Source organism: Hevea brasiliensis, chromosome 11, assembly GCF_030052815.1.
Source record: "Hevea brasiliensis isolate MT/VB/25A 57/8 chromosome 11, ASM3005281v1, whole genome shotgun sequence".
Classification (NCBI taxonomy): domain Eukaryota; kingdom Viridiplantae; phylum Streptophyta; class Magnoliopsida; order Malpighiales; family Euphorbiaceae; genus Hevea; species Hevea brasiliensis.
Genome location: NC_079503.1, coordinates 98,265,169 through 98,336,560, shown reverse-complemented (window position 1 = coordinate 98,336,560; position 71,392 = coordinate 98,265,169). Strand labels below are relative to the sequence as shown.

Here is a 71,392-nt window from a genome sequence, read left to right as displayed (position 1 = left end):
TACCATTGGATCCATTAGCAACTTAAGTTTTTGGTAGTTACTATTCACTTGACCATTTCCCTTCAAAAGTTGACTTTTTAATTTATAATATATACACAAATGTTTGATACATATTTATACCACATTTTGGATTCTAAGTTTGTTGGCATTGATTGCCAATTGCAAATCAAAGCCTTCTAGAAGTATTTTCAAAAATTCAGTTTTTGTGTCCTATATTTACTATTCCATTGGTCTAAGCTACAGTGAAAATTTGGCAAAATTTTCTTCATCAAAGTTGTTCCTTTATGTGTCTTCTTTAATTTCCTTTTTGAATCACTCCATTTGGAGTTTTGTAGCTCAAGTTATGGTCAATTTACCATAATTGGCCGGATTGGTCCTTACCCAGATTTTCTGGGTAAATTTGGTTTTGCCAGATTTAGTGTCCTAACTTGGACTAGCAATTTGAATTGGTTAGGTTCAGAATTTGAGTTTGTGTTCTTCATAAAAGTTGTTCTAAATTGTCTAATCTTTCCATTGATATAAAATTCAGGTCATTTGGATATTTCTACACTGAGTTATGTCCAAATGAACAAACACTATTTATTTAGTCATTTTCCAGGACCAGAATTGGTTACCCGGATTTGGTCAATTTTTAGGGTATTCTAAGTTTGTTTTCTGGGCAAGGTTTCTCCATCAAAGTTGTGCCATTATGTGTCTAGTTTCATATCCAATTGGCCTTGCACCAATTGAACCTACACCTCTCAAGTTACAACTGTCCAAACTTGCTGGACTCACATCCAACCCTATAGGTCACCTAAGGCAGCATACCTAATCTCAATTCCATTGGCATAAATCACTTCAATTCTTCATCAAACACAGCCAAATGGTCACTAATTGACCATTAGGATTTCCATTCACCAACACATGAGCAAAACCCTAACTTCATGCCTCAAACCCTAATTCTCAAATATTCATTCATGCACATACATCAATTCAACATACTTAATGATGTTTAAGTCTCATAATCATGTTCAAGACCACCCATATACAACTTAAATTCATTCAAAACTCATCAACACTTCCATCACTAAGGCTGCCAAAAATTTTAGTTGGTCCATACTTGGATATGTTCTTTTAATTTCATGAATTTCTAACTAAATCCATACACCTAACTTCAAATTTAAAGAGAAAATTGGAGAAATATAGCACTAACCTTTTGATGAGCTAACTTGAGCTTGTAATTCTTCTCAATTTCTTCTTCAAATTGCTGCCTCAAGCTTGCTCTAGTGGTAAGGATTAATTTTAGTGAAGATAGGAAGGAGTTTTATGGTGGTTTTGGGTGGAAATCAAGCTTGGAAGAATTATTTTAATGGAGAATTTGAAGAGAGGTTCTCGGCTAGCCGAAAATGAGGGAGGAAGACAACAGATTTTTATTCAATTTTATCCTCTTTTAAATGTTTTAATGTGTGCTTGTTGAGTTCTAATTGGCTAACCACTTTTTATTGCATCATCATAATGTAATAATTGAGTTTTTAATTTCATTTTATTTTCTTTCTTTCTTTTCTCTTTTACATATTTTTAATAAATTTTTCTTTAATATTTATTCACATTTTATGTTATATAATGTATTTACTTAGTTGGACAAGTTAGTCAAAATTTGTCTCTGAAGACGAAATGACCAAAATGCCCTTCATTTTGCTTAACAAACTAAAATTATCTGTACTGATTAATAAAATTTTCTAAGTATTTTATTGACATTCTAATGCCATCGAAACCTCAATGACTCTTCTCTGGAGTCTCAAAAATTATTTCACAGGGTTTCCCTACGGGTATAGGGTTGACAACTGTCTTTACAGTCGCTTTCCGTTGGGTCACCCATTACCGGGGCACCGGCTCATTTAACTTCGTTGTATTTCATTTCTAAAATTTTATCTTAATTCTTCTTACACTTATTTGAATTATTTATGACTCCTCACTCTAGTCTAACTATTCCGACTGTCCGAACCGACATTAATCACCGGAACAGTCGAATGCATGGACTAGCTAAAGTGAGGGTGTTACACCCCAAGGTGGCACTGTAACACCCTCACTTTAGCTAGTCCGTGCATTCGACTGTTTCGGTGATTAATGTCGGTTCGGACAGTCGGAATGTCACACCTTACCCCTCTGTAAGGCATAACATGATCCCATAGAATACTTAATGAACTACCGAACTTCACTTATCGATAACTCATTAAGTACCCTACAAGGGATTTTAAAATAATTTTCTTACTTTTATAAGTGGTGAGCATTTTCTAATAGGTATTAAAACATTTATTCGAAGTTTTAAGACTAGAAAATTTTTTTGTCCCATTTTATTTTTCCGTAAATTTTATAGAAATTTCGGTAGAGTGCCGTCTGTATTTTGAGAAAATAATTTTTCAAATACCTGTAAAAAGTACTTCTAAAGATTTATCTCAACAACTTCATCAATTTCACAACTATTCCAATCAATTTCAATATCATTTCTCAATTTTCAAAATTCAGCAATCATCAAAATACCATTAATCAATTTCATTCAATTTAAAATAAAATACTTCCATTCATATTTCATTAAAGATAAAACAATTTATATACATCATTATAAAAATTTACATTAAGAGAAATCCAAACCAAAATTTATTACAAGCTTTATACAACTCTATACAACTTTATACAACTGCTCATAACTAATTTTACATGTCCATACAGTTACATACATTTACATATATCAAAATAGTTTTTACAATCAGGGTATAAAATATACCCAATAGACTTCCAGGCAGGTAGCTCCTCAATCCTCAGCAGCTTACTCTACTGCTCCTCTAGTCTCTATGTAACACCCTAGGCAAATCCCACATCGGTAAAACATGGGAGAGATGCTGGGTTTATAAGTTGACGGTTCTTAACCCCTAATGACGCGTTTTAAAACCGTGAGGGCTTTGGATCAGAGCGGATAATATCACTAGTGGGTCGGGCCATTACATTTATGGTATCAAAGCCGCTCCGCGTGCAACCTTGAACGATGGTGGGGCAAACCTCAGCAAGGACGCTGAGTCCCATAAGGGGGGTGGATTGTAACACCCTAGGCAAATCCCACATCGGCAAAACACGGGAGAGATGCTGGGTTTATAAGTTGGCGGTTCGTAACCCCTAATGACGCGTTTTAAAACCGTGAGGGCTTCGGCTCAGAGCGGACAATATCACTAGTGGGTCAGGCCATTACATTTGAAAATTTGGACCATTTCTCGATTTGTGCGTGTCATCCTTGCGTAAGGGTCATGCTAATCTTCTCTGTATCGTTCCAATTTTATCGGATGTCCCCCGTGTTTTGCTGATGTGGGATTTGCCTAGGGTGTTACACTCTATATCTGCGACAGCAATAACAGCCATCGCTGAGTATTAGGACTCAGTAGTGTACAACATACTAAAATAATTTTTATGCAGAATTAAAACATAATTATTCAAAAATTTAACTGAACATGAGATATAAAATTCAAAACATGATTTTAACCCAAATAATTTCATTTCAAAAGTCTCAAAATAAATTTCATAAAAACACACAGTTATATCATGTCATTCGAAACAAATATCATTTCAATAGCCAGAGGCTAAGGAGAAGTCACATCACAAGGCTAGCTGGCTCAAATATATGGGAACCCATTCTTTTTCTTCTTCTACTGGCACACACCTCAACACTTCAGCCAGAGAAGGAATCAAAATTCGAAACTGATTTCCCCCACTAGTCATGCTAGTGAGGTATTCAAATATATAGTCATGACACTGTGGTTTCAAAACTATCTTAACAATTTACTAAACATTTATTGCCATTTCAAGCACAAACAATTAATCTTTCAAAAATTTAAATCAAAAGCAAAATAAACTTTTCAATTCAATTGTGTCACAATTTCATATCTCAATTCATTTCAAATAATGTGCAGAAGAAAATTTACAAAAATTCTGTGTTGTGCACAAACCTTAAGCGAGTCGCCTCTTGGCCTTGACTCGATGCCTCGGGTTTTTTTTCGGTATTCTTTTCAACTGAAACACATAATTTCACAGTGTTTCAGTATCATAATTTATCATAAATCCAAAAATGAATTTAAATCTACTTATACCTAGCATTAATATGCTAAACTTGACATTCTTTAAAATTTGTATTTGGGTTTACTATTCACGATACTATTCAAGTCAATTTATTGACTTTCTAAGGCTTAATAGGTATGGGAATTCCAACTATACTCACATACTACATTTTGGTCACCAATTTTGCTGGTTTTGGTTGTTTACTCAAATTCTAAGTCTTTTACGCAAATTTGTAAATTTTTAGTTTTAGTGTCTTATATTGCACTATTTCATTGATCATGTTGCTGTTAGAATTTGGCTAAGTTTTCTTCATAGAAATTGTCCCTTATTTTCTTAACTTTATTCTCCTTTTTGAATCACTCCATTTGGAGTTTTGTAGCTCAAGTTATAGCCATTTGAATTATGGCTGCCGGATTGGTCTTATCCAGATTTCTGGGCAAATTTCTGGGTTCTGGCAGTTTTAGGTCACCAATTTTGGGTGGCTAAATGACTTGGTTAAGGGAATAATTTGAGTTTGTGCTCTTCATTAAAGTTTTAGGTCTATATCTCAGCTTTCTACTGGTAAAATTTCAGGTCATTTAGACCTGTCTAGCCCAAGTTATGGCCAAATGAACAAACACTGTTCATTTGGTCATTTTTATACAGGGCAGAACACTCACATCCGGATTTGGCCAATTTGTTCACTATGCTATGGTTACTTTTTGAGCATAATTCCTGAATGAAAAATGTGCTATTTTGTGTCTAGTTTCATTCCCAATTGGCCTCACACCAATTGGGCTTGTAAATTGCTAGTTTTGGTCCCTGAAAGGGACCTTGGTCCTGCTGCCTGCAGCATAACCCTAATCACTCCGAATTTAAACTTAATTCCAACACTTCCACCATACATCAATTGGTCACAAATGACCATTTTTTATCTCAAATAAGGTCAAACACACCATTTGACCACTTCTCCAAATTTTTGTCTTCCAAATCCTAGGTGCCAAAACCCTGACTACGCTAATTGTTACATTTCACTAAATCAAAGTATACCAACATCACTTCCACACTCATACAAGCTTACTTACACTATTAATTCAATCAAATTCATACATTATCATCACAAACCCTAGCTGGCCAAAATTTACTTCTAGTACTCCACACTTGTTTTTATTTCATTTTAATCATATTTCTAAGTTAATTAGACTAAATATAAACACTAGGCTATAAATTCCAAGTTTAAATGACTAACCTCAATCTTTGATGTCCAATTCTTCAATTCTCTTCTTTTTTCTTTTTCTTTGCTTCTTCAATCTTCTTCTCAAAGCCCAAACACAAGGTTTTATGAAGTGGTTATGGGAGAAATTAGGGTTTAGTAGAGGTTTAAAAGCTTGAAGCAAGCTTTAATGGAGTTTTGTGGAGAGGGAGAGTTAAGAGAGGGAGGACGGCAAGTTAGGGAAGATAAAGACTTTTTTGTTTTTTTTTCTTTCTTTTCTTTTATGTTTTTAGTCTTATGGAAGACCATAAAATTAAATTAATTAAATTTATTAATTATATATTTATTCCATCATGCATGATGTCATCACCTTTTACTTTTCCTTTTTCTTTTCTTTTTTTTATTTATTTTTTCATTAGTTTTTTAATTTAATTCCCGATTTCAAAATTTTTTTTTCTCCAATTTTATTTGACAGCTAGGTCATGAGTCAGTTCTAGGGGTCTGTAACACCCTAGGCAAATCCCACATCGGCAAAATATGGGAGAGATGCTGGGTTTATAAGTTGGCGGTTCATAACTCCTAGTGACGCGTTTTAAAACCGTGAGGGCTTCGGTCCAGAGCAGACAATATCACTAGTGGGCCGGGCCGGGCCATTACATTTGTGGTATCAAAGCCGCTCCGCGTGTAACCTTGAGCGATGGTGGGGCAAATCTCAGCGAGGACGCTGAGTCCCATAAGGGGGGTGGATTGTAACACCCTAGGCAAATCCCACATCGACAAAACACGGGAGAGATGCTGGATTTATAAGTTGGTGGTTCGTAACCCCTAGTGACGTGTTTTAAAACTGTGAGGGCTTTGGCTCAGAGCGGACAATATCACTAGTGGGCCAGTTCTCCCCAGTTTGCAAATAATTTAATATTTCTTCCGGATCCCTGACCTAATTATTTGACTAGCTTAACAATTCTTTTTTGTGATTTTCTCTTTTCCACTGTGTTCGCAATAGTCCTAAGGACGGCGGTGTCACATTTTACGGTTCGAAATTTGAGTTTAAATTGACCTCGCAGTCCTTCCTGAGAGGGTCACCCATCGCTGTGACTCTCGGCTCATTTAACCTCTTATGTTCTGTTTTTCTTATTTATACTTAACGAATTGACAATTACTAATTATTTGTGTTTAAGGCTTATCTAGTTGTCTTAGATGTGGTTCTAATTCCCTAAATTATCCGGACCGACACCGGTCATCAGAATAGTGAAATATACCAGGCTATGCAAATAGGGGTGTTACACGAAATGTCTAGAACTATATGTAAACTAGAGCGATGAATCATAACTAACTCAAATAATAATAAAAAAAAATTTAGAAAAAATTTTAGAAATAAAATACAACCAAGTTAAATGAGTTGGTGCCCTAGCGATGGGAAACCCAGTGGAAAGGTGCGGTTCTCACAGCTAGGAGCCCTAAACCCGGGAGAAATTTATGAAATAATTTTTGGGACTCCAAAGAAGAGTCATTGAGGTTTCTATGGCATTATAATGCCAAGAAAAGGCTTAGAAAAATTTTTCAATTGATACAGACGATTTTGGCTCAATAAGCCAAACGGAGGGCATTTTGGTCATTTCGTCCTCAGAAATGATTTTTGGCCAACTTTTCCAGTTAAATAAATAATTTACATGACATAAAATGTGAATAAATATTGCTAAAACTTGAATTGAAAATGGGTAGTAAAGAAAAGAAAAGAAAATGAAAGAAAATTGAAAATATGATATCACATGATGTCATTAGTGAGGTCTCCAGCAATCAAATTTCAACAAGCACACTTAAACCAATTAAAAAGGGAAAAATGAGTAAAAATTCAAAAAGAAATTTCTGGTTTCTTCCTTCTCTCCAGCCGAGACCCATCTCCCTTGCCAACCTCCATTGTTGTTTCATCTTCTCACTAGAAAAACTCTTGAAATTCACCATAAAATCATAAGTTTCCTTCACCAAAACTCCTCCTCACACCTAGAGCAAGACTTAGGCAGCAAAAAGAAAGAGAAAAAGTAGAGTTTTCAAGCCTTGGGAATTAGCTAATTCAAGGCTAGTGCTACCTTCTTCCCTTTCTCTTCTTTAAACTTGAACTTAAATAGGAAAATGGAAAGAAATTCAAGAGAAATGGAGAAATTATTCATGTTTAATTTAAGAGAAATTTCAGCCAGCTTATGAGTTAAGGGAGTTGATGAATTTGAAAGAAATAAATTGTGATTATTGGAGTTGTTTAGTGTGTATATATGATTAGAATGTTAGTTTTGCATGGGTTGTATGAAATGGACATTTGAAAATTAGGGTTTGAGGCATGAAGTTAGGGTTTTGTTCATGTGTTGTGGAATTGGAGTCCTAATGGTCAATTAGTGACCATTTGGCTATATTTGATGAGGAATTGAAGTGATTTATGCCAATGGAATTGAGGTTAGGTATGCTGCCTTAGGTGACCTGCAGGGCTGGATGTGAGTCTAGCAAGTTTGGACAGTTGTAAATTGAGTTGTGTAGGTTCAATTAGTGCAAAGCCAATTGGACATGCAACTAGACACATAATGGCACAACTTTGATGAAGAAACCTTGCCCAGAAAATAAACTTAGGATGACCTAAAAATTGGCCAAATCCAGGCAACCAATTCTGAACCTGGTAAAAGTGACCAAATGAACAGTATTTATTCATTTGGCTATAACTCAGAGTAGAAATATCCAATTGACCTGAATTTTATATCAATAGAAAGCTTAAACAATTTAGAATAATTTTGATGAAGAATACAAACTCAAATTCTGAACCTAACCAATTCAAATTGCTAGTCCAAGTTAGGACACCAAATCTGGCAGAACCAAAATGCTCAGAAATTCTAGGTACATGTCAATCTGGCCAGTTATTGTAAAATGGCCATAACTTGAGCTACAAAACTCCAATTGGAGTGATTCAAAAAGGGAATTAAAGAAGACACATAAAGGAACAACTTTCATGAAGAAAGTTTTATCAAAATTGTAACACCCCAAATTTTAAATATATTATTTTGTGAGTAATATTAATATTTTTATTTTATTTAAATTTTAGGAAATTATTTGAAATTTTTCGGATTTTCGAAATCGGGTTTGATTTCCCGAAAATATAAAACTTTGATGATTTTTAAAAATTAATTTAAAGACCACGTGGCAAAACTAAAAATATATTTAGAGTTTACGAATTTTTTTGAGTTTTCTAGAATTTTTTCGAAATTTTTGGGCCTCATTTTCTGTCCCAAGGCAGAGTAAAAATTCAAAATTTTGTATCTTGAATCAGACTGGTCGGATCAAACTAGACCGGATCGGACCGGTTGAATCAAACCGGCCTTCTTCTTCTTTTCTTCTCTTCCCCCACGTGTCCCAGCTCTCCTCCTCTCTCTCCCGTTTTCCCTCTCCTCCCTCACCCCCAGGCCCCGCCGCGGCCTCCCCAGCCTCCCCACCTCGTCGGTACATTGCCCCGACGCCTCCCCACCGCCGATCGGCCTTCCAAGCGGTCGAAAATGACGCGCGAAGCTCCCTCTGCGCGCGCGCAACGTTTCAGCTTCCCGACCAAAATCCGGCCGATCCGGCCACCAATTGGGCCGGGTCTTGTGTCAAACACCATCTACACCTCGAGAGCTTTCCATAGACACCAAGAACACCAAAATCCATCGAGCAGTTTGTCTAATTTTTATCCGGGAAGTTTTAGCCCATTTTGACTTTTGGGCTAGATTTCTCGCAAACCGTGAACCCCACGAGAAAACCGAGAGTACCAGAGCGCTCCACTCGTCGAGAGCTTCGCGGCAATATAAATTTCAAAATTTTTTGACACCATTTTTCGGTGGATCCCACGGAACTTCGTAGTGTTTTTTCTAAGCATTAAATGAGCTTAGAAAATTTCGTAAAAATTTTATACTAACCCCCGTGTTGTGGGCTTCGTGTAGGTACCATCAATTCGTGGAAACTCGATAGTTGTCAGGGTCTGTGAGTTTTCGGCCAGACAGACCGGCTACTGAAAAAGTCTTGGAATTGGATCAGGATTTTGGCTACCCCACCTTTGTCAGACACCCCGAGCGCGTTCCCGAGATCGGAATCGGCATAGGTAAACCCGAACCTTGCTTTTTCATAATTTTCTAGTGCTTAAATGGGATTAAAAATCCATAAAATATTCGTGGTAGCTCAGAAAATTATGATTCTTTTTGCATTAGCCTAGTAATATTGCTAAGGACTGCGGGGCAAAGTTTTAGAATTTTTTAGAGTTTATTTGGGTAGTTTTTGCAAAAAGGGTCAATTATAAGGACTAAACTGTAATTTTACATATTGTGATTGATAACTATTTGGATGGGCCCAGGAGGGGCTGTGTGATATGATTGAGTTGTGGGTGTATGGTGGGTGGATATAGAAGTGTGTTTTAAACCCATTTGCAGGTTGGGTAGGTCCTAGGTATAGGGGAGACTCTGCCGGATTTCCGGCACGACTTAGGACGTATTTGGTCTTTTTCTTAGTTTGTATTGAGTCAAATTTATTAAATGATTGTAATAAAATTGTCAGGTGAGCCGGGACAGCCTTCTTTCTCCGCCCAGCTGCCACAGTGACTGTTGTCAAGTCTGTGAGTAAAATATTAATTTTAATTGTAATTTCGATATTATTATATGTTCAAGCATGCCCATGCATCTCTTATATGTATATATCTATGTAGTTAAACTCTATGCACGTTTTATGTTGCATTCACAACTGTTAAAGTGCCATGGATGTTGTTGTGGTAATTTGGAGCAGTGTGCATACGTTGGCGTGCGTGTGATGTGGTGTTGGCTATGGATAGGACGGGTAGACACGGCTTGAGATCTTCACTGGGACCCAGTCCTTCGGGGTAGACACGGCTTGAGTTCTTCGCTGGGACCTCGATTTGGTTTATTAAGTGGAAGTCCGAGCTGAGTTCTTCGCTGGCACAGGTTGGAATAAGAGAGCTGTATAGGGGATCAGCTCCCATATATGTAGTGTTTGATATTATCGGGTGTGTGAGTGCTCCAAATTACCTTTTTGCTATTATGATGTGAAAATATTGCTGATGTTGCATTTCACTCTACAGGGTGCATTAGCTTTAGATAGTTATAGAGATTATGGTTAAAATTGATATTTTACTCTCTGAGTCGAATGCTCACTCCTGTTCATTATTTTTCAGGCTACAGGAGGATTTTTATTGTGGTTAACCTGCTTTTCTTCTTTGCAGGTTGTTTATTAATGTTTGTGTAATTTTATTAACTCCTAGAATTTTCGCATGTGTTAGAAGTATTTATTTGATTTGGGTCTGTAATATAATTATCATGTTGGACCTGTAAACGTATTATTATATGCATGTTTGATGGATTGGATGAGGGAGCTGAGCTCCCATTTATTTTATGACATTGAGTATGTGGAGGGTGAGCTGAGCTCCCCAATTGATTATATATTGTGTTTACAGGTCGGGTGAGTTAAAAACTTCCCATTGAAAGGTCCACTTTATGGCCGGACTCTGTCCGGTTGAATTCTTGAAATTGGGCCCAATGGGCCTTAGAGTTGGGTTGAGGAATAGTTAGGCTTACTATGGGCCTCGGGAACTTTAGGCTGGCCCAGGTCCTAGTGCCGGTCCGGCCCATAGGTTGGGTCATGACAAATGTGGTATCAGAGCTTAGGCTCCAAATTCATAGGAAAAAATTGTCTAAAGTGTTGGGAAGAGTCTAATAAGAGTCACAAGCGGAAAATAGGGTCCACATTCGTCTTGCATTGTCATCTTTGCTTATAGTTTCTGCTTCATATATTGTGTGTAAATATGAGTCTATAGAGTTATATAACATGCCGTTTTGAAATTTTGTGGGCTAATGCTACTGAATTTTAGGAAAATGCGTAGAAGCAGGAGAGCTGCCACTGCACTAAAACCAGATGTGCCTGACGAGGTGTCGGCACAGGATGAGGCGCCTACCCCGAGGAGGCAGGGTAAGAGGCCTAGAGCTGCTCAAGTAGAGGAGCAGCCACCACCAGTTCAGGAACAGTCTTTTGTGGCCCCGGGTCCCATGGACCCAATGGCAGCTACTCTAGCTGGTTTGCAGAGAACTATCGATATGATGGCACAGTATATGGTCCACCCTTCCCAACAGCAGCAGTCCACCGCACCAAGAGGGGAACCGTACAAACAAATAATTAATTTTAAGAAATTAGTGCCTAGTACTTATGATGTGTCAGATGATGCCTATCGATTTTTGGATTCCTGCAGATAGGCAAGAACAGAGTTGCAGTTGACTGATAGGAGACTCATAGAGTGTGTGCAGCATTTCATGGGGCCTATGCCTAGACAATGGATGAATGACTGCATATTACCTCGGATGGAAGGTTTGTCGTGGACTCAGTTTGTGGAACTGTTCATCAACCAGTTTATACCAGAATGTTTCAGAGATCAAAAGCAGTGGGCCTTTGAGGCCTTAAGGCAGAATGGCAGGTCTGTAGATGAATATGCTACAGAATTTCTAGAACTGAGCAGGTATGCCCCTACAGCAATAGCTACAGAAACTATGAAGGTGAAGAGGTTCCTAAAGGGGCTTGACAGGAGGTATGCAAACCTGGCTATGATGTCTGATCAGTCTTTTGATGTGGTAGTTGATTGAGCCAGATAGATTGAGATTAGCTACACCAGAGATGACAGTGGAAGAGCAAAGAAAAATAGAGCAGAGGGTTCTTCAGGTGTTCCCCACATGGGTACTACGGATAGTGGTGGCCAAACTAATTACATAGGAAGAAGCAAGAATAAGAGGAGTGGATTTAAACACAAATCTCGAGGATTCAGACCAGGGTACGGATCCAGCAGTGGTCACAGTTCGGGATACAGCAGTTTTGGGTCTGGTTCAGGATCCTCCTTGGCACCTTGCACACAGTGTGGAAGGGGACATTCAGGACCTTGTCTGATGAGTTTAGGAGTATGTTTTAAGTGTGGCCAACCAGGTCACTTTGCTAGGGAATGCCCCTTGTTCAGCGAGCCACAGATGCGATCACAAGGTTCTGTTGTAAATGTTCCTCGTCAGTTGTATCCTAGTGCTTCCAGCATGGCAGGCAGTCAGTTCAGTGGCCAACAGGGCTGAGGACAAGGGGGACATGGATTTGGAGGCAGATCAGGAGGTAGAAGTCAGTATCAGGGTTCTGCCACCCAGGGTAGGGTTCAAGCTCGGGTTTTCACCCTAACCCACCAAGATGCTCAGGCTTGCAATGTAGTTGTGGCTGGTATTCTTCTGGTCTGTTCCTATGAGGCTCGTGTTTTAATAGATCCGAGTGCTACGCACTCATTTGTCTCCCCAGTGTTTGCCATGAGATTGGGTAGGAACCCTATAACTTTAGAATGCCCTTTGTCTGTAACTACCCTACTCAGTGACAACATAGATGTAGACATGGTTTTTCCGGGTATTCCAGTAGTAGTGGATGGAAAGATCCTCCCAGTAGACTTGGTTCCTCTACCAGTAATGGATTTCGATGTAATTCTGGGAATGGATTGATTGGCAACTCATTATGCCACTTTAGACTGCAGGAACAAAAAGGTGTATTTCCACATACCTGGTGTGGAAGAGTTTAGCTTTGATGGTGACAGGAGCATGGCTCCATATAATTTGGTGTCAGTAATTAGTGCTAGAAAAATGTTGAGGCGTGGATGTCAAGGGTATTTGGCATTGGTAAGAGATACATCTATAGAAGGTGTTAACATGGAAAATGTTCCTGTTGTCAGAGAATTCATGGATGTCTTCCCTGAAGAGCTTCGAGGGTTACCTCTAGGAAGGGAAATAGAGTTTTGCATTGATGTTGTGCTGGGTACAAACCCCATATCAATGCCACCTTACAGGATGGCACCAGCAGAATTGAAAGAGTTAAAGGAGCAACTACAGGGGCTTTTGGACAAGGGTTTCATACATCCGAGCACTTCACCCTGGGGTTCTCCTGTTCTATTCGTGAGAAAGAAAGATTGGTCCTTGAGGTTGTGTGTTGATTATAGACAGCTGAATAGGGTGTCAGTGAAGAACAAGTACCCACTTCCTCGGATCGATGATCTGTTTGATCAGCTCCAAGGAGCTAGATTCTTTTCCAAGATAGACCTGCGATCAGGCTACCATCAGTTGAGAATCAGGAATGATGATGTATCCAAAACAGCATTCAAGACAAGATATGGTCATTATGAGTTCTTGGTGATGTCTTTTGGACTCACTAATGCACCAGCAGCCTTCATGAACTTAATGAACAGGGTGTTTAGGCCATTCCTGGACCGTTTTGTCATAGATGACATTTTGGTATACTCTCAGACCGAGGAAGAACACGTGTGGCATTTGAGGATGGTGTTGCAGACTTTGAGGGAGCACCAGCTGTATGCCAAATTTTCAAAATGTGAATTTTGGCTAGAAAGCATCTCATTCTTGGGACACGTGATTTCTAGTGAAGGTATTCAAGTGGATCCCAAGAAAATTGAGGCCGTAACTGATTGGCTTAGGCCTACAACAGTCACTGAGGTGCGAAGTTTTCTGGGTCTAGCTGGCTACTATAGGCGTTTTGTGCAAGATTTTTCCAGGATAGCGACTCCCCTAACTAAGTTAACTGGGAAGAATATTCCATTCATTTGGAAAGATGATTGTGAGAAGAGTTTCCAGATGCTTAAGGAGTGTCTAACCACTGCCCCTGTGTTGACACTACCGATAAGTGGTGAAGGATATACCGTGTACTGTGACGCCTCCAGAGTTGGCTTAGGGTGTGTTTTGATGTAGAATGGAAAAGTGGTGGCTTATGCTTCAAGGCAACTGAAGAGGCATAAGCAGAACTACCCCACCCATGATTTGGAAATGGCGGCTGTAGTTTTTGCACTAAAAATCTGGAGACACTACTTGTATGGTGAAGTTTGCGAGATATACACTGACCACAAGAGTTTGAAGTATATTTTCCAACAGAGGGATTTAAACTTGAGACAGAGAAGATGGATGGAGCTTCTGAAGGACTATGATTGCACCATCCAGTACCACCCTGGGAAGGCCAATGTAGTAGCAGATGCTTTGAGCAGAAAATCTTCTGACAGCTTGGCGCACATATCAGCGGAGAAGAGACTGTTGATTCAGGAAGTACATGAGTTGATGGATCAAGGTCTAATCCTAGATCTTTCAGATGAGGGGGTATTGTTGGCTCATTTTTCAGTGAGACCAGACCTGCGAGATAGGGTTAGAGTTTCCCAGCACAGAGACTAACAATTGATGAAGATCATATGAAGAGTACAGCAGGGTGAAGGTGGTGAGTTTGGATTTGCCAATGATGGCACCCTAGTGCAAGGTTCTAGGATATGTGTGCTCAATGTGGACAATCTCAGAAATGAAATCATGCAAGAGGCACACTATACATTGTACAATGTCCACCCAAGCTCCACCAAGATGTGGATTTTCGAAATCGGGTTTGATTGGATGAGGGAGCTGAGGTCCCATTTATTTTTATGACATTGAGTATGTGGAGGGTGAGCTGAGCTCCCCAATTGATTATATATTGTGTTTACAGGTCGGGTGAGTCAAAAACTCCCCGTTGAAAGGTCCACTTTATGGTCGGACTCTGTCCGGTTGAATTCTTGAAATTAGGCCCAATGGGCCTTAGAGTTGGGTTGAGGAATAGTTAGGCTTACTACGGGTCTCGGGAGCTTTAGGCTGGCCCAGGTCCTAGCGTCGGTCCGGCCCATAGGTTGGGTCGTGACAAAAATTCTACTGTAACAATGACCAATGGAACAGTAAACTTAAAGCATGAAATCTGAAAATTTTGAATAACATAAAATAAATTTTGAAATGGTATTGGCAATCAATACCAACAAATCTAGAATCCAAAATATGGTATAATTATGTATCTATAATTTGTATACATATTATGTATGAAAAAGTTAACAAATTGAGTGAACAGTAATGTGTGAATAGTAACCTCAAAAATGTAAGGAATAATAAAAGAAATTAAAGAAGCCATTATGATTAATAATATATAATATGATTAATGAATTGTGATTTTTGAATTTGAGTGACCCTAAAACATAGAAGAATGTTTTAAGTACATTGGTGCATGAGAACCATTGATGAGAATTGTGATCATATAAATTATCAAATGAATGTATAAATTATGAAATTTGTCATGAAATAATGAAGTCATAAAATACAATATATTAACATTTAATGGTACTATGTGCCCATGCATTGCTTAGACACTTGTGTCAGATTGGATAGATTGACATGCCAATAGGGTATTATTTTAACAGTACTGCGAAAGGCTTTATGCCTGTATTTATGGCTTTATGCCTGCACTCATGGCTTTTATGCCCGATTATATGTTATCATGGCTTTTTAGCCATACTGACTGTATACGTAGTTACTGTTCCGCGTCCCATGGTATGACGGCCTGAGGCACCGCGGTGTCTAGTGCCAACGACCCGTTATCCAGTTTAATCAGCCTGTCATAGGTTACCTGGGCAGTGTAAATTATTGAAATTATTTAAGCATATTAGCAATTAAAAACATTAGAAAGTATTAAATAAAATGTGAAAAAGAGATTAGCAATAGAAACATAACAAAAATATAATTTGCAAAATCGTAGAGAGACCTCAAATACAATACTCCTAGAATAAAATGTATATTGAATATTATTACTGTAAAACTATAAACTCAGTACTTCCAAAGGGGACTGTGTTAGCATATAAGATAGTTAATACTAGAAATTTCATTTTAAATCAAATTGATACTTGAATATTTAGAATGCTTGATTCTTTCTTTATTTGTATACATTATTTCTTGTTATATTATTGCACTACTAAGTAGAAATGCTTAGTGCAATGGATTTGTTTTCTTCGCGCAGGTACTGAAGGCAAAACCCAGTGGATATTAGACTAGGATTTTGAAGTCCATGTAACACTCCTAATTTTTAAATTTATTATTTTGTGAGTAAATATTAATATTTTATTTTATTTAAATTTTAGAAAATTATTTGAAATTTTTCTGATTTTAGAAATCGGGTTCGATTTTCCGAAAATATAAAACTTTGATGATTTTTAAAAATTAATTTAAAGACCATGTAGCAAAACTACAAATATATTTGGACTCTACGAATTTTTTTGAGTTTTTTAGAATTTTTTCGAAATTTTTGGGCCTCATTTTCGGTCCCAAGGCAGAGTAAAAATTCAAAATTTTATATCTTGAATCGGACCGGCCTCTTTCTTCTTTTTCTTTCTTCCCCGCACGCGTCCCATCTCTCTTCCTCTCTCTCCCTTTTTCTCTCTCCTCCCTCCTCCCCACATCTCGCCGCCGCCACCCAACCCTCCCCACCTCGCAGGCGCACCGCCCCAGCCTTCCGCCACCACCGACCGTGTCACATCCTACTTCTCGTAAGATGTAATATGTTCCCGTAGTACACCTAATGAATTACCGTACTTCACCTACTGGTAACCCATTAAATATACTACAAGGGATTTTAAAACAATTTTCGTTCATTTTGGAATTGGTGGGTAAAATTTTTTTTCAGATATTAAAAACCTTTATTTAAAGTCCAAACATAAATCAAATTTTTTTGATATTTAAAATCTCCGCAATTTTTACAAAAATTTCGGTAGAGTGCCATCTGTATTTTGAGAAAACAGTTCTTCACAACCTGTAAATAGAAACACTCCCAATATATTTCTCAATCACAACTCCATTTGCAACCACCAAACTTCAAATCAACAACAATAGCAACACTTCAATTCAAAATTCAAATTTCAAATCAAGAATTAATATCTCAAAATATTTCTTAACTCATGCACATTGCATTTTAAATCATTAATTTACAATCCTAAGTTAATTTACAGATGCAAAATCTCAAAAATAATATTATTACAATTTTATCTGTACAACTGCTCAAATTACAGAGATACATATGCATACTATCATATTTACATCAAACTAAACTACCAGGGTATAGACAAATACCCGTACAAAAATTCTTCAATTGTGCTCCTCTCTAACTGTAGCAGCTTGCTCTGTTGCTATGTCCTTTTCTCTATCTATGACAGCAAGTTAAAGCTATCACTGAGTATATAAATACTTAGTGGTGCACAATAAAGTATAAAATGCATAATATAAAACATTTATGAACAAATCATCATTCAAAAATTTCATAATCGCATTTCACAATTTTTTTCTCAAATCACATTTATAACAAATCATAATTTTCAAAGCTTAATATAGCACAACTTGATCAAACAATTTAATAAACATAGTGTTACCAAACAATAACACAACTTAGGCCATGACACAAAATTTCCGAACATGTCGTGTGTACATCACGACAAGGCAAACTCACCCCACTAATCGAAATCAATGAGGGAGGTGGCTAGCTAGCTAATGAGTACTCATCCAAACTCATCCCTCAGACTAGGAAGCCAGAGAGGGAGGAAAGTGATCAAATATCAAACTCACCTCACAAGTGGAGGAGGAACATATTAATATTGTCATGCCAAGTGTGAATTAAAAACAATTTAAGTCAAGTTATTCAAATATTTTATACAATTCATAAATCATATTTCAAACTAAACTTTTCATTTACAAGTAGGCAACACACAATTTTTCAAATAATATTTTCAAAGCCATAACAATCAAAATTATTCACAACATTTATTTCAAGAATTGTCAAGTAGAAACAATGAATTTTAAGCTTATTGTGCACAAACCTGATGCGAGTCGCCTTTAGGCCTTGACTCAGTCCCTTATACCTTCTAGGTCTTTTTCAGCTGAAACACAAAATTTATAGTATTTCAGTATCTTATTTGACAATAAATCCAATAATTAATTCATAAATACTTAATTCTAGCCCAAATATGCTTAAACTAACATTCTTGGAAATTTTCATTTTAGAGTTACTATTCATGGTACTATTCAAGTCAATTTGTTGACTTTCTAAGGCTTAATAGGTATGGAAATTCCAACTTCACCCACATACCACATTTTGGTCACTAAATTTGTTGGTTTTGGTTGTTTACTCAAATTCTAAGTCTTTTAGGCAAATTTGCAAATTTTCAGTTTTAGTGTCTTAAGTTGCACTGTTCCATTGGTCATTTTACTGTTAGAATTTGGCAAAACTTTCTTCATAGAAAATGTTCCCTATTATCTTAAGTTTATTCTTCTTTTTGAATCACTCTAATTGGAGTTTTGTAGCTCAATTTATAGCCATTTGAACCATGGCTTCCGGATTGGACTCAACCCAGATTTCTGGGCAAATTTTGGTTCTGGCAGTTTTAGGTCACCAATTTTGGGTGGCCAAATGACTTGGTTAATGGCATAATTTGGGTTTGCGTTCTTTAAGAAAGTTTTAGGCCTATATCTCATCTATCTACTGGCAAAATTTCAGGTCATTTAGACCTGCCTAGCTCAAGTTATGGCCAAATGAACAAACACTGTTCATTTGGTCAGTTTGTACAGGGACAGACTGAGATTTTCCAAGTTTGGTCAATTTGTTCACTAGGTTTTAGTCACTTTTTGGGCATACTTCCTAAATGAAAATTGTGTCATTTAGTGTCTATTTTTATTCCCAATTGGTCTCATACCAATTGGACTTGTAAATTTTCAGTTTTGGTCCCTCAAAGGGACCTTGGTCATGCTGCTGGCACTCAATCCGAATTTGGCCTTAACTCCAACCATTCCAACACACTTCATTTGGTCACCATTGACCATTTCTTACTTCAAACTAGGTCAAACACATCATTTGACCAATTCTCAAAGTTTTGTCTTCCAAAACCCTAGGTCCAAAACCCTAACTACACTAGTAATTACATTTAACCATATCCAAGTATCACAATATCACCTCTACATTCATATAAGCTTGCCTACACTTATAATCCAATCAAATTCATGCACTACCATAGCAAACCCTAGCTGATCAAAATCCATGTTTAGTCCTCCAACAATTAATTTCATTTCATTTTAAGTTTATTTCTAAGTTAATTAAGTTATAAACACAACTAATTCAACCAGAAAATCAAATTTAGTTTACTAACCTTAGTGTAGAATTTTCTTTCCCTTCAAACCTCTTCCTTTTTTCTTTCTTTATTCTTCAATCACCTCTTCTAGTTGCCAAAACAAGCTTTAACCATGGTAGAGTAATTTCTATGGTGAGATTTTTTGTTTTTCAAGCTCAAAGATGAGCTTTCATGGAGGTTTTAAGGGTGAGAGAGCTTTGGGAGAAAGAGAGAAAGAAAGCTACGGGAAAGAAGAAGGTGGATCTTTTTTTTTTTCTTTTATTTTCTTTTATGTAATTTTAAATATTTAGTAAGACAAAATTATCCTAAAATTTAAAATTTTAATTATTAAGTTTATTGCATCATGCATGATGTCATGCATGATGTAATAAGCTTTTTCACCTTTTCCAAATTTTTTTTTTCTTTTTCATATATTTTTCTTTAGTTCTTTAATTTAATTCTCGATTCCAAAATTTTCTTTTCTCCGATTTTATTTGACAGTTAGGTCAGGAGTCAGCTCTCGGGGTTAATTGACCAAATTGCCCCTCGCCGGTTCAACCCGGTTTGCAATTAATTCAATATTTCTTCCGGCTCCCTGACCTAATTATTTAACTGGCTTAACAACCTTTTTCCGTGATTTTCTCTTTTCCACTGTGTTCACAATAGTCCTAAGGACCGCGGTGTCATATTTTACGGTTCGAAATTTGAGTTTAAATTGACCTCGCAGTCGTTCCCGATAAGGTCACCCATCGCTGTGACTCTCGGCTCATTTAACTTCTTATGTTCTGTTTTTCTTATTTATACTTAACTAATTGACAATCACTAATTATTTGTGCTTATGACTAATCTAGTTGTCTTAAGTGTGGTTCTAATTCTCTTAATTGTCCGGACCGACACCGGTCACTGGAACAGTATAATTTACCAGACTATGCAAATATGGATGTTACAATTCTCCCCCCCTTAAAATAATTTCGTCCTCGAAATTGTGTCCACTATCTGTCCTCAAATAGTCATTCATGTTGTTTTCTCATGTTTTTCTCACATTTCTACATAGCTTTATAATTGGAATAATGGTCCATAGCACTTTAACCAACGCTATTTACTCATCGATTGCTTACCTCGTGTGTCATGTTCCTTATGAGCTTCTATCATAAGTTAGATTCAAATTCATTTCAATTTTTGAGGTAAGTAAATCTGTGTGCTAGTGGATTCACTTTTCTAGGACCTCGTGTGATCCTATGGGTGAGAACTTAGTTTTACTCTTTTCTTATCAAATCTCTTAATCATTTGATGTAACCTTCAGTTTAGTTTAGAATATTTTAGTCTTTTCTTGTTGTTATTTTAATAATTATTTTCTTTTGTGGTCGTTTCTTTCTTGGCCATAGGTCCATAACCATTATCTTACCATCTCCATTTATGACCAAGGCCTATGTGCCATTTTGCACTATCTTGTTTGCTTTGGTTTAACTTATTTCTTTCTTGATAAAATAGTTCGGAATATCGTTACACATCTTAAGTAAATTGCTTGCCTTGGTGGCAATTCCTCATCTAGTATTTTTCTCATTTCTTACTGTTCTATTTATTTTTATCTATCGATATTCTATAGCTTATTTTGCGCTAATGTGTAGTCATTATTTTCTTTTGTACTGAACTATAACCTTTTAATATTCTAACTTTAGAGTTTTAAACTCAGGTTAGGATTTTCAAACTCCTTTCCAATAAGAAAACTTTATCTTATCATAACTGTACCAAAACAGATGCCGTTTGCAACTATTCTTATTCTTGTGTATTATTGGGTAGTACGTAACTCTACACAATAAATCCCAAGTCGATCAGAATCGCAGCTTTACAAAGACAAACATCAAGAATATTACATAGTTACTACGATACATCCCAATAGAACAAACTTCCCTATATCTTATTTCTTTTAAATTCACTAATATCTTGAACTTATTTTGATTATAGTACCCACTGACATCTATCAGCAGTAATACCCTTACCCGCATCTAAGGTAGCTATATTACTATAACTTACTTTTAGGTTCTCTTTTCTTACATAATTAGGCTTACTAATTAACTTTATAAATTCTTGTGTGCTAGCAAATACTTTTCACTAACAAAGTCTTCCAAAATTAATTTTAAAAAGACTAGTCACTAACATATCTATTTTTTTTATATATATACATATACATATCTCAGTTAAGAATTGAGAAAATACCAGCAACCATACCAGAAGTCTCATCCTCGTCCCTCTATCGCATAGTGTATACTCTCACTGGAGCATCACCTTGTCCTGGTTGATTCACAGTACTCTGACTTCCAGGTGTACTACCCCTACCTCTGCCTCTGCCTCTACCAACTATTGGTAAACTCTTCAGGGCACAAACTTGGGTTGATCCTTCTGCCGTGGTAAATGATCCATAACGGCGTGGACTTATATAATCCTTAGCAAAATGACTAGTCCCTTCACAATTGAAACATGCTCCTATAGCTCTATAACATACTCCACTATGTGGTTTACCACAAGTCTCACAAAGTCGATCCGATAGCGTATTTCTGCATCTCTGTTGAGTTTGCTGATCGGATTGGGATGATTTCTGTCTAGAAGATATACCTCTACCCAATTCGCGCAAGCTAGATCCTCCAAAATGTTTTCTTTTCCCAGAGCCACTCTCAGTAGCTTGACCAGTAACCTTTTCAGTTTTCTCTTTCTCTTGTGTACTCTTTTTCACTGCCCATTCTGATTCTATCCTTTTCAGTTCCAGGGCTTGTGAAATCAATTCAAAAAAATTCTAGTGTCGGAACCCTACCACTTGCATTCTCAAGCTAGGCCTCAACCCAGCCTCAAACCTTTTACATCGGTCTCTGGGGGTGGACATTAAGCTTCCAGCATAATGGCTTAGCTTTGAAAAGTCCCACTCATACTCTGCTATAGTTCTATCCCCTTGCTTCAAACTTAAAAACTCTTGCAGCGTCACAACCCAACCTATGGGCCGGACCGGCACTAGGACCTGGGCCAGCCTAAAGCCCCCGAGGCCCGTAGTAAGCCTAACTATTCATTAACCCAACTCTAAGGCCCATTTGGGCCCAATATCAAGAAATCAACCGGACGGAGTCCGGCCATAAAGTGGACCTTTCAACAGGGAGTTTTTGACTCACCCGACCTGTAAACAAAATATATCATCAATTGGGGAGCTCAGCTCACCCTCCACATACTCATATCAACATAAAGATAAATGGGAGCTCAGCTCCCTCATCCAGTCCATCAAACATGCATATAGTAATCTTACAGGTCCACATAACAATTTATATTACAGACCCGAATCAATTAATATTTCTGGCACATGCGGAAATTCTAGGAGTAAATAAAATTACACAAATATTGATAAACAACCTGCGAAGGAGAAAAGCAGGTTAACCAGAATAAAATCCTCCTGTAGCCTGAAAAAATATTGAACAGGAGTGAGCGTTCGATTCAGAGAGTAAAATATCAATTTTAACCATAATCTCTACAGCTATCTAAAACTAATGCACCCTGTAGAGTGAAATGCAACACCAGCAATAATTTCACATCATAACATCAAAAAGGTAATTTAGAGCACTCACGCACCCGGTAATATCAATCATAATATATATGGGAGCTGATCCCCTATACAGCTCTCTTAATTCCAATCGTGCAAGAACTCACTTTCGGACTTCCACTTAATAATCAAATCGGGGTCCCAGCGAAGAACTCAAGCCGTGTCTACCCCGAAGGATCGGGTCCTAGCGAAGATCTCAAGCCGTGTCTACCCGTCCTATCCATAGTCCACACCACATCACACGCACGCCAACGCACGCACACTGCTCCAAATTACCATAACAATATACATGGCACTTTCACAGTTATGAATGCAACATAAATCGTGCCTAAAGTTTATCTACATAGATATATGCATATAAGTGATGCATGGGCATGCTTGAACATATAATAATAGTGAAATTACAATTAAAATTAATATTTTACTCAGACTTGACAACGGTCACTGTGGCGGCTGGGCGGAGGAAGAAGGCTGTCCCGGCTCACCTGACAATTACATTACAATTATTTAACACAATTGACTCAATACAAATCATGAAAAGACCAAATACGTCCTAAGTCGTGCCGAAAATCCGGCAGAGTCTCCCCTATACCTAGGACCTACCCAACCTGCAAAAGGGCTCAAAACACACTTCTATATTCGCAACTCATATATCCATAATTCAATCACATCACACAGCCCCTCCTGGGCCCATCAAATCAGTCATCCATCACAATATGTAAAATTTCAATTTAGTCCTTATAATTGATCATTTTTGTAAAACTACCCAAACAAGCTCTAAAAATTCTAAAACTTTGCCCCGCGGTCCTTAGCAATATTACTAGGCTATTGCAAAAAGAATCATAATTTTCTGAGCTACCGAGAATATTTTATGGATTTTTAATCCTATTTAAGCACTAGAAAATTACGAAAAAGCAAGGTTCGGGTTTACCTTTGCCGATTCCGACTTTGGAAACGCGCTCGGGATGTCTGACAATGGTGGGGTAGCCAAAACCTCGATCCAGTTCGGAGACTTTTCCGTGAGTCGTGCATGCAAAATTTCACGGACCGGACAAGCGAATTTCCGCGAATTGAGGATACCTACACGAAGCCCACAACACAGGGGTTAGTACATAAATTTTACAGAATTTTCTAAGCTCATTTAATACTCGGAAAAACACTGCGAAGTTCCGTGGAACCCACCGAAAAACGGTGTTGGAAAAATTTGAAATTTATGTCGCCGCGAAGCTCTCGACGAGTGGAGCGCTCTGGTACTCTCGGTTTTCTCTTGGGGTTCACGGTTTGTGAGAAATCTAGTCCAAAAGTCAAAATGGGCTAAAACTTCCCGGGTAAAAATTGGACAAACCGCTCAATGAATTTCGGTGTTCTTGGTGTCTATGGAAAGCTTTAGACGAGTAGATGGATTTAGATACAAGACCCGGTCTGATTGGTGGCCGGATCAGCCGGATTTCGGTCGGGAAGACGAAGCGGCGCGCTTGCGCGTCACGCCGCTTCGGGCGCCGTTTTCTGGCGTTCCAAGCGGCGGCCGGTGGGCTGGGACGGCTGGGGATGGGCGTCGGCGAGCTGGGGTGGCAGGGGAGGCGGCGGCGCGGCAAGGGGAGGAGGGAGGAGAGAGAAAAAGAGAGAGAAAGGGAGAGGGGTCGGGACGCGCGGGGAGGAAGAAGGAAGAAAAAGAAAAGGCCGGTCCGATTCGATCGGTCCGATTCGGCCGGTTCGATTCAGGATATAAAATTTTAAATTTTTACTCTGCCTCGGGACTGAAAACGAGGTCCAAAAATTCTGAAAAAATTCCAGAAAACTCAGAAAAATTCGTAGACTCCAAATATATTTTTAGTTTTGCCACGTGGTCTTTAAATTAATTTTTAAAAATCATCAAAGTTTATATTTTTGAAAAATCGAACCAGATTTTTTTTAAAATCCGAAAAATCTCAAATAATTTCTTAAAATGTAAATAAAATTAAAATATCAATAATACTCATAAAATAATAAAATTTAAAATTTTTGGGTGTTACATGCAGCTTCATGTCTACATAAGTATCAGGGACCCACTTTTGCCGAAATTCCCTTAAAAATTCTACCCATGTGAAGACTGGTGGCTCTACCAGACTGTAGGGGATGGTCTTCCACCACTCATATGCATCCTCTTGCAGAAGTGATACTGAATATTCGAACTTCAACTCTTCAGCACACTGTAGTTTTCTGAAAACTCGTTCTATCCTCTCTAACCACTGTTCTGCTTCCAGTGGATCCACTGTTCTTTTGAATTCTATAGCCCCAAATTTTATTAATTTCTCATATTGCCGAGCTGGAGACTGTAGTTGTGCTACAGGTGCTTGCATCTGAGCTTGAGGTGGCATATCACCAACCATTTGTTAGAAAAACGCAGCCATCTGCTGTGCAAACTGAGCGGAAAATTGCGGTACTGGAGTAGGAGCTGGAGTGGCTGACCCACTCACGTGGGAAACAAGCACTAACCTCACTTTTCCAATTTTCTTGAATTGCAAAACTTGATTTCCCTTCTCTTTCCTTCAATTTTCTTTCTCCCAACTTCTCGTTGAGGTTCAATTTAAAGGTTTCTACAAGTTTTAGAAGTGATTTATAGGGAAATTTAGGGTTACCAAAGCTTGAATCTGAGCTTTAATGGAGGAATTAGAGTGAAGAGAGAGAGAAGAGAGATGGACGGCATATGTTGAAGAAGAAGATGTTTATTGTCTTCTTTTTAATTTGTGTTTATCCCTCTTTAATACTTTAATTAATTAATAATTCTTTTATTGTATCATGCTTACCTCATTTGAGTGATGTCATAAAGCATTTTATATTTGAATTTCTTTTCTTTTTCATTTTCTTTTCTTTTCTTTCCATAACTTCTTCAATTTAAATCTATATTTCAAATTTTTAATTTCTTACATTTTATTGGACAGTTAGGCCATGAGTCACCTCTAAGGGTGAATTGACCAATTTGCCCATTGCCGGTCTGATCCGGTTTACCAATAATTTTATATTTCTTCTTGAACCATGATCTAATTATTTGACATATTTCTCAACTCTTTTCAGTGATTTTTTCATTTTCGTGATTTTTTCATTTCCACTAGCTTCGCAATAATTCCAAGGACTGCGATGTCACAATGTCCTATACGAAATTAAGGTTATAATTGACCTCGCAGTCACTTTCCGGTATGGTCATCCATCGCTGTGACCCCGGCTCATTTAACCTTTTATGTTCTGTTTTTCTTATTTATATTTTACCTTATGATAATCACTATTAGTTTTTGTTCAAGGCTTTTTCAGGTGACTCAAATATGGTTCTAATTCTCTTAATTGTCCGGATCAACATCGGTCATCGGAACAGTGAAATATACATTACTATGCATATAGGAGTGTTACAAAAAAAATAACTCATCAATTAACAAAAATAATTTAAAATTTTTCATTTATTATTAATTTTCAGCTCCACTTTTTTAGTTTTATTAATATATTCAATAATTTTAATATTTTAATTAGTTTTAGCAAAATTAATGTTGATAAAAAAATAATAAATAAATAACATATCTAATATTATTATTTTATTTTTTATTTTTTTCTACTTATACTTTTAAATCATATATTTTCTATCATTTTATTTCAATTTAAAAAAAATAAAAAAAATATTTAAAATAAAAAATAACAAACAATAAAACTAAAATAAATGTAATTATAATTTTTAAAATAATAAATAAATTAATTAAAATAATATTTTTATCAATTTTAGAACAACTGCTAAAATTAATATAAAAAAAATTAACTAATATTAATAATATATGTAAATATTTAAATTATTTTTATCAATTAGGTTAATTAGTAAATAATTAAAGTTGAAGAAATTTATAAAGATTTTGATTTTTTTAGTCATTTAATCATTAAATAATAATAAAAAATTTATACAAATAAATAAAAATTTGAAAAGAATAAATATTTAAATTTGATATTATAATTTTTTTATTATATGTTAATATAAAATTAAAATTTATTTTTATTTTAAACAATTAATTATTGAAATAAAGTCAAAATAACTGTTATGAATAGTATTTTTTTAATTTTTAATATATTTATAAATTACAATATTTTATTGATGTAAGAATAAAAATAATTTCAAAATGAAACTAGTTAATAAAAAAAATTCTCCTTTTTAATTTTATTTACAATTTTAGTTGATTTTATTAAAATTATAAAATTAAGATTAGTTTTATTCTATTTACTGAAATTAGTTAAAAATAAAATACAATTATAATAATTTTATTAAAGTTTTCAATAAAAATATTTTTTAATTTATTATATTAAGTAATAATTTGAGAATATAACATTATTTGTTTTTATTCTCAATAAAAATGAAATAAATAAAAGTTATTTATATATAAAAATAATTTTTAAATTTAGTTAAAACTATATTTTTATCAATAGAAATAATTTAAAAAAGCTATAAATTTATAACTAATAATGTAATTCTTCTACTTGAATTAGATTAAAAATTTAAATTCTTGATTTTAATATGTAATTAATACTAAATTTTTATTTAACTAAATATTTAATTTTTTAATAATATTTTTATAATAATGTGAAGGATATTTTTGTTCTTCTATTTATTCTCCTCCTTTCCAATAATTAATATATATATATATATATATATATATATATATATATATATATATATATATATATAATACTTATTAAATTATAATTATAAAATTACTATATTAAAAATTATAATATATTTTTTTAGTAGAATCATTATTAAAATAATCTAAAATTTCAATTTATATTAATTATTATAATATTAAAAATTAAGATTATTAAATGTTTAATGATAAATAGTTCTTTGCTAAAAGTTATTAATGATAATATAGTATATTATAGAATTGACATTATAAATGATTTAACAATAAATGCTTTGTCGTAAAGAAATTAGTGATGATAATGTTTGGAAAGTACTAATTATTAAAATTATTAATAATATATCTTTTTATCGTTAAATAGTATTAGTGATAAATTTATATAAGTAGCTATATATTTGTAATATACTTTATTGGTGATAAATTATTTAATTATAAATTATTTAATTGTCACTATAAATATATTTTTTAAAATTTTTTTATAAATAATAGATAGATTATAATATTTTTTATTTATTAATTTAATATTTTAATTAATTACTTTTTATAAAAATTTATATTTATTTGAAGTTAAATACAAGTGACATTAAAAATTTTTAATTTATATAAACTCTTAAATTAAGAATTTTAAATTTATATAAATTTTAAAATTAATATAAATTATTATAATTAATTTTAAAAATAAAAAATAATTTGGATAAAACTCGATCTCCTTTTATATATTTATATATAATGCAGAAATTTTTTAACATATTAAAAAAAGTTTATAACTATTTTAATTTCAACTTGTTTTTTATTTCTATTTTATATTTTTTTATCATTATATATTTTAATTTTAAAAAATAACAATATATTAAATAAAAAATATTGATAAAATATTTATTTTATAAAAAATAAAATTATTACAAAATCTCCTTGAAAACATAATATTTATGTCAAGGAAATAGCAAATTAAATACAGCTGGTGTGTATGATAATAAAAATAATGTTTTTTATTTTTTAATATATAAATGACGTGTAAATAATAAAGTAAGGGAAATTAAAAAAAAAAAAAAAAGGAACAGAACAAAGGGCTGTTGTTAGTTTTGTTTCCCATACAATGTGCGCCGTATATTATTGTATGCCGCGATTCCGTTTCGATAATGGCAATTTTAACTCACTCTCCCTTTAAGGAATTAAAAATCATGAAATGGCAAGCATTTGTTTACTTTCCAGTAATCTTAATTTATCATTTTAAATTTATTAATTTAAAAATATTTAAAATTATTTTAAATTATAAAATTTTAAAATAATTTTTTTAAACACTTTCTTCAAAATATGATTAAGTTGATTCATCTGCAATAGGTTTTATGACTCCTTCGTCAGAACCTGTAGAGATTACCATTATATATACTAAAATTTGTTCAGAATTAGAATTTTATTCATCTTCAAATAAAAAGCTATATATATATATATATATATATATTTTAAAATATTTTATGATTTTAATATTTATATAAAAAATAAAAATTTAATTTTTTAAATTAATAAATATATTTTGAAAAATATTTTTCCCAATAATAATGTTAAACATATTTTTAATATATAAAATAAAATAAAATATAATTAAATGGAAAAATTTTTTGATAAATGATTTATCAACATTTTGTGAGAAGTTATTTTCTGAACTATTGATTATATTTAATAAGATGTATTAGACTTTATTATCTTTAATAAGATGGAGTAAAGTCGAAATATAATTATAATTGAACATTATATATTTTATTAGGTTATGCATAAAAATTAATGAAATATACATAATCATATCTAGTATTTAATTACACTATAATAAAATATATTTAATAATAATTATTTTTAATTTATTTTTATTATTTATAATTATAAATCATTATCATTAAATCATTATCATCACCCCAATCACAATTGCTATCACATTTACATTTATTATCACATACCACCATAATCACATACCTAAAAATTATAAAAGAGATTGTTGATAAATGAAAATTGGAATTGGCACAATTCACAAAATTAAAAACTTTTATATAATTTACTTTTAATCTTAATAAAGCTATTCAAAATAAATTAGTAAAAAGTCAATGAGTTGGTCAAACAATCTCAGTCGCTCCTTTTATACTATCAATAATCATAAACAATATTAAATACTACTCACTCAATACTATTATCGTAAAAAAAAATTAAATATTTAAATAAAAATGATCACTATATCATATTTATTTTTATCTTTATAATTAAATATGAAAATAAAATAAAATAATAATTATATTATATCATTTATTAGATTGCATTATATTCAATAAAATGTAGCCGTATGTCCACCATTGACTTGGCTCCTTGGCGGGCACATGAAAGAAACAGAGATAAAAGATTGCACCACGCGCTTTCCAAATGCGCGTGCGATGACATCATTGTTTTCGGGCCTAAAAAAGTTCAAAGCCCGAGAACCGAACGCAGAGGTGGGGTGGGTTGGTGGGTGCGTGCGTGCGCGTTAAATTTGTGCTTCTCTTTTTCCCTTGTAGGAGAACCGAGAATGCTCCCCTCCAATAATAAAAGCCCCGCGGCGAACCAAACTCTGTAACGCTTTTCTCTCTTCTCATTCTCTTTCGGATCAGATTCTCCATGAACAATCATCACAATTCACAAACACTGCTGCAACTTCACTCTTCAATCTCAAATTGGATAGACATTGCCTTCTCTGATCAGATCAGTTCCTCAATCGATCAGGTTCTTTTTTTTTCGTTTCTTTGTTTTACTTTGATCTCTTTTGATTTCTTCAATCTTGATTGATTTGTCGGGTGTTTTAGTTGAGTTCACCCTGAGTTTTTAGTCAACATCAGCTCTTTTGGTCATTCTGCTCCATTATATGGTTATTGTTCCCTGAAGATTTTTTTCTTTTTTATATGGGGTTGGTTAATGTAGAATTGCAGATGCAAAAACCTTATCTCAACTGCAATGCCTAATTCATTAGTGTTTAATCTGTTAATTGCTTATTGAATTTCTGTTTTTCTATAAAGGGTGTTTCATGATGAACGAAGAATGAAGAATCAGAGTGTGAATTTCTTATTCTATTTTATGCTGAACTGAAGGCCGATTTTGATTAAACTCAATTTTGGACTCCATTACTTATCTATGGATCTCTCTTCCCATTGTACCTGCAGTGAGGATGGCTGCAATTATTGCTAAGCAAGACCGGTTCAACCGTGAGGGTGATCAAAATATGCGGAGAATGGGAAGAACCTGTGATGCTTCTTGGCCAGCATCTAAGAGACGAGTTCACAAAATCCTTAATCACAGAAGTATTGAGAAAATAGGGAAACTAGAAGAGGAAGATGATGATGTTGAGTGGTCACCCCCAACAAGAACAAAAAATTCATCTAAGAAAATGAAATTGACTCCTGCTTTTGAATTCTTGGAGGGCAAAGGAATTCCAAAGAAGCAGCGGAGTGCTTTAAATAAGGGAAATAATTCTGTAGTTGTAGATTTAGAGAGTGATTCAGAGGATGAAGTTTCAGAGGAAGTGTGTATTATAAATATGAGAGAGCGCAAAAGAGCTAGGAATTCAAGTAGGGAGATAATCAAAGAAAATCCTAAGGATACAATAGAGGGAAATGTAGGTTTTACAAATGCTTCTTTGCACACTTCATCTTCTTCATCAACATCTTCTTCTACCTCATCAGCTTCAGCTATGAAGAATGATGGCAGTAGCAACAGCACATGTGCACTGAGAAATTTGAAGGTTATTTATCTGTCATTTTTTATCTGCTATGGTTGAATTATACTTTTTGTGCCCTTAGCATTGAAAGGAATTTATTTACTTTGGTAACTGAAGGTTGTCAGTATTTCTTGCTTCAAGCAGGCCAAAATAGAAGCTCGCCCAAAGTGTCATCAATGCATGAAAAGTGAAAGAAGAATTGTTGTCCCTTGCCAGAAGTGTAAAAGCAAAATATATTGTGTCCAATGCATCAAGCAATGGTAAATTTTTTGGCTGCCATATTTGACATTGTTTTATCATTGTTTTAGTATAATAAGCTTAGGAAGTTCTCCTGGCATGTGCATTTCTTTTGTGTTGTATGTAGGTATCCAAAGATGACAGAAGAAGAAATTGCAGAACAATGTCCGTACTGTCGTAGAAATTGCAACTGCAATGTGTGTTTGCACTCCAGTGGTTTGATTAAGGTATGTTTTTATTCTGTCCCTCATCTATCCTGTTGGTTGTGAGATATTAATAAAGATGCAAAAGCTCCATCAGGCTAGTTCTTTGAAATTTAAGATTGCTTTTTGAAAATGTAAGTTGATAATCAGCATCTCTATATTGCATCCTAAGATTGGCAGTTGGAGTTGTTGTATATATATGAGTATTTCACAAAGCTTTTGTCTGAGCCTGGCTCACACACACAATATTGGGCCAAAAATCCAAATCAAGTGTAAATTGGTGGATTCCTCCCTGCACGCAAGATATAGTCCAATACAAAACAAATTTTTATTTTTCATTATAATTAAAATTTTGTGCTTACTGGAAATTGGTTGTATTATTATTATTATTATTATTATTATTATTATTATTATTATTATTATTATTATTATTATTATTATTTTCTAAATTTTATACACAGGGTTCTATTGGTTGTTGCAGATTTTATTAACGTTAAGATGGCTTACCATGATCTAATCCTCATCTTCCTCAAGCCTAATGTTACAATTTTGCGCTATTTATATGTTGTAGTTTTACTTATCCAATATATGCTTTTCTGCTCTTCCATTGCTGGGTTTATTCAAAATTACTTCTAGCTGTTCCGCGCCCTGGGATTCCAATCCAAAAGGGCCTGTTGAAATTCCCAAAGGGACTGTTAAATCCTGGGGGATTTTCACATTGCTGAAGTAACTGTTGTTGTCGAAATCCTTTAAGGATAGTGTTCGTAAACACGACTCAAGCTTTAATTTTCGTTTCCTCCTTCCTTGTATTGTTCAATTTCAATAATAATCTTAAGGATTATTATTGAGCATGCTGCTGCAATCAACAATTCTACTTTAGCTGCTGCCATTCAGAATTCTTCTGCTATAAATTTTTTTGGCCACTCCATTGTTGCTCCCCTTCATGGCATGACGTCGCTTTTGTTCCAATCTATTCACCATTGCATATGCCTAGCCGTTTTCTAATTTCTCTAAAATTGAGGTATTTGCAAGACAAAATTTTAAGAGGTGGCTAGAATGTATCTCTCTCTTTTGTTCTTAACATGCACCTTGTAGTTGCTACCCTTACAAACCCTAAACCAACATTGTCTGCAGATCCAAAACTGCTTAAAATCTGGGCTTATGCTAACAAGGTATGTAGGCATACAATCATTAGCACCTTATCTAATCACTTGTTTGATGTCTACTACTCCTATAAAGCCGCCTAGAAAATATGTGATATAGGGAATCTGAAGTACACTGCTAAGGATGCTGGAAAAAAAAAATTTGTTATTGGCAACTATTACAGGTGGGAGATGACAAATGACAATGATATCATGATGCAAATTAATGGATACTGCAAACTATTGGAAGAGCTTAGGGTTGAAAACATCACTTTGCAAGATGAGTTTATTGCCCATTGTTGATGGAAAAGTTACTAGAATCTTGGAAGGATTACAAGCAATATCTCAGACACAAGCATAAGAAATTATTACTTGCAGATTTGATCATCCACATCATAATTGAGGACACTGAGAAAAAAGAACTTAAAAGCTGCAAAAGCAAATGAGATGGCTTCAAAGGCACACCTAGTGCAAGATAAGTCTCACAAAGGGAGATATGAAAACAAGAAACCTGATCACATTCCTAAAGCTACTTACACCACCTTCAAAAAGAAGGGAAGTTGCTATGTTTATGGAAAGTCAAGACATCATACTCTTCAATGCAAGAAAAGGGCAAGGAATGACAATTCTCCTAAACCAAAAGTAAATTTGGTTGAAGGAGATGATATTATTGTTGTTGTCATTTCTCAAGCTTACCTTGTGGTCAATGTGAAAGAATGGGTGGTAGACTTTGGTGCTAACTAGCATATCTATACAAACAGAAATGCTTTTTCCTTCCACACTCTTTTTGGGGGTAGGAGAAGAACATGTATACCTCATTGATTCTTGAATTGCTATTGTTCTTCTTAAACCATATCTTGCAAGACCTTCGCTCTCAACCAAGTGCTTCATGCATCTAATATGAGAGCAAATTTAGGGCCTATTTGGTTTAGCTATTGGATGCAACTATTGACTGATAGCTGTTGCTGCTAGTTGATAGTTGATAACTGATTGTAGCTGTTTTGTGTTAAATGTTTGGTAAAACTATATCTAATTGTTGCTGTTAATATGTAAAATGATTAATAAAGACATGTCATATAATTTATATTACTATTGAAATAAATATATAATTATTAATTTATTATATTATATAATCTATTTTATTATTAAAATAAATATAATAATTAATTTATTATATTATCTCACAAAATAATAAAAAATGTAATTCAATAACTTAAGAAGAAATAAAAAAATATATAAAAAAGTGAAATTGGAGTTAGAATTGAAAATTAAAAAAAAAAAAATCCATTTCTAAAGAATTTTCGTGGTTGTCAAAACAAAGGCATAAATATGATTCATGAACATTGGCTTTGGTAAAAAAAGAAAAAGCTTAATTTTGAATTCAGATTCGTCAAATCATATTGTTAGATAAGCTGCGTGTCAAAGAGAATTTACCACTTACTATAAATGAGTCCCAAGGTACAATAAATTATAATCACTAAATATGTATGGGCATTTTTATCAAACAATAAAAAGATTCTACTGTAATTCATGAACAACTCTAATTATAGAGCTGATGCAAAAGGCAGCTGATAATTAAAGAGTTCACCAAACGGTGCGATACAACTTTTTGGGTGCTTATCAACAATCAGTTGCATCTTATGACTGAACCAAACACCTCCTTAATTTTTGTGGCTTTATTAGGAAAGGTTAAGGTTAAGTAGTCATTTGACAAAAAATAGTATTTTTATGGGCAAAGGCTAGTGTAACCGTGGACTCTTTGTACTCATTGTTTTTGAAATTATGAATGAAAATGTATCATCTTTTTCTCCCTTGATTGATTCTATTGATATGTGGCATGCTAGATTAGGACATATTAATATTTCTTATGCTAAAAAAAATGCAATATCTTGGTTTAATTTCTAGTATTAGTAATACATACTTTAATAAATGTGAAAAATATGTAGAATCTAAATTAACTAAGAAATCTTGCCCTTTTATACAAAGAAAAATTAATTGCTAAGTTTAATCCACATTGACCTAGGAGATTTGAAATAAACTATGACTAGATTTGGTGAAAAAAAATATTGTGTCTTTTATTGGTGCTTTTTCTAGAGTATACTAAGTTATATTTGCTTATAAATAAAGATGAGGCTTTTGACAAGTTTCTTTTGTATGAAGTTAAAGTAGAAAATCAATTAAATAGGAAGGTTAAGAGGGTTAGTTTAGATAAAGGTGATGAATATGTTTTGTTTAATGATTTTTATGAAAAGGACGGAATCATTTGTGAATCTACTCCTTATTTACTTGAATATAATGTAGTAGCAAAAAGAAAAAATAAGACTTTGAGAGAAATGATGAATGTTTTACTTATTTGTTCTTCTACAACTGATAATATTTGGGGAAAGGCTTTATCATCTGCCTATCATTTACAAAATAAAATTCCTTACAAGAGAACTGGTAAGACTCCATATGATTTATGGAAAGGCTATATATCTAACCTAAAATATTTGAAAATGTTGGGGTGTCTTGCTAAGGTAGTGAGTATTTCCAAAAGCTTTGGTCCCGAATTGCCTAGGAGTAAGGTCTTACAGTAGTATGTAAGTAAACTCGAAAAGAGGAGTTGGGCTCGCATGCACAAGATTGGGCCAAAAGTCCAAATTGAGTGTAAATTGGTGGATTCCCCCCTGAGCACGAGATATAGTCTAATACAAAATAAATTGTTATTTTTCATTATAATTAAAATTTTGCACTTAACCGAAATTGGTCTTATTTGACCTATTATTTTCTCTAGACTTTGGCCACAAGGTTTTATTGATTGTTGCAGATCTTGTTAATGTTAACAACTTGATTTTCTTGATATGCTCCTCTTTTTCCTCTGGCCTAACTTTACAATTTTTGTACAATAAATGTGTTCAAGTTTTACTCATCTAATATGTGCTTTTATGCTCTTCCGTTTCCTTTCTCTACTATTGGCTTTATTCAAAATTACTTCTTGCTGTTGTGTCATGGAATTCCATTCCAGAAGGGCCTGTTAAATTTTGGGGATTTCTGCATTGTTCAATTAACTTTTGTGGTTGAAATAATCCTTAAGGACAGTGTTTGTGAACATGTCTCAAGCTTTCATTTTCATATTGTTCAATTTTGACCACAAAATTACCATTTTACAATTTTGAAGTTGTAATTGTAAGTAGGGTAAAATACTGTTTCATATCTCAAGTATGTCAAAATTAATAACTTGGTCCTCATATTTTCAAAAATACACAATTTAGTCCCTTATATTTAATTCGGTTTTCGTCTATTTTTATCGATTTAACCATTAGTCAAGGGACTAAAAGGTGGTTAATGATGGATAGAAGTGTTAATAATGGTAAAAATTCAAGGATAGAAATGTTTATAATGTTAAAAACTCAGGGATGAAAATGTTTATCATTAATGATAAAAGTTGAGGAAAATAGATGAAGTGATGAAAGTGTATGACAGAATCAAAATTTAGATATTTTTTCTTTTATTTTATAAAATAAAGAATCTAAGTATTAATTATGGCATAACACAATGATGAAAAAGTAATTTTCCCTTGTAAGTATTTCTTCTAACTACATGATTTTTATCGTCACCCCTAGACATCAAAAAGGGACATCACTGACAGTCAAAAGGTTCAGCATCTCCAGTATTTGATAAAGTCACTGCTTCCCTTTCTTGAACAACTTTGTGAAGAACAAAATCAAGAGATACAAATTGAGGCTTGCATTCTAGGTACTTCTCATTTTCTTTTTAGCTTCAGGTATGAGTTTTTTGGTTTGAGTTTCATTTCCTGTGAATAAATTGTAAATTGTTCTTGTAACCAGGTTCCTCCCCCGAGATAGCAGAAAACTTCTGTAATAATGATGAGCGTGTCTATTGGTAAGAATCTCTTGTTGTTGCTGAAAGGTGAAAATTAGGTGATTATTGATTGAAGTTAAAGCTTATTTACTGCAATTTTATGGGTCTTGGAGCAGCAACCATTGTGCAACTTCTATTGTTGACCTGCACCGCAGCTGCCCAAAGTGTGCTTATGAACTATGTCTCAGTTGTTGTCAAGAAATTCGTGAAGGAAGTTTGTCAAGTCGTGCTGAAATAAAGTTTGAATATGTAAACAGAGGCTCTGAATATATGCATGGTGGAGATCCACTGCCTTGTGGTTTTGAAAATCCTGAGGATCAAGGGGAACCTCCATTTGTGCTGTGGAATGCCAATGATGATGGAAGTATTTCTTGTGCCCCAAAAGAAATGGGTGGTTGTGGTGATTGTGTATTGGAGCTAAAGCGTATCCTTCCAATGGGGTGGATTTCAGAGTTGAAAAAGAAGGCAAGAGATTTAGTAGGGTTTGGCATGGAAGGGACAAGTTTAATGTGCAACCATTCTGAAGCAGAAGGGAAAGAGATGTTGCGGAGAGCAGCTTCTAGAGAAGGATCAGAGGACAATTACTTGTATTGTCCTACTGTGATTGACATTCAAGAGGATGAAGAGGTCTTTTGCTTCCAAAAGCACTGGGTTAAAGGCGAACCTGTGATTGTTCGTGGTGCTCTCGAGGTAACAACTCATTTGAGCTGGGAACCAATGGTCATGTGGCGTGCATTATGCGAAAATGTGGACCCAGAGACAAGTGCTAAGATGTCTGAAGTGAAGGCCGTTGATTGCCTGGCTTTTTGTGAGGTTTAGCATCATTATCCTACCTGATATTCTTTTTTCATCCCAAAACATAGTATCGTGTGATGTAAAAGGTCTATTTTCCTTTCATGATTTATGGTAAAAGAGAGAATTTATCCTATGTTGTTGTATCTTCTATTTAGTTTTACTCATGCCTGCTGATTTTTTTCAAAGCATGCAGGTGGAAATTAATACCCGCCAATTTTTCAAGGGTTATACAGAAGGGAGAAGATATGGTAACTTTTGGCCTGAGATGCTGAAGCTGAAGGATTGGCCCCCATATGATAAGTTTGAAGACCTTTTGCCGCGCCACTTTGATGAGTTTATCAGTGCCTTGCCTTTTCAACAATATAGTGATCCCAAGGCTGGTATCCTTAACCTCGCTGTGAAATTTCCACCAGGTCTACTTAAACCAGACATGGGTCCAAAAACCTACATTGCTTATGGCACAACAGAAGAGCTTGGCAGAGGGGACTCGGTAACTAAACTTCATTGTGATATGTCGGATGCGGTATGCCTAAAGTATCTATCAAGATATTTAGTACACTCTTAAGTAAAGAGTCGCCTATTTTTTCATCTAATTTTTCCTTAAATTTTTTATGTCAAGAATGAGTTTCATTCTTTTAACAAATGCTTATACAAGTACTAAGGTTTCAAATGTTCTACAATCTCCCCATTTTTTTTAAGATGAGAAAATCATTTTCTTGCTGTCCTCTTGGCACTCTAGTTTTTCCAAACTGCTGGTTAGGGAGGTGATACTGAACTGCTTCAAGGGTTTTGTATGGGTGCTTTATTGAATTCTTTCTATTAAAATATTTATTTTTCATTTGAAGTTGTCAATAATGTAGGTGAATATTTTAACACATACTGCGGAGGTAGCTTTAAGTGAAGAACAGCGCACTGGCATACAACAGCTCAAAAGGAAACATTTGGAACAGGATGAGAAAGAACGTTTGGAGCATGACAAGGTAAACCATCATCCCATTGGGCAAATTGGTGACTGCAGTGGTAGTCGGAAAGAGATGGATGTATCAAATATTACTGAGCTAGAGATCTACCCCTCTGAAATTAGTGAAAAACGAGAGATTTCCCATGATCAGCTAAGAGGTGCTAGACTCGCTGGTTTGCCCACTGCAGATGAAACAGATGAGATGTGCGGTGCGTTGTGGGACATTTTTAGGAGGGAGGATGTCTCCAAGTTGGAAGAATATCTAAGAAAGCACTCTATGGAATTTAGGCACACTTTTTGCTCCCCAGTAAAACAAGTAATTTATGCTGACTAGTGACTACTCATTCTTCAAACTATTTTATGATTACTGATAACTTACCTTGCTGCATGTAGGTCGTCCATCCAATTCATGACCAGTGTTTTTACTTAACTTCAGAGCATAAAAAGAAGTTGAAGGAGGAATTTGGTAAGTATTCTCTTTGAAAATAGCCTGGAGAAAAATAGCTTGATTATTCCCTCAAACCTGTGGGGAATATATACAGTTTCAATAAATTTGATAAGGAAAAATATACAATTATCCTAATCTAGAAATCCCCTGATTTTAGGGATTTAATCTCAATCACAATATTTACATTCCTATCCTTAACAGCACTAACTTGAATTGTTTCACACTTCCAGGTGTTGAACCTTGGACATTTGAACAAAGAGTCGGGGAGGCCATATTTATTCCTGCTGGTTGCCCACACCAAGTTAGGAATCTCAAGGTAAATCTTGAGACAGTTGTTTTATGAAATAGGGCTTTCATGCGTAGATAGAGAATATGCTTTATGACCAATGTGAAACTTATATTTAACATCCTATTCCCCATAAACAGTCATGTACAAAAGTTGCTGTAGATTTTGTCTCCCCAGAAAATGTACAGGAGTGCCTTCGCTTAACCAAGGAATTCAGACAGCTTCCAAAGAACCACAGGGCTAGAGAAGATAAACTTGAGGTAACTCCTTTCTGCAATGATAAACTTAGTAATGTCATTTCTATGCCTCAGGGTTGTTTTCCTCCTTGTTTGTGGTGCAGATCAAGAAAATGATAATCTATGCAATTGAAGAAGCAATTAAAGATTTAAAAGTGCTAATATAATGACATCTTCAAGCTACTCCAAGTGGCAGCTATAGAACACACAGGCCAAATTGTTTTTCTTTTTTCCATTTTTATAACATACATTTCTTCAGCGAGAATGCTACCTAATTAAAGCATTTTTTTGAGGATGCATATCACCAATTCAAAGTTAAATATAGGAACGATACCTTTGCAAGTATGTGTCAATGCAAGGTGATGGTATGAATGAGCTTCATTTCGTTTTGTTTTAAAGAGAGTTTCAGGCCCACCATGAGGAAATACAAATAGAGATTATAAATTTCTTGCTCATGATTCTGAAGTTTCCACTCTATGAAATTTTAGAACTTGTGATCCTTGAACAGAATTCTCTTGCCAAAAGAGAATATCAAGTTCCTCCTACTCAAAAATCAAAAGGCAAAGCATAGTTTGAAGAATCTCTTTCAAACATTGATAGCGTGCTGATACACTTGTTTTCTAATGAAAGAAAATGTTATCAAATCAACAAAATAATTGTGGAACATCTATAATTAATAATAACATTGATATTAAAAAAATTATAATATAACTTTAGATAATTCTCTTAAAATAATACAAATGACCCATATGCATGGCTCCTACATATTCAAATTGTGTAACTCTTGGGCTCAAAAAATAATGTCCACTTAAACCTATTAACCTTTTACTCTTTCAACTTCTAAACTAATTGAGAAAAATTTATCTTCGGTATTTACACAAACAAGTATACACAATTAGAAACATACTAGAACAAGAATTTCAAAGTAGAATAAAAAATGTTTAAAATATTTCTTTTTTAGTAGGGGATTGGAGAAGTGAGAACTAAAACTTGGCTTTGCTAAGTAATATGTCTTTAACTATTATACTAAGCCAAACTAGGCAAAAATATTTCAAATATTAAGATCAAATAAAAGGAGAGTAGGATAAAGATGAAATAAGTCATTATGATATTTATCACTTTTATTATTTGAGTTGTTAGAAGGACGTTTTGGTGGAATAGTCATGTCATACATAATATCTTGGCTATCAATAGTTACATACAGGTCTATATAACATAGAAAAGTAGGATACCCATGACGTGTACGTGTGGGATGTACCAAATCCTCATTAAATTTGATTTTTCCATTAGAGGGTAATCTTTCAATATGTAGCAGCCATCAAAAATTACTCCTCTATTGGGCATCTTTTGAATAAAAAAAATAAAATGAAATCCAAGAAATTAAATTAGGAATATGTTTTATTTTCCTTATGGAAAAGTAGACTATGAATCGAAGAAGAAATAGAATGAAAGAGAGAGTAAGAAGCATTATCATTTCCCCCCTATTTAGACTATGATTTCTTTTTGAAATAAAAGAATTCAATTCTTTTTAATTTAAAAAATTATTTTAAAATAAATAGAAATCAAGCATTATTATGTAAAAATTCAATTGATTTCTTTTCTTATAAATGGTTTATTCCAAACGAACCCTTTTAGATGCACTAAAATGCAACATTAACATTTTTTTTACCTTATTAGTTGCATCATAGTAAGTACAAAGGTGCCAATTAAGTTAGAAGGGTCTTGTTGAAAATTTTTTGGGGTAAATTACACAAACCATACCTTAACATAGAAGTATATAATAATAAGTTATGTAAACTTTAATTTATAACATAAAACCCCTAATATTTAATTTAAGTAAAATAAAAGCTCTATGTGATCTTTAGTAATTGATTTCTAGGTTATTTATGTTATCGTGACATTTATTAAATTGAAAATTTTATATTTTCATAGGTTAGCCGCTTCAATTAAATAGTTGTGGCTATGGCTGTGTTGAATTGTGTACTTTGGATCATTGCAGCTGAGGCTGTGGATTTAGGGAGAGCAAGGGGAGAGTAACTAGAGAGAAATTAATTTCCTGACAAATATCAAATTAATAGAGAAAAAATATTATATGACAAGTGTCACATCAATAAAAATAATCTAGAAACAAGTTAATGAAAGTCACGAGAGATTTTATGTTACTTAAATTAAAGATTAAGAGTTTTATGTAGTTTAAATACCTTATTGTTACATACCTCTAATTTGAGATATGTTTATATAATTTAAATTTTTGTCTAGATAAATTTAATAGATTAAGTCAATAATTTGTCCCTTAATCGAATTCCACTTCTATAAGATTTCCTTAAAAGTTAAGATCTTCTAAAATCCCAACAAGATTATGTTTAATACTGATATAAAGAGCTTAAATAGTTAGGTATATCATTCTGCTTAATTAATCTCAGGCACTATTTTTTCATATCAGCTCTAACTTGAGCTGTTCATGGTACTATTCTTTCATTCCAGCTCTAAATTGAGTGATGGATTTCGACTAATTAATCTTATGTACTATTCTTTCATACCAGTTTTAACTTGAGCAGTGAGGACATCACGTGTATCCTTAACTTTTTTTTTTTTTTAGAGGTTAGTAAATCGCATCAATATATTAATTTAAAAAATAATTAATTACTCTCATTAATACTTATATATTTTGAGGGAGTCAATGTTATATATTAAGAAAATGACTTAAGCTATATTTTATTTGAATGTGTCAACAATAATAACAACTAAGCCTTAAGGGTCTGTTTGGGTGGGGGTGAGGAAAGGGTAAATAAGGGTAACGAGGGGTAAGTAATTATTATACCCCTGTTTGGAAAGGGGTGAGCTGGTGAAGGGTAAGGGTAAGTAAGGGTAAGGTTTACCCTCCCTTACCCCTCAAATCTCAATTTTTCTTACACCCCAAATTGGGGTGTAAGCAGGGGGAGGTGAGAGATGAAAATTATTTTATTTTTTATTTTCCTATTATGTCCTTAATTTTTTATTAAAAATTCAATTATACCCATTAAAAATAAACCTAGCTTACCACTATAAATAAATGTCTTCTCTCTGTGGCCGTATCTAATCTCTTCGCTCTCTCTCGTGGATTTTGAATTCTTACAGAAAAAATGTTAGTTTTATCTTTTTATTTAATTTTAATTATTAAATCATTTTTTTTCAATAATTTGCTATAATTATTATGTTCTAATTATCAATTTTTTTTTCTAAATAATTCATTCTTTATTCAATCACTGTTTAATTTATTCATTATTATTTTGATTTATTAATTTTGTGATTTATTCATAATGAATTATTACTGTTTATAAATTTAAGATTTATCATGATAAATTTACTATTTAATAAATTATCTAATCACAAACCAGGCGTGATCGTTGACACTATAACTTTTTAGTTTTTAATTTTTTGTTTAAGTTTGTTTTATAACAATAATATTTTACCTACCTTTTAAAAAAATAAAATATTTTAAAAGATGCAAAATGATATTTGTATTACTTTATATATATCTAAGTTGAATGTTGAAATAGTATATATCATGGTCTAATATAAAAAGACAATAAAAAATATAAATTATAAGCCATTAAACTAAAAATAAAAGGCCTTAATTTACATATTAAAAAAAATAGAAAATAAATTTTATCTAATAGAAAATGATATTTTTATAATTTTAACAATTATTTACCCTTCTTTCACCTCTTTCCAAACATAAAGAATAAACATTACATCTCCTTACCTTTCCATTAATTCACCTCTTTCCAAACATGAAAATTTTTTTATTGTAACCCTCTTTACCCTTCTCCCTCCTTACCCTTCCTTACCCTCCCATTAATTACACTTCCCTTACCCCATCCAAACAGAGCCTAAGTTGGATCGACTATATGAATCCTTCTTTATAAAAATTTATTGAATACATATCCATATGATGATAAAACAATATAAATTATTATGAGGAGTCAATAATTAAAATAAAATAATTCTTTTTATGAATATATATTTCTATATAAAAGAAAATTTTAGAATATTTGGTTTGGGTAGCTATAGCTCTCTCACTTGCCCTCCCTCCCTCTACCCTATTAATGTGCATCATTAACTTTTAATACTTTTTCTTAAAGTTATGTTTAGAACATGGTTTCATACTGTATAGTATGGTTAATCTATATATATATTTGATAAGATTGTTCCTAACAAACAAGGGTTTGGTGTTTTAACCATTATTTTACCATAGCTTTTCAAACCATTAAAATAGTGGTTTGATATGATTTAAAATTTTTATTTTCCCATTTTATCCCTATATAATATATAAAATTCTAATTGTATATTTTCAATATTATATGTTTATAAGGTATATTTAGTGATTAATAAAAAAAATAAAATGTCTAATTATTATTATAATAACACTATTTATAAATTAATATTTTATTTAAATAAATATTTTTAATCTTTTCAAACATGTTAATAATAAAAATTAAATAAATCATGCTTCACTTAATCTAAACAAGGGTAAAGCTCAAATTGAATTTTTTTTTTTAAACTTTTTTTTCACTTGAAATTTTAATGCTATGCCTAAGATTACCACATATATCTCTAACAAGTTGTTTTAAGCTTAAACATTGGGGAAAAAAAAAAGATTTCTCCATTTGATTATGACAAACACAGTTTCCACTTAGAAACAATGGAATTATCCATGAGGATTGAACTTACCTTGCTATTTGTAGCTCTAGCATATCTCCCTCTCACAATTATCCATAAACCAAGAGAGATTCACAAATCATGATCTTTGTTTGTGCAAGAAGAGAGATTCACAAAGCATGGAAGAAGAAGGAAGATGTAAAAGCTTTCTCAAATTTTGTTTAGGGAAGCCACACATGAATTGTGTTAAAAACCTCTCTTTTATAGGCCAAAATTCAACTAGGGTTTCATTGGCTCTCTGTAAAATGACTCAAGTACCCCTTAGGGTGTAAATTGGAAGGCAAGTCGGTGGGACCACTTTGGAAAACTTCAAATAATAAGATAACGTTCTGCCGAAGGAAACCTATTCCATAATAAACTAATATTAAATTGTCCCAGGTAGAATGAATTAGCCAATTTTTTAAAATTTTAATATATAAAATATTATAATTTGAAGCCTAGGCATTACAAAAAAAATTTCGCCAATGGTATCAAAAAATTTTTTCTTCACAAAATCTCACCTTGTTCTTTTATGAAATATTATAATGAGGTGTCTAGAATAAAATATTTAAGTTCATAAAATAAATATAAATGGAAAATATTGTGAAAATTTATAAAATATATTACTTGAGACTACCTTTTAATTAGGATTTTATTTTTTTCAAATTATTTGTCACTTTATAAGATTAAGGTGTATTAATTATTTTTTTTCTAATTTTACCCTTATTCTTTTATGTTCAATAATTATCTATACATTTTTCTATAACTATCGTATCACTTTCTCTTTCTTTTAATTAGGTGAGATAAAAGGTAATTTAATTAAATTATAAGGAATTTTATTATAATTTAGATAATTTAATTATTTTTTTAATTTTCGTATAAAAATTTTAAACGATAAATAAAAGTGAATGGAGGTAGTAGCTTATAAGCATATTTATTATTAAAATTACTAAAGATAACATTAAATAAAAAGTTTAAAGGTCCATTTTACCCACTTAACTATTGCATAATAGTCAAATTGCACCTCTTTTTTTTTAATCCAATTGACCCCCTGAAACTATTTAAAATGACGCTTATAACACCAAAGTTAACAAAAGCTGATAGTGTTAACCATTGATAATTGTTAGAGGACCCACTTATTAATTTAGGGCAACCGCAGTTATAGTTGGTGCACAACATTCTTTCGTTCCATTTGCATTGATGAAGGCTTGTGTGAACAATGAGGTCAAAATAAGTGGGCTTATTTGGATGAAATTGTGGGAAAAGCTCTTGGTTGGTATCATAGGAGAGTTGAATTTCAGGGCTTCAAACAAAATTTCTAAGCTTAGAATGTCCATGGCTTTCAGTCTCTAGAACATCTTCACCTGAGAATAAATACTGTCATTTTGAGATTATATGTTAGCCTCTACTCCATCAAGGTTTATACATGGCTTTTATTTTTTGTATTCCTTTATTAATACAACAAATGGGGAAAGTGATCAATGGAGCATGTATACAACATCCAGATATATAATACAAAGAATGGCACCTTGGCCAACTATTTTGATGCATAAAACTGTATAATCTTTGGACTTTGAAGAGATGGTAAAAATTAAAATGGTGAATTTCTTTCGTTTAACTTAAAAATGATTAAATGATGAATAAAAGCCAAGAATTTTTAACAGCTATTAGATTAGTTGCCCAAGTTGGAGCTTCAACATCAATTCATTTAAAGTACCCACATCTCTTGTACTCCACATTCTGCCTACAGAAAATGAAATATACACATTATCAATAGACCTGAAAATTATCAATCATCAATAAACCCTAGATATTACACAAAAAAAAAAACTCACTTACTAAAAAATTTACACAATTATAGAACTGTCACCTAGGATTGGTTTGCTTTCAAGTTATCCACACTTTAGCATGTGCCCGACAATAGCTTTCTCACCAATGTCTTACCATCGTCAACTATTGACGTTCTTCATGAATCCACTCTTGCCAAAACAAAAGACCTCAGAGATAATGATAAAGATTCCATTTTCTCCCTTCAATCACTCTTGTGAATTGAACTAAGAGCAAATAGTAATTGAGATCCCTAATCACTCTATCATGGAACGTTTATAAGAAAAGGAGATGACAGCAAAGCTATGGATAATCCAACGTCTATTCGTAGTTGCATGATCACGTGACTTAGGCCCGTTCTTTCTAAACTGATTTCTATCAATTTTGCTTTTAAATGTTCATTTTAAATAATTTAGGGAGTCAATTGGACCAAATAAGCTATTGGATAATAGTTTAAGAGACAAAATGAGCCTTTGACCTTAAAAAAAATCAACAATGAAATTTTAAAAATTAAATGAAGATAATATAATAAAATATTTAATCGAATTATTTTATAAATATTAAAATAAAAAATCCTTTGACTTATTCTTTTTAATTTATAAATCTAAAAAATATTATAAATAAATAAATAAATTTATTTTTAGAATTCATAAGCATGCTAAGATAAACACCATATAAGTCTTGACAATATTAGGTTGCTCCTTTGCTCCCTGGCTTGAATTGGACTCGGATCAATTATCACTCATCACCATCCTTGTTAAAGCCCAACACCAAAAATGAGCACAAGAACAAAACAGTAACCACAAAATCTAAAGCGCCAAACATTATCAACAAGAGAGAAATTTCTTCTCACAAACTCCTCACAATCCTCTTTCTATTACACTGCACGTGCATTCAAAATGAATGCACCAGCTTTCATCCTAACCCAAATGCTTCCTTCTTCTCCTTTTCATCACCACAAGTTTCACTTCTCCGCTCAAAAACCTCTGCCTTCAAAGCCCAGCAGTGCCAACCGGAAAATTTCTTCCATCCCAAGAAGAGCATGTCTATATAGTTTCAATTTTCACAGTTTTGGGTTTAAAAAGTGTAGAGTTAGGAGCTCAGAGAGTGAACAAGTGAATCAAGTTGAAGAACGAGAGCAGAAGCAGAAACAAAAGCAGCCAGTGGAGAAGAGGGCTTACCCTTTCCATGAAATAGAGCCCAAGTGGCAGCGTTATTGGGACGACAATCACACTTTTCGAACTCCTGATGAAATTGACACCTCTAAGCCTAAGTTCTATGTACTTGATATGTTCCCTTATCCCAGGTCAATTTCATTTTTCACTCTCTCATTGAATTTTCTTTCGGTGTTAGCTACTAGGAATCTATATAAGGAAGGTCCAATTTCACAATTTCTAATTCTAAAGATTTGGATGGCAATTGCTAATTCTGAAGGTTTAGCTCTGATGGGCTATTTGCATCTATACTTTCTTTTGTCATTGGTGATTCATAAAGCTTAATTTGGATTGCTATTGCTAATTCTAACAATTTAGCACTCATGAGCTCGTTCAACCTGTCAAAGCTACTAAAAGGAGTGATATAAATCAATCCAAATGGAATTAATGAATTGGGTTATGGCGAATGAGGTTTTTGGAATTATTTATTGATGAATTGTTGCAGTGGCTCTGGGTTACATGTTGGGCATCCTCTTGGATATACCGCCACAGACATTCTTGCTAGGTTCAAACGTATGCAGGGTTACAATGTTTTGCACCCAATGGGATGGGATGCGTTTGGTTTGCCTGCTGAGCAATATGCAATTGAGGTATGCTCTGCGGTATTGATGAAAATTTTGCATAATCATGGTTAAGCATTCTCGTTGATTGATGGGTTGCATCATTTGCCTAACAGACGGGAACACATCCAAAAATTACAACATTGAGGAACATCAACCGCTTCCGATTCCAGGTCATGTAATATCCTTGCTATTTCTTTTGAAGTAATTTTTTTTCAGGCATGCACAACATATATCCCAAAAGGTTTTAAATAATCTTGTAATTCAGTTTCTAGGACTTTTTTTTTTCTCACATCTATAGAGAAACTGGAGTGCCACTTGGAGAAACTCCACGACAACATATGCATATTAATGTTATGTTACATAAAATTTCTTGTTGGTGTGGTTCTTTCTAAATGTCTTGATGTCTAAATTTCTTTCAGCTTAAATCATTGGGATTCTCATATGACTGGGATCGAGAAATTTCTACTATTGAACCAGAATATTATAAATGGACCCAGTGGATCTTTCTTCAGCTATTGAAGAGAGGATTGGCATATCAGGTCCAGGATTATCTCTAGTCCACCATCATATCCTTTCGTTTTTTCCTTAAATCTGGATTTGATGGTCTACTAACTGTGCATTCAGGCTGAGGTACCAGTCAATTGGTGCCCTGCTCTTGGTACGGTTTTGGCCAATGAGGAGGTGGTAGATGGAGTGAGTGAGCGTGGTGGTCATCCAGTTATAAGAAAGGTGTGGCATTGTGATCTTTCATTTGTTAAAGTATTTGTTTTTTTTTTTCACATTACTTCTCTTATTTCTTTTTGTTGAATCGTTTTACAATTTTACAGTGTCATTGTTTATTCCCAAGCAGCCAATGAGGCAATGGATGCTCAAGATTACTGCTTATGCTGATCGCCTCCTTGAAGACTTAGATGCTCTTGACTGGCCTGAAAGCGTAAAAGAGATGCAAAGGAACTGGATAGGGAGGTCTGAAGGGGCTGAGATGGATTTTCATGTTCTTGATGAGGATGGAAAGGAAAGGGATATAAAAATTACTGTTTATACCACGAGGCCTGATACCATCTTTGGTGCAACGTATATCTCTTATCCTATGTTTCTATTGTTGTTTATTTGTCCCAGGACTGAGATTTATATTTTTTCCTTGATTAATGCAGATATTTAGTTGTGGCACCGGAACATTCTTTACTTTCATCATTAGTGTCTGATGCCCAGAGCAGAAGTGTATTGTTCATTTCTTCTTTTCTGTATTTTGTCTTGCTTGCCATGGGCAATTGGAGGGTGACAAATCTTGATTACAGGTGGAAGAATACAAGGATCTTGCCTCACGTAAGAGTGATCTTGAGAGGACTGAGCTTCAGAAGGAAAAAATTGGGGTCTTCAGCGGCTGCTATGCAAGGAATCCGGCTAACGGGGAATCAATCCCAATATGGATTGCAGATTATGTTTTGGGAAAGTGTGTTTGGTTTTACTCTCCTTTTATGGATTATCTATTGGCTGGTGCATATATGCTTTGGTTGCAACTTTCTTATATGTGTTTTGTCCAGAGTGAAATGCCTTGGCCTGTTACTTGGAATGTGGTCTAAATCATGTCATGGAACTGTTAATACAAAGCATTTGAAGAATATTTATTTCATGCAATTGAGTTATAAAATTTTTGGTTGCAGTTATGGGACTGGAGCAATTATGTCAGTACCTGCACATGACACTCGTGACTATGAATTTGCCACTAAATATGATATTCCAGTTCGTTGGGTTGTGAAACCAGATGGTGAAGATTCTTGTTATTCAGGAATGGCTTATGCAGGTGAAGGCACTATACTGAATTCCTCAAATTCAACACTGGGCCTTGACATTAATGGCTTTCCTAGCAAAGTAGCAGCTTCCAAAGTCATTGAATGGGCTGAAAAAACTGGAAATGGGAAGAAAAAGGTGCTTTTTTACTTGTAATCTAATCCTTACAGTTACAGGGTGAAGTGGGGAGGGATTTGTTCATGCTTAAACATGTTAGGACATTTTTCAGGTGAATTACAAGTTGAGGGATTGGCTTTTTGCTCGGCAGCGTTATTGGGGGGAACCTATCCCGGTTGTTTTCTTGGAGGATACTGGTGAGGGTGTTCCACTTCCTGAAGCTGATTTGCCCCTTAAATTACCCGACTTGGATGATTTCACTCCCACAGGGACGGGAGACCCGCCACTGTCAAAAGCTGTTTCTTGGGTATTTTTTTCCCTAATTATTAGTGTGTAATCTCTGACCTCTTAACATTGTTGTAATTTGTGCTATTCTGGATCTATTAGTCTTTCCTTGAACTCCTGATATTTTGATTCACAGATTCTGATTTGTTTTATGTAGAGAACTGTGTTTATTTGGTATAATCATTACTATTCTAGAGAACGCAACAATTATGATCAATATAGTAATCTTGTTAGATGGGGAAGCCAGTGAAAGCTTGGAATCCTATAGCTCATTAAGGCTGGAGTGGCTGTTTTATGAAATTTCCCATTTACTTTTGATACTTTTAAGCAATCAAGTGGGCCAAAAAGGAAGTTGTTTCTCATGAACAAGGTGCTCAAAAGTGCTTACATGATTAATTCTCTCGCTTTGTGTCTGCTTTTATATGTGGAGGTAGTCCATTAATCTTCCAACTGTGCAAACAAATCTTCATTTATGCTTCTCTAATGTCTTTTGGTTTGTTAATTGATTGCTAACTCCAGAGAGTCTCTTGGAAATTTTGATAGATTATTTATTTAGCTATGTGTTGTTTACTTTAAGAGTTGCGGAGATGAGAATGTTAAGGTGGATGAGTGGCCATACTAGACTAGATAAAGTCCGTAATGAGAGTATTAGAGAAAAGGTAGGAGTGGTACCAATTGAGGATAAGTTGAGAGAAGGGAGATTGAGGTGGTTTGGTCATGTGAAGCGTGGATATACGGAGTCTCCAGTTAGACAAGTAGAGCACATTAGATTAGATGATAGAAAGAAAAGAAGTGGTAGACTTAAACTGACCTGGAGGAGAGTAGTACAACATGACCTAGAAGCATTACACATTTTCGAGGATTTAACCCAAAATCGTTCAGAGTGGAGAAAGAGAATCCATATAGCCGACCCCAAATTTTTTGGATAAAGGCTTAGTTGAGTTGAGTTGTTGTTTACTTCCTTTCCTAGATCTAAGTAGCATACTTTTTCTGTGATTATCTTCTTTCTCCCAGCTGTATGCATTTTTTTTCTTAATTATGTTGTATATTGATGTTTTTATGGCTTATTTTCAGGTTAAAACTACAGATCCTTCATCTGGAAAACCTGCCAGAAGAGAAACAAGCACTATGCCACAATGGGCTGGTTCTTGCTGGTAGTATAATTAATTCTAACTTAAAGATGGTTCTTTCTGGGAAGATATTTATTGCTACCTTATAAAGATGAATTTTCTTACTTCATAAGGGGCAAAACTTAGGACAGATGTCACTGGCTGGACAGACCAAGTTCATATGTCACTTTTTCTTTATCCAACTATTTATGGTTCTTCTTCTCAGATGTCCATAAGCCTTGTAATGGAAATGTTGAACTCTGCCATATTTTTTTCTTTAAATTTTTAAATTTTTTTATTCAATAAACAGTCATGTATAAAATGACCATTTTCATTGAGTCCACAAAATCTACTGCTTATTTTTGATACTACAATCAAGTGGTCATTATTATATGTATGCTCCATGCTGTCCTCTCATCTCAAATCCAGTAGAAACATTCTCTTAGCCTTTTCCTCCTTCAGAGAGAAAAATAGCAAGGGTGTGGCACAGTTAGGCAGCTAATCTGCTGTTAGAAAGGGAATATAAACTGTCTTTAGTTTGGCATTTTACTCGAGCATTAACTGTTGTAATTTGAACTTACAACTGTTTATTAAATAAAATAGCCATATTTCATCCTTAATTTAGTGTTGTTGGGATGAATGTGAAGTGGGATTGCATGGATGCTTGTCCTTTTTTTGCGCATTTTCTAGTGACCCAAATGTTGCTCCAAGTGTTCTTTTAGAGTTGATGTTCTAAACATTTTTTTAATATTCAGGTACTATTTGAGATATATGGACCCAAAAAATTCCGAAGAGTTAGTTAATAAGACAAAAGAAATGTAAGTGCTGCTTTTACTTGCATAAGGAAATGTTTTCCTTCAATTTACAAAAGAAAATATATGTTCTTCGCACTTTTATTTCTTTGCTACTTTAAAGAATCTTTTCGCTTATAGGTATTGGAGTCCAGTTGATGTCTATGTTGGTGGTGCTGAACATGCTGTTCTCCACTTGCTTTATTCAAGATTCTGGCACAAGGTTTGTGATTTGAAGCTGTTGTGTTTATAATAGTTTCAGGACATAAAAGAAAATAATACCTTCAATTTACAAAAGAAAATATATGTTCTTCGCACTTTATAATAGTTTCAGGACATACATGAAGATTAGTTAGTCTTAATCTGTAGCACCAGTTTATGACTGTAATTAAAATTGACAGTGGGTTCTTACAATCAAACAATTGTTGTACAATTTTATTATTTATTGCTGCAAGAAGTGTGTATTTTTTACTGAAATCATGTATTTTAGGTGCTTTATGACATCGGTGTTGTGTCAACCAAAGAGCCCTTCAAGTGTGTCATAAACCAGGGAATCATTCTTGGGGAAGTAAGTTATAGTTGTTTATGCATAGCTAAGTAACACACCATCACATTTCTAATGGCATGAGTGGCAGGTTCAATATATGGCCTGCAAGGACCCAGATGGAAACTATGTGTCTGCAGATTCTGCTGATGCATTGGGTGAACTTCATAAAGAAATAATTCCTGAGGAGAAGGTATTTCTTACTTGAATCAATATGTTTATCTTTTCTTGTCTTCATAAAAGACTGTTGATTTGTTCCACTTATGAATCAATATGTTCATATTCTTAATTTCTAAAAAAAAATTCCATTTCTTTATACAGGTGATGAAATCTGGGGATTCCTTTGTGCTGAAAGATGATCATAATATTAGTTTGATTGCCCGTGCTCATAAAATGAGTAAAAGTAGGGGAAATGTTGTCAATCCTGATGATGTTGTTTTCGAGTATGGTGCAGACTCTCTTAGGTTATATGAAATGTTCATGGGACCATTTAGGTATGCCTTGCTTTTTTTGATTTTGAGAATGAGGAAGCAGCAAATGGTGATATTTTCTTACAAGATTTTGTTCTCCATGCATTATGCTTTTAGAGACTCAAAAACATGGAGTACTAGTGGTATTGAAGGTGTATATCGATTTTTGGGAAGAACTTGGAGGCTGATTGTTGGTCCACCTTTACCTAATGGTGCTTTTAGAGATGGAACAGTGACAATTGATGATGAACCAACTTTCAAACAACTACGTACTCTACATAAATGCATAGCAAAGGTTATATCTGTCATATTTGTTTATTTATATTTTCCTATTTGTCCTCTTTTGTCCACTTCTTGTAATTTTATCCATTAAAGGGATATTCCATCCATATAGGCAACTGGACAGTCTTAATCCCAATCAATATTCCATCCCAGCTCGACAGTCTTTTTGACATTTTCCATTCTGTTATGAACCTGGCTAATTGATTTTGCTTTGCAGGTAACAGAGGAAATTGAAGGGACACGGTTCAACACTGGAATTTCTGCAATGATGGAGTTCACTAATGCTGCGTATAAGGTTTTCCCATGATTTTTTCTGAAAATTCCAACTCCTAGGATTTCACTAAAATCTTTTGTTCCATTTTATTCTTTCCCAATTCCCACTCTTCATCCTTTCCTCCATTCATGTCTTCTGTTTTATTTCATGATTCCTGTTTTCCCATAAACTATCACCTTTTTTTTTTCCTTTATCACCAGTGGGATAAACTTCCAAGGTCAATTATGGAAGCATTTGTTTTGTTGCTCTCACCGTATGCACCTCACATAGCTGAGGAGCTTTGGTTTCGATTAGGTCACGCAAATTCATTGGTATATGAACCATTTCCTGAGGTAAATATTTCTCTCTTTAACTCAGTAGCATGTTGGATATCTTGTTTGCTATGTTATTTCTATTTTTATTTCTCAATGTTCTTTAGTGAACTATCTTGTTATGTTGTGTCCGTGTACCTTGATTTGAAATGCTGTAGTGCTTTGAATTCTATATGATAGCCCGTACGGCAATTATAATCTTGCATGGGTGTCTTACAATTTTTTTTTCCCGTATAGAAATTAAAATCTGTTGGACAACTCTACAACTTGATTTGCAATTAGGGTATTATTCTTAGTTGACTGCTTCGACACCTGGTCTGTGGAAAACATCCTAAGATTAGTGATCAAATCGTTCTTATATTAAGGTGAGAACCCCATTGTCTAGATTAACAAAAAGAAACAAGGAAAGAAAGCGGAAAAAAATTGTAGACTGGAGTTGCCACCAGAACAGTGATGACGAATAAAATTGTGTTCATTTCTACCCTCCAATCATTTCCATTCCTCATGGATATTTCTTTAGTGTTTTGAGGCCATGGCAAATAGACGAAGTTAAGTTGGAATGTTAATTAGTTATCAATAAATCTAGCTAGGTTGTCATTTCCTTTTCCCCTCTAATATAAGACTATTTATCTAGCTAAATTATTCCAATTTCAGGCTAATCCTGCTTACCTGAAGGATACTTATATAGTCCTACCAGTTCAGATAAATGGCAAGACAAGGGGTACCATACAGGTTGAAGAAGGATGTTCAGAGGAGGATGCTTTCAGATTAGCTTCACAGGATGAGAAACTCTCCAAGCATCTGGATGGAAAATCTATCAAGAAAAGAATCTTTGTTCCAGGAAAAATACTAAATGTTATTTTGGGTTCTCAAAATGTTAAGGCAGGTGTCCGATAGTCCATCTAATCACATTGGAATTAGGTTGCAAGTCATTTTAAATTGGAAGAGTCAACTATGAGTTCAATCCTACTACCAGTGATCTATGGAATCTGTGCTTCAAATTGAATATAATTCTTTAGGAGAGGCAAGTATGCAGCGTGACGTTTTTCACTGAATTGGATGGCCACAACTGCATCTAGAGGATGGTTTCATTCAAGATAGAAGAGTGGCAGCAGAAACACTTTACTAATTATATACCTCAAGGGACTTACAGTTTGATTTTTGGAGTGGATATCAGGATATGTAAAAGATTTTGTTGGATTCATTTGTTCTGGTAATGCACCTGGTTGAAACAATGAGTCTACTGGCCTACTATTATTTCTTAAATTCCATATTTGATAAAGAAATTCATGCATTTGGTTGAGAAATTTACTCCACAAAATATCTTATTTGCATAATGCATTGCTGAGGGCCATTGCAAATGGCAATAGGGACGGTAACGGGTAGGGTATCTGTGAAAATTATCATACTCGAACCCGAATTCGATTAATATTATCAAAATCCAAACTTGTCTCAAACTCGTTTAAAATTTATTCTCAACTACCTGAATTCATCTCAAATTCGATTATTATTACCCGAAATAAATTCGAACCTGTTTAATTTTATATATTTTAATTACTATTTTGTATAAAAATTTCTTTTAATTAATAATTTATATTTTAAAAATTTATTTTCATAAAATATTTAAATTCTATTTTATATAAAATAAAATATATAAAAATTTATAATTATTATAAAAATATATATTTTATATTTAATTAAGTATTTATATAAATAGAACTCTGCTCAAGTAGTTTGCGCTTAGCTGGTCCCAAGCCCGGATAAAGGAGGAGGGTTGCGGTAGATGACAACCAGCATAAAAATTTCGTCACACCTTATGATATGGATTCAAATGATATAAACGTTGGGGCGTCCTCTACTTACGACACGCTACATTGGAGCTCTGGTGTAGTGAGAAATATGTAAGTGTATAGGGCGTTCATCGAAAACAACGCGCCATGCCGGTGCTCGGGTGTGGTGTTAAGTGAGCAAGGGTTCCCACATCATGGACGGGTATGGGTAAAGAAATTAGTCCATAGGATAGATAGTAGAACAAATAGTGGAACAGAACACAAAATAGACATAGAAAACAATAGAAGATATCATAGAAGGAGACCAATTAGGAAGGAACAGGATAGAAGGAGTATCAGGGTTGGTACTTGGAATGTTGGATCACTTACAGGAAAATTAATGGAGCTTGTGGATACTTTGGAAAGGAGAATGGTGAATATTGCTTGCATCCAGAAGACTAAATGGGTAGGAGAGAAAAGCAAGGAAGTGGGTAATTCATGGTACAAACTGTGATTTACCGAAAAGGAGAGAAATAAGAATGGAATAGACATAATCATAGACAAAACATTGAAATACGCTATAATAGCCGTGAAAAGAGTAGGAGATAGAATTATACTAGTAAAACTAGTACTAGAAAGGGAAATAATAAATGTAGTTAGTGCTTATGCCCCACAAATAGGACTAAATAGTGAGAGTAAACAAAAGTTTTGGGAAGATATGGATGATTTAATGCAAAGCATACCGAATGAAGAGAATGTTTTTATTGGTGGAGATTTGAATGAACACGTAGAAAGTGATAGGCAAGGTTATGAGAATGTTCATGGAGGTTTTAGTTTTGGCAGTCGAAATAAGGAGGGAAAAAGCATCCTGGATTTTGCTATGGCATACGATCTAATACTAGCAAATACCTACTTTATAAAAAGAGAGTCACATTTAGTGACTTTCAAAAGCGGGCAACATAAAAGCCAAATTGACTTCCTCTTAACCAGGAAGACAAATAGAGCTCTATGCAAGGATTGCAAGGTCATTCCAGGAGAGGCTTTAACAAGTTAACATTGGTTAGTGGTCTTGGATGTCAAGTTTAGGAATAATTCAAGTAAGGTCAGAAGAAATAGTGTAGCTCGAACAAAGTGGTGGGAGTTCAAAAGAGTAAAGCAAGTGAAGTTCAAAAATGAGCTTCTCGAGTCCGAAACATGGAAGCTGGATATGAAGGCCAATGATATGTGGATACAGATAGCATCAAAGATTAGAGAAATAGCTAGAAAAGTACTTGGAGAGTCTAAAGGACATGGACCACCCTCAAAAGAGAGATGGTGGTGGAATGAGGAAGTACAAAAGGCAGTGAAGAAATTATTTAAATGTGATAATAATGAGGCATATGAACAGTACAAGATAGCAAAGAAAAAGGCAAAAAAGGCAGTTAGTCAAGCAAGAGCACAGGCCTTTGAAAAGTTATATGAGAAACTTAGAACTAAAGAAGGGGAGAAAGACATTTATAGATTAGCAAGGAGGAGAGAAAGGAAATGTCAAGATCTCAATCAAGTTAAGTGCGTTAAAGATAAAGAAGGAAAAATGTCGATGAAAGATGAGGACATTAAAGAAAGATAGAGAAATTATTTTAATAATCTCTTTAATAATATTCAAAATGGTAATAGCGTGAATATAGACTATAGAATAATAGAAAAGAATGTGAATTATAATAGAAGGATTAGATCTTTAGAAGTAAAAGAAGCACTTAAGAGAATGAAAATGGATAATACCTGTGGACCCGATGGAATACCAATTGAAGTGTAGAAATGTTTGGGAAATATGGGAGTGGCATGGTTAACTAAATTTTTTAATAAGATTCTAAACTCAAAGAAAATGCCTGATGAATGAAGGAAAAGTATTTTAGTACCTATTTTTAAAAATAAGGGAGACATACAGAGTTGCTCAAACTATAGGGAAATTAAACTCATGAGCCATACTATGAAGTTATAGGAGAGAGTTGTGGAGCATCGACTACGTCATGATACTTCTATCTCTCTCAATCAATTTGGCTTCATGCCCGATCGTTCAACTATGGAAGCAATCTTTCTCATTAGAAGCTTGATGGAGAAATATAGAGATGTGAAGAAAGATCTACATATGGTTTTTATTGATTTGGAGAAGGCTTGTGATAGTGTTCCAAGAGATGTCTTATGGAATGTGTTACAACAAAAGAGGGTATCTATTAGGTATATACAAGTGTTGAAAGATATGTATGAAGGAGCAACTACTATTGTGCGCACAGTGGGAGGGGACACAAGAGATTTTTCGACCTTAATTGGATTACATCAAAGATCAGCTATAAGCCCTTACCTTTTTACATTAGTTTTAGATGAATTTGCGAAACATATACAAGAGTGTATTCCTTGATACATGATATTTGTGGATGATATTGTTCTAATAGATGAGACACGAGAAGGAGTCAATAGAAAGCTGGAGCTTTGGAGAAGTACTCTAGAGTCAAAGGGCTTCAAGTTAAGTAGAACGAAGACAGAATACATGCATTGCAAGTTCAGTGAAGGCCAAACTAGTGATAGGGAAGGAGTTAGTTTGGATGGAGTGGTACTGTCTCAAAGTAATCACTTTAAATATCTCGGCTTAGTCCTTCAAGTAGATGGGGGATGTGAGGAGGATGTTAGTCATAGGATTAAAGCCGGATGGTTGAAGTGGAGATGTGCCATGGGAGTTTTATGTGATCACAAGATTCCCATTAAGTTGAAAGGAAAATTTTATCATACAACCATACGACCGGTTATGTTATATGGTAGTGAGTGTTGGGCACTGAAGGAGTCGTATGCGTCTGAGATAATAGTTACAGAGATGAGAATGTTAAGGTGGATGAGTGGCCATACTAGGTTAGATAAAATCCGTAACGAGAGTATTAAAGAAAAGATATGAGTGGTGCCAATTGAGGATAAGTTGAGAGAAGAGAGATTGAGGTAGTTTAGTCATGTGAAGCGTAGACATATGGAGGCTCCAGTTAGATAAGTTGAGCACATTATGTTAGAGGATAGAAAGAAAAAAAGAGATAGACCTAAATTGACTTGGAGGAGAGTATTACAACATAACCTAGAAGCATTACATATTTCTGAGGCTTTAACCCAAAATTGTTTAGAGTGGAGAAACCGAATTCATATAGCCGACCCCAAATTTTTTGGATAAAGTTTTAGTTGAGTTGAGTTTAGATTTATGTAAACAGGTTCGGTAACGGATATCCAATATATAAAATCTGAACCCGACTCGAACCTGCCACGGATATTATTTTTCAAAGCCGAATCCGTCTTAAATTCGATTATATAATATCCAAACTCGTTCTATTAGTGTTCGGTCGAATCGGATACCTGCAAAAACTCGATCCGTTGCCATCCCTAAATGGCAATGTGCGGGTAAAAGGAGCAGTCAGACCAACAAACTCCTGAGGTACGACTGTGTGAATTAGGCATAGCTAGGGTTGTTCCGGATAGGAGTTAGCAGTTCTGATTCAGCAGTATAAGGGAACTGGGACAGAAAGCAGACTGCTAGCTTGTCTCGATTTCAATTTCGGTTAGAATTTTAGTCTTATTAATTCAGTTTTGATCAAATACAATAATTAAAAAAAAAGATTATTTTTAATCTTTATAAAAATAAGGTATATTTTTAGTATATCATAAATATTCTATAATTTGTCATTATTTTTATATAAAATCTCTGTTTTAATCCTTAGGACTTTGAAACTAGTTTTGTAAATTCTGCGGTGGCATTGTTTTGTTGTTGACCGCGTAAATGCGTGGAGCATTTGCCACTTCCTAACCTAACGCAAGCGCATTAGAAAGGGAACCTTTTCTCATTCTTTAGTTTCACGGCCTTCGTGATTTTGGCGTGCTAAATTGTTTAACAAAGAACTAGTGAGTAACTTAAAATATATGCACAAAAATCCATTCTATTGCCATGTCGTTGTAATTGGATGTGAGCTGACAAAATTGAGTATAACGAAAAATATTATTTTTTATTTTATAAATAGAAATTACAATAATAATTAAGGTTTAAATTTATTTCTTTCATATCTTCAGTGATTAGTGTTTATTGACTTAAAGGTTAGAGTGATTTGACTTAGGTCACTGTCACATTAGTGGTCAAACTATCGGTAGTCAAACCCATTTCCATTCTAGAAAGCAAATATAATTAAATTAGGTTGACTGCACACCAAACCCTTTCCTTGTTTCCGTAATCGTTCACCCACCTATGAACATTTCATATCCCTTATGCCGCGATGTCGTTCGATTTCTATTGATATCCACGTGGGACCCACCTTCTACCTTCCCCATTCCAACATTGTTAAGTTTGAACGCAGGTTGAGGCTACGCTTGCGGTTGTGGCCTCATAACGGTTTCCCCTTAAACGGCTACGTTTTATGTTCTCAATTTTCTTTCTTGCTTCGCTGAGCTTCACAGAAAAAGACTGGAAAGGCCAACACCCGTTGGCAAGTGAACAGCTCTCTCTTTCCTTGTTAGGCTTCAATCATCAATCTCACCTCCTTCAATGTATTTTCCCTCTCCCCCCCTCTCTCTCTCTCTCTCTCTCTCTTTCGTTTCCGACTTGTATCGTTCCTTTTTGTTTGTTTGATGCGGTAACCCAATGTCAATTGCACGAAGAACGATGACGAAGAAGGCAGCTCTGGTACCGGCGCGCCACGTCATCTGGTTTGGTTGGAAGCTTGTCATCATCCTCTCTGTCTCCCTCTGCGTCTTTGCACTCTGCAGACTCCACTTCAAATCCGATGTCTCGTCCTCTGCTTCTTCTTTTTATCGCCCAAGATCTCGAATTTCTCGCCGTAGCTTCCAATTTGCTGGCCCTCCCAAGATAGCCTTCCTTTTCCTTGTTCGCAAAGACCTTCCTCTCGATTTCCTCTGGGGAAGCTTCTTCGAGGTAATTCTATCTTCTCTTGTATTATTCTTTTCCTTTTTCTGGAATTTGTTTCCTTGAAAACTTTCTTCGGAAAATGATCGGAATATTAGAATGGGGTTGCAGAATGCTGACGTGGAAAATTTCTTGATTTTTATACACTCGGCCCCTGGTTTTGAGTTCGACAAGACAACAACTCGGTCACATTTCTTCTACGGTCGGCAATTGAAGAATAGCATCCAGGTATTTGTCGATGATGATGACTAACAGCGTCAGCATGCAAACACTGGTTTTATCTATTTATTTCTTAAAGCTTCTTCATTTATTTATACATGTTAGGTAGCTAAATAAATGTTAAATACTGGCTTTTGATGTTTCTCTTAATTGCCAAAGCAATAGCCAACCCAAAGTTTGAAAATCAGAACTTAATAAGTTATATAATACCGCAGTTATAATTTCAATTTGGTTAAAGCTCTTTGAATACTATTTGTTATACAAAGAATTGAATTGATTCTCGGAAATTTGTGTAATCATGTTTTGCAGGTGGTATGGGGAGAGTCGAGTATGATCGAAGCAGAGAGGTTGTTACTTTCAGCAGCCTTAGAGGATCCGGCAAATCAAAGATTTGTTCTCCTCTCTGACAGGTTGGGTGGATGTGTCTTTAGCAATTTAACTAATAAAGTTATGACATTTTTATGGTATTGGCCTTTAAGAGAAGTCGCTATATTGGTTTTGGTGTTAATTTATTTGATATTCTTACTCTGGGGGGTGTATTGGCAGATTTAGCATGGCAATGGTTAGATATAATTTTTTTTCCCCTTTTCTTCCTCTATGTTGCAGCTGTGTTCCCCTGTACAACTTTAGCTACATATACAGCTACTTGATGGCTTCTCCTAGGAGTTTTGTAGACAGGTAGATGGAGGCTCTGATTCTTGATGTGCCGAGTTCAATTTTATTGAACTTTCAGCATTTTCGACCCTTTTGTTGGAATATTTGAAGAAGCTATAAAGCTAAGATTTTTAAGCCGTTGTTTTGTGTTGTAGCTTTGTTGATACAAAAGAAGAGCGTTACAACCAGAAGATGTCGCCCATCATAAGAAAACAGAAATGGCGAAAAGGATCCCAGGTTAACTCTACTGTATTTTCTCTTAATATCAAATTATTTGACAGTCCATTACTTGAATTCTAACTTGATTAGTTGGGGAATTTTTCTGTGAATTGATGTTTTAGAGAATTGGTAGTTTTCGAATGTTTCATGGAAATTAAATTATCCCATTTGTTTGGCATGAAATTAGGTGATACAAAGGCTACCTTCCTAGAATTGCGATACCATAACTGCAATGATATCATTTGACAATATTCTGGTTCAGTGATGCTTCAGTGTCACCTGTGGTGGATGATGAAACACAACCTCAGTGTCCTGTACCAATTCATCTTCATAGAATTATAAACCAATAAAAACCATGAAGAGTGAAGATTGCTGCTTGTTGGAACTCAAACTCATCCCTGGCATCTTGCATCATATCTATTTTAATCTGATTTAGACTTGAAGTCATAAATGTGATTAGACCAGGAACACTCATCCCATTTGCGAATGTCGTTTGAAATTTTTCTAAGATTTAGGCCTAGTTGTTGATGCTGCATGTGATTGAAAGCTTGACTACCTAATTTAGAGCATCATTGAATAATTTGTATGAGATGTTGAAGCAGATGAGCTATCTTTATTTCATTACTGAGTTAATTTAATTGGTTATCTCTTGCTACGATACCCTGGGGAGATTGTTTCATGAAAATGGCCTTATCATTTGAGAAGTATCTTTTCATGAAGTGCCCATTTGAATTTCAACGGCAAGTTCTTGTTTGGGAGCTTATGCCTTGGCATTTAAAGAATTGCACATATTGCTCTTGTATTGACATTTTAGCCATTATTCCATTAAGGATAGGGCTATTTTCCCTTGTCACTTGCATACCTAATGTATCCTGTAACTTGAAATTTGATTTTGTTATTTCAGTGGATCACCTTAGTCAGAAGCCATGCAAAAGTCATTGTAGATGATGAGGTTATATTTCCAGTCTTTCAGAAGCATTGCAAGGTACTGAGTTGAGGTATCACATATAAAATTATAACCCTTAGAATTTGATGACTAATACCTTTTCTTCTTAGTGTAAATAGTTTGCCTAATGGTAAGTATTAAACTTCCTGATATAATATGCTTTTCCTTGTTAAAAAAAAAAGTCAATTCTTAATGCATGATTTTAATTGGCTAGAACCAGTGTCCAAAAATGATGTGAAATTTGTTTTGGTCATATAATAGCTCAACATTGCATTTTTACTTTGCAGCGGGCAATACCTCCAGATGCCAGCAAGGGAAAGCTGAATGCAGTAAGTTATATTTGAAAACTGATTTATATCTGAAGGAAGAAATGCTTTTATGAACCTCAAATAATTAAATGATCTTGTACCGAGTTTCGTTTATAGGCTTGCCTGCTTATCATTTTGCAGCTATTGAGATTGTTTGTACTGTGATGAACTCTCTCATTGCCAGGGTTCACTTATACATCTCATACGTTCTGATAATCAATGCACTTGTGCCATCCAGATGTTACTTCTGACTTGAGCTTGATTACCAAATGCAGAAACAGAAAGAGCAGAATAATTGTATTCCTGATGAACACTACGTGCAGACATTGCTTTCGGTAAGGAATATTGTGAGTTTTCTCAGGAGTGGCCGTCTACTGACCTTACTTTCTGTTGGTGATTAATTTTGACACTTAATTGAGTCAAAGGATTTGTTTGTCTATGATATAATTACTCCAAACTTATACAAATTTCAATTTCTTACTTGTTAGATGGCTGAGCTGGAAGGTGAACTTGAAAGAAGAACCTTGACCTATACTGTTTGGAATCAGTCCGCAACAAAAATGGAGAGTAAAGGTTGGCATCCTATCACATTTGCCTATGCAAATGCAGGCCGTCAAAATATCAGGGAAATAAAGGTATTATTTTGCTGCATTTGTACTGTTAGTTTATTGGCATTGCATGTGGACTTTCATGTTCATAGCTGTAATTGGTCTACTTTTATTCCCTTGAGGCATGTTCTCGTGAGTGCTGCATTTGTTTACTTGGGAGAGGTGGTGCTATCACCATTGTTGTCCAAGTATTGGGAGTTCTGCTGGAAATACCTAATTGTTGTGTTCTTTTTTTTGCTCAACAGGATATCAACCACGTATACTATGAGAGCGAGTACCGAACAGAGTGGTGCCGTACCAACTCAACATCTGTTTCCTGTTTTCTATTTGCTAGGAAGTTCTCTAGGGGAGCTGCCGTGCGTCTTTTGAGTGAGGGGGTAGTTGGTCCCTTTGATGCCTCAGCATTATTAGCCACCTCCAACTGATTTGCAATAGCCACACGTTTTCTGATGGCAATCTTAACTCTTAACTGACCCACTTCAAAATATAGTAGGAGCAGCAATGGATCGCCCAAACCCATTACACAGTCGTAGATACATAACTAATATGAGAGGGTGTTGCAACAACAGCGGCTTTTGGATTAATTCCGAAGAAAAATGAGTTGGAACATGCACGAATTATAACGCTTTGATACCATCATTTCATCCACCTAGAGTTGTACTGATTCCTGAAGCAGACGACTGTATAGTCAAATCAATAATTCTGATCATTTATGTGGAACTAGTTTCTCTTTAAAACCAGATAATTCAAATTTTAACTAATATTTGGTTTCGCTGATAGGAATTAACCACTTAACTTCCAACGCCAACAAAGGTAAGGGTGTATGATAAACAAAACTATTGCGACATTCAAGAAGCCAATCCGTTTTCCCCACCATGCAAAACACCATTCTTGAATATTGACTTTTAACCTCTTAGGAAAATAGTTTATTACCTCTTCTTCTTATTCAGCAGCCCTGAAGGCATTTGTGTCCATAAAATGGCAAAATCGTATTTTGATGTCCTTGGAAAAATCCACAAATCCTCTTTATCAGTAGAACCGGCATTTTAAGTGTGTAACCAAAGATAACATTTTCGTATGTGCCTTGATTTAAGCTATATTAGACAATATTAATTATTTTAATAGTTGTCTAATGGCTGGTAACCGTCAGATTAAAGTCAAACTAACACTCCTAAATCAAGATTACTTCCATGTATAATATAGTGAACATTTCAAGTACAGAGTGTTATTATTTTGCCGTTCAATCTACATATGAAACAGTTTGTTAGACATTTCTGGCCATTAAATATCAATAAAGCAGGGTAGGCTTCTTCCAGAACGACAGATGAAACATGCCCAGAACCTTCCCAGTGAGGACAGAAGAAAGAAGCAAGCAAAGGGCAGCCTTGTTTTATTGCTTCTTCGGGTATTCTCTAGGCCCAAATATAGTAGATCCAATTCTCACATTGGTACTTCCCATTTCGATCTGCCAAAAAAGCTCACTTGTTAGTTGCGTTATCTCCTAACGAACTGTGTACCACTATATACCATGGCGCCACAATTTTCATAGCCTTGATTAGAAATGCATAGACAGTTCAAAGTCATTAGACATGCCCATTGAGAGTTCAGCTTAATATTGGATAAGGCAGAATTGCTTACAGCTTGCTCAAAGTCATTAGACATGCCCATTGAGAGTTCACATTGTTCTTCTGGCATACCAAGTGCCTTGCAAACCTCACTTCTGCAGTTCGCTAATGTCTGGCAACATCATATAGTCTATAATTATAAAGCTTATGCACAAAGAATGCCAGGGGAATGAAGATGAAATAAAAGGATGTAAAGATAAAATTGAAAGAAAAACGCCAAGCTATCACCTTGAAGTTTTCTGGGGTTGATGAATAGTCAAGCATTCCAATTGTCATTAGGCCACAAAACTCAAGGTTTTGGCAATTCTGATTCACATGTTTTGCTAGTTCCACACATGCTGAGGGCTCAACCCCAGATTTTGCTGCAACAATATGACAGAGATCAAACAATAGCAGAAGCCACCAAATCAATGACCACCTGAGCAGGATTGTCTATTAAATAGTAGTTCAAAAGAAATCTCCACAGAAAGAACTCAAATTTTGGTAATTAGGGTGACACTCTACTCCAAAAGTAGAATGGTGCCCACCCTGATTAGTACAAATACAATTATTAGATTGTTTGGTCGGTATGGGTTTGATTCCAAGCAATATATCGGCAGTGCCGAATTATTAAAGGGTAATAAAGTGATCGACAATATGCATTGTGAGCAAATGCTAGAATGCACAGTGTTATGGAAAAAGAAAACTCCCAAATAGTAAATTTATGATATTAAAAGCAACATCAAAATAGAATTTGAGATATCGAAATCTTTCATCAAGTGCATAACCTAAGGAAATGTCCTGTGTCAACAAGCTGTGTAAACCGACCAGATGAAACACATCCTGTGAGACTCTTCTGTTACAAAATCAACAATAACCTTTTTGCATGATTGATAGCAGGCATTTAGTAAAGTTAGGCTCTCATAGGTAAAATCAACTACAAAAATATAACAACTAATCACTAAACACAAATTCAGACCATTTATATGTTGGTTGATGTTATCATTCCAAAAATCAACATGATGGAAAAACATAGCTAAATTATAACTGTTACTATAATCCCAAAATTCAGCCAAATTCATTTGGGCACGTTCCACATTCCTTCACTACATAAGCTTCCACAAAGGCAATGATACTTTAAAACTAAAGTTCATTACGTTAAGCAATAACAAGGTACCATAATTGATTAAGGCAAAAGTTCAAAAATTGAAGATGCAACAGTTAAAGAAGTTCACTGCGAACATGACTTGAATTACTCACATTCTTCTCCACTGGTATTTACTTGGATTAAGACCTTCAAACGTTTCCGGCCCAAATTTCCAACCACACGATCAAGATGATTGGCAATCTGCAAAGAATATTAAACTTGCTAAATTCATAAAGAAAAATACCAACGAATACTCTTGCAAAGATGCTCAATATGTATTTTTAATACAAGAGAGAAGCATTTCTGATTGACATAGCAATCCCAAAAATGTAAATAAAGGAAAATTTTTATGCATTATAAAAGACAATTCTTTCAGAAAGTAAGCAACTAAAAACAACTCATCTTGAATTTTTATCAAAATAATGCCTTTATGACAAAAAAATTTACCTTCTCATCATCTACACTTTCTACCATCGCAAGGTTTGGTACACCCGCTGCATAATAACAAATCATAATCATACACTATATTTTCCCCATTATTAGACTCGTTGAAACTGTAACAATCAGAAGTCAACTGAGAGAATGAAACATACCAAGTAGAGGTTTCGCTTTATTGCTCTGTAAATTCCCAATGAAATGCCACTCTATGTCCCCCGGAAGCTGCAAATGGAATCCGATATTGTTGCAACGGTTTGGCTTAATCGATAAATTCCAGCATGATGAGGGGGCCGAATTAAAAAAAAAAAAAGATAATAAGAAACCTGAGGAGCTTTTTCGACGATTTCTTGAACGTAGTTTTCGCCGAAAAACCGATGACCGGCGTCGTAGACTTGGCGGATAACAGACACCGGTTTGGTCTTACTGACGGCCACTACTCGGATCTGCTGGGAGTCGCGCCCAGCCCGCTCCACTGCTTGCTGGACCCGCTGGAGCACGGAGCGAAGAGCCGCCGCTGCCACTCCGTCCATTGCGGCGGATGCTGCTGCCATGTCAGATTGTGGCGCCCGTTGTTCTGTTGCGTTAACTATCTTGGCTTGTTCTTCCAGATTGTTCATTCTCCTAGCTTCTCAAAATCTTGGTCAACACTTGATTGGTCTGGCTGTGAATGAGATCGTATGAAACGTTGCGTTTTGAAAGTCGTTAAAAGAACCTAAGTCCAAACTCCAAAGCATTACAAGCAAAAGGTTAGTTCATAGGGCGGCCCAATAGGGAATATAACAAATTAAGGCTCAAAATCGGCTCAAGAAAACAGCAGCCTACTCTATCCATCCCAAATACAAAGCCCAAGTCCATAGAAAACTCTAGATAGCAGAGGCAGATGGTGCATAGCTCTCCGGTATTCCACCGTCATCGCAACGTCCACCTCTCTTCATGGAAGATAAGCACCGAGAATAAAAGTCAGAATTTTCTTAGGAGAGAACATAGCAAACACAAGCCTGATATAGGTAAAAGAAGAAAGACCTCAACTTTGGTACATGAAACTCACAAGGGTAAGCTGCTGGAACACTCTAGAAAAAATCATTGAGGTATTGAGACAGCACTGAAATATTAGAGGATGGCAATGCTGGGACTATTAGGCTGTTGGAGAATGATTCAAAGTCAGTTACCGAAATATTAATTTTTTTATTGAGTTGGATGTTGTTAATTTTGTTCCTTTATTTTTTACTTTATGCTATTATTTTGCTGCTCTTCTTTCGCTAATTTTTTATTGTATAAATCCTATAAATTGTTTACTTTATTTTAGCAAGTGAATAAAATAACAACTTTAGTTAATTATATCTCGTATTTCTACTATAATTGCTCTATTTTTTTGTTGCTTTTTTTAATTCCTAAATTAGCTTAAGCCTACTGTATATTTTTTTTTTTGTCACCATCTATTTGATAAAAGTCCTGTGTGGCAGCTTCTTGTGTTTACTGTAGATTTCCAACATTTGTGGTATCAGAGCTTGGTTCGTTTGTAATTGGGCGAAAAGATTCATGGCAACTAACGGCAATGTTGTGAGCATTTCTCAGCCAGCAATTCCAGTTTTCAAAGGTGAAAGCTATGAGTTTTGGAGTATGAAGATGAAGACATTATTCAAGTCTCAAGATATGTGGGACTTGGTTGAGAATGGATTTGCTGATTCAGATGAAGAGGCTAGGCTAAGAGAGAACAAGAAGAAAGACTCGAAAGCATTATTCTTCATTCAGCAAGCAGTACATGAGTCAATTTTCTCAAAAATTGCAGCACAACTACAGCCAAAGAGGCTTGGACTACTTTGCAGACAGTGTTCCAAGGCTCCTCGAAGGTAATCACGGTGAAACTTCAAACTCTTTGCTGAGATTTTGAAAACTTGCATATGAAAAGTGGAGAATCAGTGCAAGAGTTTTTGTCTAAAGTAGCTACAATTGTTAATCAAATGAGGTCTTATGCAGAAAAGATTTCTGATCAAACCATAGTTGCAAAAGTGTTGCAAAGTTTGACTCCAAAGTTTGATCATGTAGTAGCAGCTATAGAAGAATCCAAAGACTTGGCTACCTACTCATTTGATGAATTGATGGGCTAACTGCAATCCCATGAGGCAAGACTGAACAAGTTAGATGAGAAAAATGAAGAAAAGGCTTTTCATGTGAAGGGGGAGGCATCACACCAGAAAAATGAGCAAAGAGAAGCAAGCAGTAGAGGACGTGGCAGATGGATTTCGTGGAAGAGGTAGTCACGGCGGAGGATGATGACGAGGTGATGAGCACCAAAATCAAAACCAGCAGTAGGGAGGCAACAAAAGTGGTGTTCAATGCTACTATTGTAAGCAGTTTGGGCATATAAAAGCTGACTACTGGAAAAGAAAAAAACAAGAACAAGCAAGTTATGCAGAACAAGAAGAGGAGGAGCTCAAGCTTTTCATGGCTCATCAAGAAGAAATTATTGACAGCAGCATTTGGTTCCTGGATAGCGAATGCTCTAATCACATGACTAGTGTACGATCACTATTCAAGGAGCTTGATGACACTTTCAAACAAAAAGTAACACTTGGAGACAACAAGAAGATTCAAGTGGAAGGCAAAGGTATTGTGGCAATAAAAAACAGTTATGGTAATGTAAAGCTTCTCTATGATGTTTATTACATTCCTAGTTTGTCACAGAATTTATTGAGTGTTGGCTGGATATTCTATTGTGTTTGATGATGTGTCTTGTGTGATTAGAGATAAAAAAAATCAGATCAAATTATAGTTGATGTTCGCATGACACCAAACAAATTATTCCCACTTGAAATTTTTAGTGGTGAAAACCATGCATTTGTTATCAAAGAAACTAGTGAGTCAAGATTATGGCATTTACGGTATGGGCATTTGAATGTTCACATGACACCAAACAAATTATTCCCACTTGAAATTTTTAGTGTTGAAAACCATGCACTTGTTGTGAAAGAAGCTAGTGAGTCAAGATTATGGCATTTACGGTATGGGCATTTGAATGTGAAAGGTCTAAAATTGTTGAGTCAAAAGGAAATGGTTTTTGGGTTGCCTAAAATTGAGTCTTTGGATGTATGTGAAGGGTGTGTATAAGGAAAACAATGTAAGAAACCATTTCCTGTAAGGAAGTCTAGAAGGGCATCTAGTTGTCTTGAGCTTGGGCATGCTGACTTGGTTGGTCCCATGAAAACACAATCGTTTAGTGGGAGTAGATATTTTTTGTTATTTACAGATGACTATAGCCGGATGAGCTGGGTGTATTTTTTGCAATCCAAGTCAGAAACATTTGAGAACTTTAAAAAGTTCAAGACACTTGTGGAAAAGCAAACTGGAAGTTGCATCAAGGCACTGCGCACAGATAGAGGTGGTGAGTTTGTATCACAAGAATTTAATCAATTTGCGAAGAACAAGGCTTGCAAAGAGAGCTGACTGCTCCATACACTCTAGAGCAGAACGGTGTCGCTGAACGTAAGAATCGAACAGTTGTTGAGATGGCGAGAAGTTTGTTGAAAGCTAAAGGACTTCCAAATCAGTTTTGGGCAGAAGCAGTAGCAATGGCAGTACACTTGCTCAATTTATCACCAATAAAGCCTGTTTTGAATCAAACACCATACGAGGCTTGGTGTAGGAGGAAACCGTGGGTAAGCCATTTAAAGGTTTTTGGCTACATTGCCTATGCTTTAATTGATTCACATAATCGCAGTAAACTTGATGATAAATCAACAAAATGCATTTTTATTAGTTGTTGTTCTCAATCTAAAGCATATAGGTTGTATAATCCCATTAGTGGCAAAGTTATTATCAGCAGGAATGTTATTTTTAATGAGGAAGCAAGCTGGATTTGGGAAGAAAATTCAAATGGTGTTCAGTTTGAAGTCTCAAATGAAGCTCCACAGACTGAAGTCCAACAGCCTCCTTCCCCAAATTCGTCAAGTTCATCTCCTCCAACTTCACCAAACTTGTCATCTTCAAACAGCAGAAGTTCATCTGAAGATGACACTTCGCCAAGGAAATTTAGATCATTGGCTGAAATTTATGAGTCTACATAGGCCTTGTTTGTTGCTGATCCAACAACTTATGAAGAAGCAGTAGAAAAAGAAGAGTGGCGCAATGCAATGAAGAAGGAACTTGTAGCAATTCAACGAAATGAGATGTGGGTGCTTGTAGATCTTCCCAAAGACAGGAAAGTAATTGGAGTCAAATGGGTCTTTCGAACAAAGTTTCAAGCAGATTGCAGTATTCAAAAGCACAAAGCGCGATTGGCAGTGAAAGGCTATTCACAACAACTAGGAGTGGATTATGATGATATTTTCTCTCTAGTTGCATGGTTTGAGATAGTCAGAATCATCTTGGCATTGGCTGCATATTTGAAAAGGACCGTGTATCAGTTTGATATTAAATCAACATTTCTAAATGGCGAATTGCAAGAAGAGGTTTACATTGCTCAGCCTAAAGTATTCATAGTTAAAGGCAAAGAGGAGAAAGTGTATAAGCTGCGAAAAGCTCTCTATGGACTGAAGCAGGCACCCTGTGCATGGTACAACAAAATTGATACTTACTTTCTCTAGAATGGCTTTGAAAGAAGTTGTTAAGAAGCAAGGTACAAATGATTTTCTCATTGTTGGCCTCTGTGGATGATATGATTTATATGGAATCTTCTTCTCCTCTTATTAATGAATTCAAAGCTTCCATGGAAAAGAAATTCAAAATGATAGATTTTGGAGAGTTGCAGTACTTTCTTGGGCTTGAGGTGAAGCAACTTAAAGATGGCATCTTTGTGTCACAAAAGAAATATGCTGCTGATTTGCTTAAAAGGTTTAACATGTTGGGTTGTAAAATTGCAATCACACCAATGAATTTAAATGAAAAATT

General features: G+C 34.8%; 4 protein-coding genes, 1 long non-coding RNA gene and 1 pseudogene across 14 annotated transcripts; 3 read left to right on the top strand and 3 right to left on the bottom strand.

Annotated features, from left to right (window-relative positions):
* Positions 1-3,227: 3,227 nt before the first annotated feature.
* On the bottom strand, positions 3,228-3,336 carry LOC131170960 (U6 spliceosomal RNA; annotated as a pseudogene).
* A 26,684-nt stretch (positions 3,337-30,020) lies between these two features.
* Positions 30,021-39,756, top strand: LOC110652189 (lysine-specific demethylase JMJ26). 2 transcript variants are annotated; one of them, XM_021807744.2, is made up of 13 exons: positions 30,021-30,254; positions 30,545-31,266; positions 31,387-31,502; positions 31,607-31,706; positions 36,427-36,559; positions 36,652-36,706; positions 36,802-37,498; positions 37,674-38,003; positions 38,341-38,757; positions 38,835-38,907; positions 39,120-39,205; positions 39,316-39,435; positions 39,516-39,756. In XM_021807744.2, exons 2-13 carry the CDS (start codon positions 30,694-30,696, stop codon positions 39,576-39,578), a joined length of 2,763 nt encoding a protein of 920 aa, XP_021663436.2. In that variant the 5' UTR covers positions 30,021-30,254; positions 30,545-30,693; the 3' UTR covers positions 39,579-39,756. The 2 variants fall into 2 exon arrangements, with proteins under 2 accessions (XP_021663436.2, XP_057986468.1); XM_058130485.1 differs by having other exon boundaries at positions 30,022-30,254; positions 30,689-31,266.
* Positions 38,892-44,464, bottom strand: LOC110652190 (uncharacterized). The gene is made up of 2 exons (XR_002494372.2): positions 44,125-44,464; positions 38,892-39,446 (listed from the first exon to the last, which is right to left on the bottom strand). It is a non-coding gene; the product is annotated as an uncharacterized LOC110652190 (long non-coding RNA).
* A 2,231-nt stretch (positions 44,465-46,695) lies between these two features.
* On the top strand, positions 46,696-54,904 carry LOC110655988 (leucine--tRNA ligase, chloroplastic/mitochondrial). Its single transcript, XM_021812486.2, has 20 exons — positions 46,696-47,224; positions 47,578-47,722; positions 47,809-47,865; positions 48,115-48,234; positions 48,320-48,424; positions 48,546-48,769; positions 48,850-48,916; positions 48,994-49,148; positions 49,360-49,624; positions 49,716-49,910; positions 50,963-51,042; positions 51,753-51,815; positions 51,930-52,011; positions 52,279-52,356; positions 52,424-52,525; positions 52,654-52,826; positions 52,920-53,097; positions 53,302-53,379; positions 53,559-53,690; positions 54,324-54,904. The coding sequence occupies exons 1-20, from the start codon at positions 46,818-46,820 to the stop codon at positions 54,564-54,566; spliced, it is 2,949 nt and encodes a 982-aa protein (XP_021668178.2). The 5' UTR covers positions 46,696-46,817; the 3' UTR covers positions 54,567-54,904.
* Positions 54,905-59,698: 4,794 nt separating this feature from the next.
* Positions 59,699-64,077, top strand: LOC110655989 (glycosyltransferase BC10). 9 transcript variants are annotated; one of them, XM_021812489.2, is made up of 10 exons: positions 59,714-60,371; positions 60,474-60,590; positions 60,891-60,991; positions 61,188-61,259; positions 61,391-61,472; positions 62,359-62,439; positions 62,688-62,729; positions 62,984-63,055; positions 63,197-63,343; positions 63,562-64,077. In XM_021812489.2, exons 1-10 carry the CDS (start codon positions 60,081-60,083, stop codon positions 63,739-63,741), a joined length of 1,185 nt encoding a protein of 394 aa, XP_021668181.2. In that variant the 5' UTR covers positions 59,714-60,080; the 3' UTR covers positions 63,742-64,077. The 9 variants fall into 9 exon arrangements, 7 of the variants coding, with proteins under 7 accessions (XP_057986461.1, XP_057986462.1, XP_057986463.1 ...); XM_021812490.2 differs by having other exon boundaries at positions 59,722-60,371; positions 62,984-63,043; XR_009141489.1 differs by lacking the exon at positions 63,562-64,077 and having other exon boundaries at positions 59,699-60,371; positions 62,893-63,043; positions 63,197-63,292.
* Positions 64,078-64,488: 411 nt separating this feature from the next.
* On the bottom strand, positions 64,489-67,202 carry LOC110655990 (uncharacterized). The gene is made up of 7 exons (XM_058130483.1): positions 66,829-67,202; positions 66,661-66,727; positions 66,515-66,561; positions 66,181-66,268; positions 65,170-65,303; positions 64,955-65,053; positions 64,489-64,781 (listed from the first exon to the last, which is right to left on the bottom strand). The coding sequence occupies exons 1-7, from the start codon at positions 67,120-67,122 to the stop codon at positions 64,707-64,709; spliced, it is 804 nt and encodes a 267-aa protein (XP_057986466.1). The 5' UTR covers positions 67,123-67,202; the 3' UTR covers positions 64,489-64,706.
* Between the last annotated feature and the right edge of the window lie 4,190 nt (positions 67,203-71,392).

Excerpts from the sequence above, each read along its gene's own strand:
- LOC110655990 (XM_058130483.1), bottom strand. The coding sequence starts at position 67,122 with ATGAACAATCTGGAAGAACAAGCCAAGATAGTTAACGCAACAGAACAA. Across the intron at positions 66,728-66,828 it reads TCGTCGAAAAAGCTCCTCAG|CTTCCGGGGGACATAGAGTG; the intron begins GTTTCTTATTAT and ends TTCCATTTGCAG. Across the intron at positions 66,269-66,514 it reads AAAGTGTAGATGATGAGAAG|ATTGCCAATCATCTTGATCG; the intron begins GTAAATTTTTTT and ends TATTCTTTGCAG.
- LOC110655989 (XM_021812489.2), top strand. The coding sequence starts at position 60,081 with ATGTCAATTGCACGAAGAACGATGACGAAGAAGGCAGCTCTGGTACCG. Across the intron at positions 61,260-61,390 it reads CCTAGGAGTTTTGTAGACAG|CTTTGTTGATACAAAAGAAG; the intron begins GTAGATGGAGGC and ends TTTGTGTTGTAG. Across the intron at positions 61,473-62,358 it reads AATGGCGAAAAGGATCCCAG|TGGATCACCTTAGTCAGAAG; the intron begins GTTAACTCTACT and ends TTGTTATTTCAG.
- LOC110655988 (XM_021812486.2), top strand. The coding sequence starts at position 46,818 with ATGAATGCACCAGCTTTCATCCTAACCCAAATGCTTCCTTCTTCTCCT. Across the intron at positions 47,225-47,577 it reads GATATGTTCCCTTATCCCAG|TGGCTCTGGGTTACATGTTG; the intron begins GTCAATTTCATT and ends GAATTGTTGCAG. Across the intron at positions 53,098-53,301 it reads TACATAAATGCATAGCAAAG|GTAACAGAGGAAATTGAAGG; the intron begins GTTATATCTGTC and ends TTTGCTTTGCAG.
- LOC110652189 (XM_021807744.2), top strand. The coding sequence starts at position 30,694 with ATGGCTGCAATTATTGCTAAGCAAGACCGGTTCAACCGTGAGGGTGAT. Across the intron at positions 31,503-31,606 it reads GTCCAATGCATCAAGCAATG|GTATCCAAAGATGACAGAAG; the intron begins GTAAATTTTTTG and ends TGTTGTATGTAG. Across the intron at positions 39,206-39,315 it reads ACCAAGTTAGGAATCTCAAG|TCATGTACAAAAGTTGCTGT; the intron begins GTAAATCTTGAG and ends CCCCATAAACAG.